This window comes from Blennius ocellaris (genome assembly GCF_963422515.1).
Source record: "Blennius ocellaris genome assembly, chromosome: 9".
Lineage (NCBI taxonomy): Eukaryota > Metazoa > Chordata > Actinopteri > Blenniiformes > Blenniidae > Blennius > Blennius ocellaris.
Window position 1 is genome coordinate 15896751 of NC_137658.1, and position 53487 is coordinate 15950237.

The 53487-nt window shown below is 42.5% G+C and overlaps 4 protein-coding genes across 5 annotated transcripts; 3 read left to right on the plus strand and 1 right to left on the minus strand.

Annotated features, from left to right (window-relative positions):
- Positions 1 to 13790: 13790 nt before the first annotated feature.
- Positions 13791 to 26127, plus strand: LOC308134768 (endothelin receptor type B-like). Its single transcript, XM_080502556.1, has 8 exons — positions 13791 to 13966; positions 19085 to 19568; positions 20694 to 20806; positions 20893 to 21097; positions 23287 to 23436; positions 23524 to 23657; positions 23749 to 23857; positions 23936 to 26127. The coding sequence occupies exons 2-8, from the start codon at positions 19182 to 19184 to the stop codon at positions 24074 to 24076; spliced, it is 1239 nt and encodes a 412-aa protein (XP_080358682.1). The 5' UTR covers positions 13791 to 13966; positions 19085 to 19181; the 3' UTR covers positions 24077 to 26127.
- A 4059-nt stretch (positions 26128 to 30186) lies between these two features.
- On the minus strand, positions 30187 to 36103 carry polr1d (RNA polymerase I and III subunit D). The gene is made up of 5 exons (XM_080501944.1): positions 36043 to 36103; positions 35444 to 35541; positions 35258 to 35334; positions 31946 to 32028; positions 30187 to 30623 (listed from the first exon to the last, which is right to left on the minus strand). Exons 1-5 carry the CDS (start codon positions 36079 to 36081, stop codon positions 30576 to 30578), a joined length of 345 nt encoding a protein of 114 aa, XP_080358070.1. The 5' UTR covers positions 36082 to 36103; the 3' UTR covers positions 30187 to 30575.
- A 615-nt stretch (positions 36104 to 36718) lies between these two features.
- On the plus strand, positions 36719 to 41982 carry sybl1 (synaptobrevin-like 1). Of its 2 annotated transcripts, none has more exons than XM_080502115.1 (8): positions 36719 to 36830; positions 37216 to 37392; positions 38850 to 38907; positions 39045 to 39182; positions 39328 to 39418; positions 40033 to 40100; positions 40187 to 40279; positions 40921 to 41982. In XM_080502115.1, the coding sequence occupies exons 2-8, from the start codon at positions 37247 to 37249 to the stop codon at positions 40984 to 40986; spliced, it is 660 nt and encodes a 219-aa protein (XP_080358241.1). In that variant the 5' UTR covers positions 36719 to 36830; positions 37216 to 37246; the 3' UTR covers positions 40987 to 41982. The 2 variants fall into 2 exon arrangements, with proteins under 2 accessions (XP_080358241.1, XP_080358242.1); XM_080502116.1 differs by having other exon boundaries at positions 39331 to 39418.
- Positions 41983 to 45198: 3216 nt separating this feature from the next.
- Positions 45199 to 50092, plus strand: LOC308134135 (uncharacterized protein; the record flags this gene model as incomplete). The annotated part of the gene is made up of 3 exons (XM_080501765.1): positions 45199 to 45318; positions 46444 to 47965; positions 49918 to 50092. The coding sequence occupies exons 2-3, from the start codon at positions 46464 to 46466 to the stop codon at positions 50090 to 50092; spliced, it is 1677 nt and encodes a 558-aa protein (XP_080357891.1). The 5' UTR covers positions 45199 to 45318; positions 46444 to 46463.
- Positions 50093 to 53487: the final 3395 nt, after the last annotated feature.

Sequence of the window (53487 nt, forward strand, 5' to 3'; positions counted from 1 at the left end):
GTGTGTGAGAGAGAGAATGTGAGGGGTTTTAAACTATTTCATAGTTCTAATCACCTGAGATTACAATTCATAATTGCTTGCTTTAATGTATTTATTTTATTTATTTTTAAAGCAATGTGAATTGCATTGTGTCTGTCACTGCAGTCCCACTCAGAATCCCACTGATTTTTACATTTCACCTTCATTAGTGTCTGTCAACATGTTTGGTTCTTGCGCCGGTGTTGTTTGACAGCATATTCCCCGACTGTTTGGTGAGTAGCTGTGCTGTGCAGTGAGCCCGCCGTCATAAAACCTCTGTTCCTGTCAGAAAATGATTGCAGGCTGCTGGCTGAAGCACAACCACGTCGGCTGTCCACAAATCTGTCTGCACGACACGAAACCAAGGATTTGGCAGATTTTAAGCCACGACAACAGAAGAGTCCAGGGATGATTTCCCACCTTCTGTCTGAGACGACCCTAAATCGCTCTGAGAAGATTGTCTCAAGCTACCTATCTTTAGGTTACAGTGTTGTGAAGTGATTCGGTAGCTTTTTTTCTTCAGACTGTGATGCAATTTACAGAATTTTTAAAGAATGTTGCCTGAAAAGAATGATAGTGTGTAATATGTTAAGATCTGGAAAATGAGAAGACACTTAGTTTGACACCATAAGAGCATCAGAAAGACTTAGATAATTCAAGTGGTTGAGATTTTTTTCAAATTGTATGAGGAATCAAAAGATGATGCTTTCTAAATTTAAAAAAACAAGTGAATACCGTTTCTTCTAGTCTAGATTGTGAGAGGGTTCAGTGCCCTTCTGTGTCTTGTTTCTTCCCACAGTCCAAAATCATGCGTTTGAGGTAAAAAGGTGAATCTATATTACACGAAGAGTGATTGTCTGTCATGTGATGGGTAAAGGAGCAATAAAAACAAGATGAGATTTTGATCATAAACTCATCCTAATATCTATATTGGATCGATTCAAAAAGACCATGCTGTCAGGTTTCCTAATCGTAAATAGGATCAAAAACCTATGGACTGACCTCAAAATAAGACGATTCAAAAATTTCACAAAACAGCAAACGTTCAATGAGAAGAGTTTGAGAAAAATCACAGAGATTTAGCTGTTAAATGGGAGAATACATGCAGAATGGCTTTCGGCTTGCTTCAGGATATTCACCTCAGTTTAAAGCTATGTTATCTGAACGCACCTTTGGCTCCTAAGATCAATGTTTCAATTTATTGGTCAGTCTGGGAAAGTGACTTACGTAACCAGAATTTTAGTGGAGGCCAGATTAAAAGTGTGAAAACATAAGGAATTCCTTTGTGTTTTTCACACCGCCACGTCCTACTGAATCCCTGGGAGTCGCATCAGCGTCAGAGAGCAGCTTGAGAGGAAGAAGATGGATGGTGAGGAAAAAGCCCCACTGCTGCACGCCGTTTAGCCTCCTCAGATTATTTATTTTCCAGAGAAGTACGGGAAGGAGGAGATGATTGACAGTATGCAGGAGCTTCATTACACATGAACCATGTTGTAATTTATGGGTTCACTAAGTCTGGAAGCAAAATAGTGACAACTGAAGCACATGAGTAGGTTTTTTATCATCCCCACTGTGCAGCTGTGATTCTACATTAAATCCCCAGTCGGGGGAATAAAGCAGCAGAAATGGTTACAGCACCAGAAGCAGCGGATCCAACTCATTGCCGGCAGGTGAACTGAATGATAGAGCGTGGATTTCTCTTTCACTTTATGGTTGACTGATTTCCAGTCTGTAAATCTGTTTGTGTCGACGTTGCGCAGCGGCAAGAATCTGGCAACAAATGACATATCACGGGACAGTCGTTTTGAATATGTCGACATATTTGTGGTGATTGTACTGAATCTGTCCTCAGATTTCAAAATGTGCTACAATCCTTAAGGCAGACAAACTACTAAATTGAATTCTGTCATAATTTTGGCGAAAACACCTTCACAAAGTGTAAGAGACTCATATGTTTTCTCACAGTGAAACCTTCTGTTATTCTTAAATCTGATGAACAATTTTTGACTTCTCAGTTAAGTGCTGAAAAGTTGATATTGCGGTGTTGGTAAAAACGCAGTAAATTACTGGCAAGCTACTCTCTTTTTCCTGTGACATGCGAGTAAATAATAACTGCTGTGAGATTAGTAGCTGCTGTCTCTCTTTGTGATGCTGACTGAGTCTACTGCTCATTAATCCGGAACTGAACGGACCGTCAGGGACATCGAGCATCACCTGTATCCAGGGTAGTTGTAATATATTAGCCGTTTTAAATAAGCATTAACTTACATCATTACGTCATAAATAAGTTTCTGCCAAGAGATTTCCGCATCCTCCTCCCACTAACTGATGTAACTTCAGCAGCAGGAGAGCAGAGAAGAGAGTAAAGCAGAGTGAAGAGGAGAGATGTAGTGTCTGCAAAGGACATCAGCCGAGGACTGAAAGAGGACAGAAGAGTGTGTGTGGGATGGCGACTAATGAAATGGTTAAAAGGGAAGCCGTCTCTGCGTCGAACCCAGATTACCAGAATCTCCTGTTTCACTCGTGTATTTCAGCATTTCGATATCCCTGTCAATATGTCGACAAAGACACTGTGGGCCCAATAAACAAAGGTTTAATTCACCACCATGCCACACTCCATAGTTTTGATAAAACAAACAAATATCTAAACTAAAACATTGCCAGCAAGTGACTTGTCCGTCTCAAGTTCTTTTCAGCAAAGTAAAAGTCATGAAGTTCTGATTTTTATTAACTTGGGCCACACTGAAAAAATGATCCAATGGTAAAAATACCAAATAAAACAGAAATGTCATTATGTGCAAATCAAGCCAATTGATAATAAAACAAAGACAAATATTGAAAGTTAGCTTGACCTGCAATTGAAAAGTAAATCTCCAATACAGAATTTGCTTCCTCCTGAGCTCAAACATGTTTGAAAGGTTGTGTAAGGACATAAAGGAACCATTCAAGTAATAAATCACTGAAGACCGTAAAAAAAAAAAAAAAACATGTTTTGGAAATGAAGAACACGACTGAGAGGATGAGGCCCGTATCACCACAAAAGACAATATTAAGGAGTGTAACAATTTAAGCATAACAATTTTTTTTTTTTAAATGTGGAAAATCACAAATAAATTTGAGATATATTTGAAAAAATTCAGACTGAAACATACAGTAAACGTTGTTAAGATTGAAAGATTGTCGTCTCTCCAGGCTTTGAGCGGGGTTGCACCAATATTGTGGAGCTCAGAAACACATCTGACTGACCGTCGCTCGGCAACACCAGTTACAATACAGGAAGTGAAATTACTGCGGATGAAGAGCTCATGCTGTCACGTCTTTGGTGAAAAGTATGTCATTTGTTGACGCTTGTTTTAGCTCACAGTTCAAAACCTGCATCGGTATTAAACAACAGGAGGACATTTGACACTTGATGAAATGAAAATAGAGAGGAGACTGTTTCAACATGTCCTATAGTGTCTTTGCACCATTTAAAATGTTGATATAGAATTCCAATGATTGGGACCAAACTGTTACAAGATTTACCCTGTCAACCATATGTGGAGGTGTTTTTAAGGTATTTACATTTACATTCAGATGGCTCACAGCCAACAAAGAAACACATTGGCGCTTTTAAGAGTGTCTGCTTCCATCCATCTCGCCTGCTGTCTTTGTGTATCAGTAGTTTCCTGCACAGGACTTCTTCACGGAGGAAGTACCCACCTATCCTGACCATGACACAGACGGTCTCTTACTGTTATATTGTTGCTGCGTAAGCAAAATGCGCTCTCCGGTCTGATACTAACATTGCAAAAGCAGGTCGACTAATAATAAACCGGATACGTGCAGCAGGTTTCCGAGTTGTTGGTGTCAGTTGGAAGTCACTGTTCCTGTTCCCATGGGGGGGGGGGGGGATTGTTACACTGCGGTAGGGGGTTACGAAGTGTGTGTACATGTTTTGTACATCTTTGGGGTTATCACGGTGCCATGAAGGGCAAAACCACACAGCAACGCCTCCCCCCACACATCCTGACAAAAAGACAGAAAGAAAGAAAGAAAGAAATCCACCACTCCCACATGAGGCCATTTCCCTCCTCATGTATCACCCGCACAGCATCAATCAAACCGGAACACATTTATCAAAGAATTACCCCAAACAAGTGTGAAAACATCTGGGAGTGGAGGTGGAAACCTTGAAATGTGATTTTTCTTTATTCCAGTCGTGTTTTTACTGTATTCTTATAATGGCTCAAAACTAAACCGCTCCAGCCGACACGCGCTCAAGTCCTGCACCAATACGCCATCGTAATGCCGACTCAGGGGCCAGATCGCTGCCAGGTGGGCTTTTTCTTAACTCCACAGCAGCAGGATGATCATTTCTAATCTGATTCAATTACCCTCATCTGTGTGTTTGTCGTCTGGTAAACATTTGGCGCAAACTCCCCATTAGTCATTACTGAATTTAAGTAATCCATTACAACCTGTTTAGGTCATTTGGAAAGTCCCAGAGAATTGTAAATATTTCCATGCACACACTCTCCACCTTGGACTTTGGAGGGGGAAAGAAAGAGGGAAAAACAATACTAAAACTACCTCAATCACACAACGTGATGCATGAAGTGAAACAAATTTAATCTCCATGCACTTGGTTTTTTTTTCTCTTCAGGGGCTGCAGCTCGCAGACAGAAAGAAGAACTACCTGAGTTTTAAAGGTGTTTTCCTTCCTCAAACACTGTCATCTTTTTTCATCCCATTCTTTGATGACGTGGGTGTTCCGCATTTATTTTCAGCTTGATTTCACCTCCGAGGCTCAGCTCGGAACCCAACAATAGATGGATGAGTTTATTTCTTCTGTATCTTCTGTAGTTTGAACTTTTTTGCATTGTTCATAAAGACGCCCGCCATTTTTTTCCTCCACCAAAAGGTCAAATACTCTCAGAGGAGATGTTGTGATTCATCAAGTACTGAATTGAGCGCAAGGCTGGTTGAAAAAATACTGAAAGTCGTGCACTGTGTTGATAGGAAACTCTCTATTTTGGCTCTGTGGGTGTAACTAACTGTGATTAGACTACTGGCATGTACAGGGTGTACTCATCGAGATGGATGGATGGATCAACGGAGATCATCCATCTGTCCATAATTGTCCCTTATTGATGTACACAATTAGGGGAAATGGGGACATTATGTCTCATCCAACTATGAAAGAGGACGTGCACAAATGTCAAGGCCAGACCTGAAGCCATGAAGCTAAAAGCTAACAGTGAGCTTTACACTCGAGCATGATACTGATATACCGTAGTCAATATAGTTTTTGAAAGTTTTTAAACACACAAACTTCCCCACAGCTGAACAGTTTGTACAACACATTGACAGCTCTGGTCAATATCCAAATTGGAGTGACCAGAGGAGAACGCACGAGTGAAAAATATCTAACTCATATTTCTGTGGTTTAGAAGAACAAAATGTTGGATGAACTGATTAACCTCTAAATATCACATGAGAGTTAAATCCTCAAGCCTAGGTGCTCGATCACAAAGGAGATAGTAATGGAAACACACCCAAATGTACATTAAGCACTCTTTGAGTCACTGGAATAACTGAGGAAGAGGACAGATGTGCTGTTTCTGTGATCATCTGTGTCAGTGGGGCAGAGGTAGAATTGTTGCTTTCGCTTGAAGTCATCTGATGTGGTATTGTTCCCATGGAGTTCAAACTCTTTTGATATGACCCAATATTGCAGTTTCTCAGTAATCGCCATCAGAGTCAAAACATAGAAAGTGTTTCTCTCCAGAGCTGCAGATCTGTCCGCGCCCGAGTGAGTTTGACAGAGAACAGCAGCACCGCCGTGGGATTTTTTTTGAATGATGTGTTGCCAATTTTGACTCAGGCACAGAGTCAAACCAAATAAAGCAAATAGTCATTTTGTCCATGTTACACCAGAGAGCATTCCCGGGAGCATTACTCTGCAACACTTATTCTCCTCAGATGAGATATGTTATAAAGTTTGACATTTCTGGCTGAGTGAGTTTCCCATGTATTTGTCAGGTCTGTCATCTAATGGATTTAATATTTTAAGGAGGTGTTATGTCCGAAAGTGAGTAAATTCAGCTTCAGGTGAGGTTCGGCATCATGTTTTGTTAAATACATTTCAGTGTCTGGAAGAATCCCAATCTTTATAATAACAGTCCTCTTTGTCTTCCCTCCAGAAATCACCCACACAGTACAATTGGGGCATTCGTCTCGCCACAATAATGAAACGCCTGTATCTGAGCGGCATTCCTGCTTCTCCATGTGTTCCACCAGGACACCGATGTTCTTCCTGCTGAAAGAACAAGATAAACCAACTTGAGCATTGCTTTACCAATCAACATCCCTGAAACTGTTCCCGAAGATGTCTACTCCCCCTGTGTTATCCAAAACAAAGCAGCTGTTGTTACTATCACTGTGTGCGTTCCGGATATCGCAGGGAACAACACTACGGTAAAGACCAGAAACTGATTACAATTATTCCTGTGCTGACAAAAAAGCTGGTTAGCCTCATTGGTTCTCGGTCCATTTCTGTCCTGTTGTTGCAGTCTCAGATGTCTTGCCAAACCAATTGTATTCATGTCATCTGAGGGATAGAAGTACATCCAACAACCGTTTGGCCTGACCCATGATCGATCATGAGTTATAATTTACAGCAATGCCTCAATTGAGGAAATTCTCAGAAAAATACTGTGCACACAGTCCAGTTCAGGAAGCTGGCAGCATCTGCTGTCCTTTTAGCCAGTAAAAACTAACGGTATCAGCTGAGGTGAAGCAGGACAGCAGAACTAAGTACAGTCTTCTGCTAAAGCTGGGCTCAGCCAGGCTCCTGTCACGCATACTTAAGAAACTTTTTTTTTTTCCAAAAGAGTAACTAATCACATTCATGCATGTCACGAGCGTTTAGCGTTCAGATACCAAAGAAGAAAAAAGAGGAATAACAAGAATATATATTAAATATGTCTAAAACAATGCCATCTGTTATTAAGAGTAATGCACAGGATCACACAAAATACAAAGACCCACGGTGAGTTAAACCTAGAGGCTCCAGTTGAACAGCAATTCACAGGTACAGAGAAAACATCCAAACAGCTCCAAGGTCCTGTCCATCTCAGCTGTGAGAACTTGTCCTGGTTTTAGAGGCAGGAAGTTTGAGTCCTCATAATAAAATGTTGAGGTTTGAGCCAGGTTAGGCTCACGATAAGGATGAGGATTTAATGCAAAGTATGGTAACAGCTTTAGAGTTTACAGGGGTTTTTTTGTTTTGTTTTGATTTTTTTAAGAAATTAATGTAACCCAATGCAGAGTGGAGGCATGAAAACAGAACTTGTGCGCATGCTGACATGTTTTACCTTAAAACCGGTGAAACCAATACATGTTCTCAGACAAAGGTCAAGTCCCAATGTAGTAAATCATCAGATTATAAACTGTAGACATGAGTGGTGGCTATGTTTAAAGTAAATACAAGTACTTACTATATACAAGTCTAAGAATGTATACGGGGGACCTGATTGCAGCCTGATTGCCCACTAACCAAAAGAATTCATGTCTCCAGGAGGAAAATCTAATTTTTTTTGGGGGGGGAAACAAGCTTGGAGTTTGGTTACGTTTATGTTAAGGTTATGGTTTATTAAATTAATGATCAAGTAGGAATTACATCATGCCCCATTATGTCTGCACAGTATGAATCTAAATCAATGGAAATGTGTGTGTGTGTGTGTGTGTGTGTGTGTGTGTGTGTGTGTGTGTGTGTGTGTGTGTGTGTGTGTGTGTGTGTGTGTGTGAGTGTGAGTGCGTGTGCGTGTGCGTGTGCGTGTGTGTGTGTGTGTATTGCATGAGATCTCTGAATGAGCGTGAAGCAGTCCAAGCTTCTCATGTGTATTACCACTGAAGCTTGCTTAAGTCAATCCTTAAGTTTTCTTTGAATGAATTTAAACTTTTTTTCTAAGAAAAAATCAAGTCAGTAATCACTGTGCAGTTAATCAATCCATAGCGAATTGGTCTTTAAATGGCAGCAGCTCTTTTTTTTTTTTTTTACCACAGTAACACACATGTTTAAGATTTTCAGGGGAAAAAAAGCACATGTTTCTTCCACCTGTCTTGGGAGTTGAAGAATCAGTTTTGGTAGAGCTCAGATGATTTATGTCTGAAGCTATGCCAGAGGTCAGCATTAGGCATCATAATTGAGAACTGCATTTTCAGTGATTTATTGAACATTTATTCAATTACTCACACCAGGCTGGCTTTGCCTGTAAAATTATATCAGAATGTGTTTTTTTAAAAATATCACGAGGGATCTAGCTGAAATCGGCAAAATTGAAGTTACAGAAATTCAACATGATATTGATCATATTTTATTTGTATAGGCATGGACACTGCTTTTAATGTGATTTGGGATGGCACACAGTCAGCCCACTGTGACTGGCATACAAAGCGCTTTATGTTTTGTCATATATTTGTACAATTTATTTTAAACCGCTGTCAATGAGGCTTTCACTGAAACAGCCAGTGGTGGTTCCGTTGTTAAAATCTAATGCAGTGTGACCAAGAATTGCAAAGATCCCAAAGATATTTATACAAAATCCTAAATACCAAATATTTGAGGTTTTGTGGGGGGAAATGTGTGTCAAAGCTGAAAACAGTTGGGACTTGTAACTGGTTCGCGTAGCTTGTTCTGACATCAGAGAAAAGCGTGGCTTTTGTTTTCCACGTTTTAAGTGCGAGGATTTAAAAAGGTCAAACTTAAGTGATCAGCAAAAACAAAGACGGTTCATTTAGTGTCTGGTTTGAACGTAGAGCTGTCTGTTAAAACCTCATTTCTGTCTCTTTAAAGCTGAGAGAGAAACACGAAGTGTGCCTGTGTGGTGAGCAGAAGAAACAAAGTGCTTTTCAGACGTGCGTATGTGTGTGTTTTGCATTACTTTGAGTGAAGAAATGTGGTAACTTTTGGGGCTCGCATGGGAGGAGGGATGGAGGTGTGTTGCAGTGATGATAACGCAGGATCTTCAAAAGTCTGAGGGCGACATGCTCCAGGAGCCATGTCGTGCAGAAACAAGCATAAAATGCAAGAACCATTTGTCAAGGTTCTCCCACTGGATGTCAGCCATGTCTCAGTTCAGGGCCAAAGAGTGGAGTCATTGTTTGCTCCTCACTATCTTCAACAACTAAAGTTGGGCGACCAACAAAAGTTAGCCGAGAAGGTTGTCTTTCTTTCGTCTGAGTGTTTTTATTTATTTATTTATTGGTTTGTATGTATGTATTTTACCAACGTTTCACAATCCAAATTGCTTGAAATCATCAGGGGCGATTTGTCTCTTTTGACTCATGGAGGAGATCAAATAAGATCAGCATCAGTTGCCATGGAGACACTCCCTGCTCACTGTTTCACACAGTGATATAACTACCTGACCTCCCCAGTGAGCATCGGCATGCGCTAATGGCCATCGTGCCAGCAATGCTAACTTGGTTCCACAAACAAATGTGGCGTTGGCGAAGGTCTGCGCTCCACTGAGTGCCTGTTCTGGTTATTACACTTTCACACGTCGTTGAGGGAAAAACACAATTTTTTTTTTTAAGCCTCTATAATGGATTAGTGCAGCGCAACATTAAAGTTTGGTGTCTTTGTTAGGGAAAGGAGTAGAAAGAGGTCTAATAGTACTTGTCAAGCTGCCAAGGCTGCAGAGCACAATTAAGGGACAATGTTGTGTTCTCTCTGGCACACACACACACACACACACACACACACACACACACACACACACACACACACACACACACACACACACACACACACACACACACACACACACACACACACACACTTTCATGCATTGTTCTCATCCGAACTCAAGCCTCTCAGCTTCACATTGTTGGCTTCATGCCTGCCCTCAACCTTAATCCGATTCTCAACCAGGACCTCAGAAATGACAAGCCGCCTCATTAGGACTGGACCTCAGTTTCCATGACGACTATGGTTTCTGACGAAGCTGGTGTTTTTACCAAGGGAATGTCCCAGACACACACACACACACACACACACACAATCACATATTGACCTTTTTAAGTCTCTATTTCAACTATATACCCATTGATATTTTGACGAAAAATAAACTAAACATTAACTGTGATGGATTTTCCCCACCATTTGTACACTCATGTAGTATCACCACCAATGATTTAGTATGATCATAGTTTTGAGAGGATGAACCTGCTGACCGATGATCTTTTATTAAAACCCCATCAGTATTCTATATAAATCTCATACCACTTGTTGGCCAGATTTCCATTTGGCTCCACTGCATCTTGTGAGTTAAAAGAAAAACATCCGCTTCGAATATCCTACCAGATCATGCATAAAAGAAAATAATTTACAAGGACAAACAGAGCAACCAAAGAGAACAAATGTCACATTTAAATGTAACAAACATTGAAACGATAAAAAAACCCACATTATAGAACACATATAAATCATACAGCAATAAGGAATGCCTAGCAAAAGCAAAGAGAAGCAAAGCAGCTCCACACGCCAATGGAATCTGCCTTCAGACCATTCACCATATTTATAAAATTCCTCATCAAGATAGGTTCAATAATTCAGTAATGAGCGCAGACAACAATTGCTGGTTTTGAAGAAAATATTCCCACACAAGGTAAAAGGGGATCAGGCCAAGGATGGATTCATAAATAAAATTGTATCGGTGTGCGAGTCAACATGGCCATGGAGTGACGCTGAACTCTAGCGTGTACGATGCAATATTGGCTAAGAGCTTTGTAGCCTGTGACAAACCTCAAAGAGCCATGGTACACAGTGTCCAGGCAAAGCAAGCATTGGGCAGGGGTTTGAATACACAGAAGGCCACCATAGTCATGCAATGGGATGAAGGTTGCCCCTACCAATTTCTTCTTCATCGGAATAACAGGACTTTGTTTCGAAAGAAACACAGCTTGAGCCGAACCTTCTTTACTAAGGTTTCAACATGAGGACTAAAAGTTAAATGTTCTTCAATTAAAATGCCTAAATACCGTCTGGTGTCTGGTTCAGACTTCTCTGTTTGGGCTTTTGTAAGCCTGGTAAGTCTGAAGTGCCCCAAGTTATTTATCTTATTGCGAGGCTGGACTGGCGGCAGTGCTTTATGAGCCTGGCCTGGACTGGACCCATCAAAGAGAGGTAAACGAATGCAGAGATAGTAAAACACACACAGACAGACAGACAGACAGACAGACACACAGACACACACACACTCACACAGGTGCAGAGGAATGCATCACTGAGTGTCTAAAATGGTGATAATGCCTGTTAATGGTTTAATAATATGAGACTGTGCTAATGACAATAATGATGCACCCGGAATAGACGCCTCCCAAAATAGAGCAGGAGATGGGTGTCATTACATGGACTCCACAGAAAGGTCCTTTGTTTGGTGTGAGAGCGAGCATGTGTGTATGTGTTTCTGCATGCGGGGCACACACCCTTTGGGGTAGTGGATAGTCCGTAACACAAGAGGGTTCACAAAGAGAAGCTGCCTTTTGCCGGCAGAGCCAGGAGCCTGTGAGGGCAAACGGACAATGAGCGAGGTCGGGCATGTTGTGGGAACAGAGTCACAGCACAGTCTGAAACACCATTTGCAAAACAATGTAATGCAGCAGCACCCACACGTTTTTTTTTTCCCTCCTTCCAATCTTTCATTCGTTTTTAAACAGCGATGCAGAGAATGGCAACTGATCCCATGTTTGTGTGTCTGGCTTCTTTGTTTACTTATGCAAGGTGCATCTGGAAGGAGATGTGAAAGCAGCTGTTCATAAGAAAGAAAAAAAAAAAGTTCCCACTGCTGATGTCTGTGTCATCGCTTTATCTTCGGTGCTGCTTTATTCAACTTGGCGCTGGCGGTGGGAGCTCATCCCTGCTGACACTGGCTGAGGGCAAACATAAAGAGACAGCCATCCATATGCACATGGCCACTTTACAGGCTTCCATTCATGTAATACACATGTGTTTCCTCTGACTGTGGAATGAAACCAGACCACTCAAAGAAAACCCATACATGCACAGAGGGAGCAAGGAAAACTACACGCACACACACACACACACAAATAAAAGCCCCGAAGCACAGAACTAGACCAATTGATGGCAACACTCCAAGTGACATCCTTTATACAGAATGTACACACATGCAGTGTGTTGCACAAGTAGCCCCAGTCCTTGTTGAAGGAGGTTGTTTTATTTTAAACATATTACAACAAACACAGATCTTCTGTTCAAGTCATCTGAACGAGTATTTGTTTGAGGTTGTCTAAGTCTGCTTCAAAATAGATTTGGAGCCAATTCGAAGCCTGGCTGCTGGTTTTACATGTTGGATATTGAGCATTATCTCAAACAAGCATGGAACTTTTGTTCATGCTCTATCTTCAAAAAGCCATCAGGCAAAAAGTAATTGCCCCACAGTAAACTTGTATGCGACAATGTAAAATGGATAGAAGAGCGTTAGCGCCACTGCAGCTTAAAATGGGTTCAGTCACAACTTCTTTTAATAGGCGCGTGTTCTTTAAAAGATATTGTTTCTATTGTGAGCTGATCATTATGAAAAGCTGCTTTCAGTGTGGATTAGTTCAGCTCGATTGACACAGTAATGTTGATGATAAAGCACAACCTTCACCACCAAAAGAGCCTTTTGAACCAAATTCTACTGAAATAAAACATGACTGGTGCAGCTCATAAAGCTGTATACTGGTGTACCTTTGAAGTGCCTTATTTTACAATGGTAAACATTGTATTCCATTCCTAGCACTTTCTGGTGGCTTTAAAAAAAAAAAAAATTATTTCTTTCTTTCTTTCTTTCTTTCTTTCTTTCTTTCTTTCTTTATGTATTTTCTTTTTGTTATTTTAGCTTTCTGTACCATTGTGTCGATATCCCCAATTTTCCCCAATGCTTTAGCAATTCTAACCATTTCAGAAAGTTTAACTCAGCTTTTAACAGCATTTTTACCTTTTGGCTGTTGAATATTTCTTTCTTTCTTTCTTTCTTTCTTTCTTTCTTTCTTTCTTTCTTTCTTTCTTTCTTTCTTTCTTTCTTTCTTTCTTATTTTATTTATTTTAGCTTTTGGGGGAATCTTTTGGGCATTTTGTTTGTTTTATAACCTTTCTATTTGATCTTTTTGCGTCTCTTTTTTTCCAGATTCCAGCATTTTTCTAGCCAGTTTGCCTTGAAGTCAGGAGATAATGATGTATCAAATGAATACTATCTGCTTATGAACTTACAATTAAAGAAATATTCAACAAGAATGTATATGAAGATGCATAAATAAGTTATAGAGAGTCACAGCAGAAGGGCTAAAGAACCACACGTGGTCCAGACCTGCAGGTTGCAGATCCAACAGAATGCTGATAGAGAATAGTTTTGAAATAATTATCCAGGAGGAAGCAGGTGTCAGGGAGTATGTGGATGTTGTGTTCTGTTGGAAGGTCCTTCAAAGAAAAGCACAACGGTTCCCACGACACATGTCTTCTATCTCGTTCGCTCTCCTGAAGGGGAAACTTCCCTTTTATTTACAGCTGTGCACTATTTGTGCTTTATCGGCAGCAAGAACACGAGCTGGAGAGTTTTACGTTTTCGTGAAGAAAGGCAGACTTTTCTTCTTATTATATACTTGGAGTGCATCCTGGCTTCGGGGGAGGGAAGGGAGAGCGTGTGATTGGCTGCCTGTGCAGCCTCCCGGCTCGCTACTATAAAAAGTCGCTCCGGCAGACTGGGGCGCGCAGCGCGGCCAGAGCGGAGCGTCCTGGAGCACAGCTGGATACACAGGGAACTTTCACACTTTCACTCCAGGAGCTCACCAGGCGGGGGGGACGACACATATGGTGAAAGCATTTATGACCAGAGGAGGGAATCTGCTGGAATATTGATTGGAAAACTTTGGATTGATTGGATCACATAATCGCGATCTGGTAAGTGCGCACTGGTTTTGAATAGATTTTACGCACGGACATCCAACAAGCATACGATGAATTGATTATTGTATCGTATTTCGATTCAGTTTTCTTCCGAACCTCGTTGAATGTCTGCTACCTTCTCTAAAGGCTGTTTGGTCTCTGAGATGCTCCCGTACCACTTCACTCAGACACAATTGAGGCCCCCAGTTTGCTGGACCTTTGCACTTTGCACACACGTTCATTTTTTATGAGATACATGGGGTCACACATTAGTGCGCGCGCACACACAAACACACACACACACACACACATCAAGAACTCATCTGATCTGTTTTATCTTCCCACGGCCCCTGTCGTTTTAAGTTCAGAAAACTGTGAGGAAAACTATATTTAACCCCTTGATAATGACTGTACATGGAGGTCATAAACCTGGTCCATAAAGGACATGGCACGTAAACATCTTTTGAGCTTTGCATATTTAGCTGTTGCATCATAAAGTCATGACGCTGTGTTTGTGTTTAAAGTGGTTCAAAGAGGTGAGACATCAATTGTGTGCACAAACCAGGCGAAACAGTTACTTTCAACAAACACCCCATAAAGCTCTCCATGAAGACAACAGGATGTATAATTGCGTCAAACTCAATTACGTTTTGCAGGTTTTTTTCTCTTTTTTTCTTTCTCTCAGCTGACCAGTGATGAGACCAGTGATAAGATCTTTGAGATATTTGTGCACACTGCTGCAGGCCAAAGCGACATCTTTTAGCTCTTGTGGGATTAGTTGGGAATACTTTTGATGAAAGTTTTAAAAGGCCTGATAAAAATTGATGAGGAAAAAATGCTCGCTGCAGCAATTTAATTAAGTTTATTTTTAAGGTAAACCCTGCACAGGTGGCCAGTTTATCGCTGGGCAAACACAGATGTGCAAGAGACAGACAGTCACACACTCACATTTACACATGCGTGTAATTTTAGAGTCACCAGAGACCACAAATGCATGTTTTTTTCACTCTGGGAGGAAATCTTTACACACAAACTGTGAGAACATGCAAACTTTAGAAATGCACCAAGCCAGGGATATTCTGGCTCGGAGGCAAGAGTGCTAATCACTACATTACCTGCAACCTGGCTTTTAGGTTTTCTAGCCATGAAAAACACATTTTGAAGAGGTTTGGAGTACATATGTGGATTGTTTCCTTGGTATGTGTTCAGTGGTGTTCAAATGATTTAGGTAGTTCATGAAAACTTGGATTTTTTAAGTTGTTTTTTTTTGTTTGTTTCACTTCCTGCAAATTTAGCAGAATCCAGCTTGTGATTTTGCAAATAATGTTAAACCTAAAGTTTGTTTGGCCGACAGGGCGGAGGGGATCCAACCTTCTCCTACCATCATGCCACTGGCTGACTCTTGCCCTCTCGGGGCTCATTGGACCTCATCTCTCATCTCTCACTCTTCCGCCCTTCCGCTGCTTTCCTTCGCCTCTCATTGTGTTTCGACACAAAAACTTATATCAGCTGTCAGTTTTCTCAATCTTGGGAGTTTTGTTTCTTCCTGCACTACTGTGTTTTTTTTTCCTTCTCTCCACAGTTTCAACACCACCCCTCCCCTTTCCACACACAAGCACCAAGCACCCCCCCACCCCACCCCCTTCACATTTATACTCTCCCTGCCAACTCTATGGCTTCCTCCTCCTAAGATGTGGAGCCAGCAGAGCGACAAGATCAGAGATGTATTCCTTTTAAGCAAAACCTATTAGATTAGGAGGATCAGTCCAATTAAAACTCAGCTTCCCAGTAAAATCACAAAACCCTGCTCGAACCCAGCTTAATGAGCTTTTATGACGTACTCCACAATGGCATCATTCACATGATGGAGGGTTTGTGTATGGACGACGGCCAGAAATTTTCAAAACTGATTTCTTGTGATATGTGAGTTCATCCATGTGATTTTCGGTCTTTGTGTGCATGAACAGAGCGAGCCAGTGTTTTGCAGCCAAGCTCGGCCACAAACAGCAGTTGTCATTAAGACTGTGGGTTCACGAGTGTTGCGCTTCTTTGGTGTTTCCGAGTGTGTCTGCGTGCAATTTCCCCAAATGCCAGGCGGATCATAAAATGTAAACTGAGCATCGGTCCACAAAACTTTCCGAACCATCATGTGAAGAGGTTTGCACATCTGCTCGTAGGTGGCGATCGTATCTTTTGTGGGATAGTGAACCTTCATTGTGTGCCTCAGTAGTCAATCAGCCCATTCATCGTGGGGGGGGGGGGACCCCCAGGCAAGTCTGGGGGTACACATGATTCTGGAGAGTCACAGAGCCAAGCTAGTGTCCTCTGTCAGAGAAAAATAGGATGTCTGTCTCTCTCTCTCTCTCTCTCACACACACACACACACACACACACACACTAGGCCCCGTTATCACTGTCCTCATTATTTGTTCCTCCACCACTTCTGCTGTGTTTTATAGTGTTTTTGCTTCTTTGTACAAACCCCTCTCACTGCTGAATTGCTGTGCTTTCAGCACACTGTTAATGTTCCTGTTTTATTTGTGTTTTCATTCCTCACATAAAACTCCAACGGATTGTTTTTATAACAGACACTTAGAGCCCAATCTATTCATTAAGGAGTCGATGTCCTGTTTGATGTCTGAATTAGCGCTCCGGTGCAGAAGGAATAGAGCTGAATTTGATCATTGGTGTGTGGATGTTTTACATTTCACTTGATGACAAACACATTGTTTTCAACTGATTAACTGGGCTGCTTTGTTTTATTAGTGACAATATTTAATTCAAAGGTCTTGTTTTTTTTTTTTTTTTACAATTCCACAATTACTGTTGACAATTCTGCACAACTTTATAGTACAAACAATTAGAGGATCAATGAACTGCAACTGAAACTAAATGTCAATCTGTGGATTGTTTTTCACAGTTTCTCAGAGAACTTTACACTGGTAGTTAAAACTATCTATTCACACACACACACACACACACACACACACACACACACACACACACACACACACACACACACACACACACACACACACACACACACACACACACACACACACACACACACACAAAAGGAGTCTCTGCTTTGGAACTGTGCCTCTGGAGGGACTGCTTCTTTTGCCACACATGGCCCCTTGTCGTTTAAGTTCAGAAAACTGTGAGGAAAACTATATTTAACACCTTGATAGTGACCCTACACGGAGGTCATAAACCTGGTTCCGAAACGGCATGGCATGTAAACATCTTTTGAGCTTTGCATATGTAGCTGTTTCATCATTAAAAAAAAAAAAGACTTGTTTACATTTGGAGTGGTTCAGCTGCAGGCCAAAGCGACATCTTTTAGCTCTTGTGGGATTAGTTGGGAATACTTTTGTTGAAAGTTTTAAAAGGCCTGATTAAAAATCTATGTAATGTTGTGAAGGACCTTGAATGCTCACTGCAGCAATTTAATTAAGTTTATTTTTAATGTAAACCCTGCACAGGTGGCCAGTTTATCGCTGGGCAAACACAGATGTGCAAGAGACAGACAGTCACACACTCACATTTACACATGCGTGTAATTTTAGGGTCACCAGAGACCACAAATGCATGTTTTTTTCACTCTGGGAGGAAATTGTTACACACAAACTGTGAGAACATGCAAATTTTAGAAATGCACCAAGGCTTCCCAAACCAGGGGTATTCTGGCTCGGAGGCAAGTGTGCTAACCACTACACCACTGTGCAACCTGGCTTTTAGGTTTTCTAGCCATGGAATTAAAAAGAAGAAAGAAAAACACATTTTGAAGAGGTTTGGAGTACATGTGTGGATTGTTTCCTTGGTATTTGTGCAGTGGTGTTCAAATGATTTAGATAGTTTATTAAAACTTGGGTTTTTTTTTAGGGGTTATTTTGTTTCACTTCCTGCAAATTTAGCAGAATCCAGCTTGTGATCTTGCAAATAATGTAAAACCTAAAGTTTGTTTGGCCGACAGGGCGGAGGGGATCCAACCTCTTAACATCTTCCTGTCATCTTTATCTTCTTCTCCTACCATCATGTCACTAGCTGACTCTTGTTAGTTATATTTTAGACTGACTGATTGATAACAGGTGATTCAGGATCACCAGGTCACCCCATATATATGTTTCTGGACTAACTGTGGAAGAACAATGCATACTCCTCAGAGAAAAACCTGGCCTGAATTCAAATCTGTCTCTTTACCATCACATTATTGTGAGAGAATAAACAGCCCCATACATACACACATCTACACATTTTCTTTTTCATAAGGAACCTTACTTTTGCATGTGCGAGTTATGCATATAGAGTCATGAATAGAGTTGCGCAACTCTAATATACAATTTCTCAGTATAGGCTATAATAACTGATTTCACACATTATTTCTATTCATAACTCCATGTACATAATATTTTAACTGGATGCCTTCAGTTCATTGAAAAACGAAAGTTAAAATGTCGCAATTTATTGTGCGTGGGACTTGGAAATTGTTTGCAAATTTCACAACAGTCCAATAGATATTGAGATATCACACATTCCCAGAGAAACATAAAATCCCTTTGAACTTCATCTTAAAAACAACATTCATCTGGAAATCATGACATTAACATTGCAATTCCCATGTTACGTAATTCATGGAGTAGAAGAAAACTCTGACATGTTTCTGGAGCTCTTTTAAAGCAACCAAAGTGATTTTTTTTTTTTTTTAAAGGATATCTTCATTCTGATCAGAGGCGAAAGATTAATTCTCCAGAGGTCAAAATGTCCCCTCAGTTATCAGTATGAATTTAACAAATACAGTATGCGGTATTACATAAGCAGTATGAAACATGGTTTTGTCGAGTGATTATATTGATTTGCAGATTTTGCCTTAAGGTGTGTATTCAAGGTGTAAAATTTAAAGAATTAAATCAAAGCACTCTATTCTCATTTGATTCAGATCTTCTCAGTGATGACCTGTACAGGACAATCAAAGGGCAAATCTAAGTTTCTCTTCGTGGCCATAAAATGCCCAGGTCTCATCCGAACCTTAAGTGTTGTTTCTTGACCCACTCTGGTTTTATTCTCACAGTGCCTCTTCACAAACTCTTTCTTTACAGCCTAACATGGTGGTCGCTGTTTCCTTCTCCTCAGAACCATTTTGGACCAACGCTGCCAGGCCCGGAGCAAAGTCCAGTGTGTGGAATAGGTGTGTGAGCTCTGGAGCGAGGATTCATCTTGCTGTGTCAGCATGAGGGTCGTAGCGCTGCTGTGCCTGTTGGTGGTTGCTGCCAAGGCCTCCAGGTTCGTCCGGGACTCGCAGGGTGGCGCCGAACCTTTCGAACCACTCAGGAGAAATGCGTCCTCCCTGCTCCCGCCCCCCCCACAGCCCGGGAGGCCCCGCAGCTCATTCCCGCCCATGTGCATAAAGCCGACGGAGATCAAGCACGCCTTCAAGTATGTGAACACGGTCATATCCTGCCTGATTTTTGTGGTGGGGATCATCGGAAACTCGACGCTGCTCCGGATCATATATAAGAACAAGTGCATGAGGAACGGACCCAACGTCCTGATTGGGAGCCTGGCTCTGGGAGACCTGCTTTATATTATCATCGCTATCCCCATCAATGTGTACAAGGTAACCCTGCTTAACTTTTCTTTTGTTTATCGTACGGGTCCGGTGGTGTCTGCCTGGAGCAAAACATTTTTGGGACCTCACAACAAAGAGACATTCTCACGTTGAAGCTTCAGATCTAAGTGATTTCTCCATTTCGCTCATTTTAAAAAAGTTGGCGTTTTGTCTGACTGTCATAAAGTGTTTCATAAAGTAAAATTTTCACCATTTCATATCACAGTCTGATTGCGCCTTTGCAATATCCTGTGGCTGAGATCTGGTTTACTTAAAAGTTTATTGCTGTGGTCCTTCACTACATCCAGCCGCTCCTGTGAAGTTTGGTTCATTTCTTTTTCCACATTACATTGTGCAGGCTTTTCCACCTTGACAACACACAATCCCTCCAAGTAAAAAAGAAGCAGATGCGAAGAGGTTTGTTGGTATTATGAGAGATATGGTTTTTATTTGGTTGTCTTTTGTGTGTGAAGATGAAACCTTCGGAGGCCTGCGGTGTCAGGGTAAAATTGAGAAAGGCTCCGAAACTCAAGCAAAAAAACTCAAATAAACTTGTTTTCTTTTTCCAGTCTAACTGGATTCCCTTTGATCCAATCAGGCTGGAAGGCTCCCTCACCTCATCCAAGAGAGTCTGACAAACCACCATCCTGACTGAGATTTTCTTTGTATTAAAGGTCCCACATCCTCAAACTGTATACTGATGTTAATCCCCAGCTAATGCTCGCCATGAGGAGAGTATTATGAAGCATTTCAACAAGATAAACACATTTAATCACAAACATTTGGAAGTTGGATGGTTTTATATAATCTGACTGCTTCGAGCCACCAGAGACAACACCTTCGGCATGTGTAAATAGCTGAAAAACATAAAGGTCTTCCTGAGAATGAAATACACAGACTGTTTAGTTAAACGTACCCCACCTCGGCCCTGAACAGAATATATTCCCCCTGAGAGGAAGACCTTGTCAGTGAGGAGGGACCCTCCGTCTTCAGATCTGTTATTAACAGCAATGGACACGGGGAAGTGTGGGACCTCGAAATGAACCTCAGGAGCGTCTGTGTGTGTTTAAACAGGTGATCCTTTTTCAACTTGCCCTCATTAGAGAATCTTCACAAACCTGTTTTCCTTCGCAGCTGATAGCTGAGGACTGGCCGTTCGGTGTGTACGTCTGCAAGCTGATGCCATTCATCCAGAAGGCCTCTGTGGGGATCACCGTGCTCAGCCTGTGCGCTCTCAGCATCGACCGGTGAGCCCACCGCCTCTCCGCCTACACAGCAGAAACAGCTACTCTAACTCAGCTGACGCCTCCGTGTTTGTGTTTTGTGCGTGCAGCTACCACGCAGTGACGTCATGGAGCAGGGTGAAGGGGATGGGGATCCCCCTGTGGAAAGCAGTGGAGGTGACTCTCATCTGGCTGGCTGCCGTGGTGCTGGCGGTGCCCGAGGCGCTGGCGTTCGATATGTTGGAGATGCCCTACAGAGGGAACAAGCTGCGGGTGTGCCTGCTGCATCCAGAGCAGACCACCAGCTTCATGAAGGTGGGCATGTATTGAGATGTGTAGCCTGTCACAAGCAGCAGAGGAAGAATTGGGTTCTACTGTTTCACAATTCACCACAATGGTGGTGAATAATGGGGGGGGTTAAAGTGGGCATGTCTGGTACTCACGGCATAGAAAAACCACCTACTGTACTACTACAGAAAATAGAATCCAGGCTATAGACAGGATTTACATAAAAGTATGCAGTATGAAAATTCCATTTAATTCTTAGTATACTATATCATACTTAGCTGGGTTTTGGTTGGGATGGTTAACAGCAAATGGAGCAATGTGCAACACATTACTGGAAGTTGCTCTGAATAAATGTTATTTCCACACATTTAATTTGTTTTACTAAGTTGAGTCACACACCCACGCTAGCTGCAAGCACTTTTTAGTTTGGTATTCAGCAATAAATCCATCCAAAAAGCAAAAAAGAAAATTGTTTCACGCTCTTTACAAACAATTATCTGAATATTTTTTTGGCTGCATGTGTGTACATTGTGACCAAACCAGTATCGATGGTTATTATATGCAGTTTCATTTTGCTGAAAGTTCTATCCATGAGTACATCTAATTTCTGCATTCCATCAATACATCTTCGATATCCCATTCTCGAGTTGAGGATCACGGTTCACTGAAGCTGATCTCAGGGATCATCCTGGACAGGTCATCGCACCATACATATATACATACATACATACATCTTTGACCACAACCACTCACCAGGGTCATAATGTCACTGCATCATGTGGCATATCAGAGGATAGGGAATTGAAACGTGAACATTTTGGCATTGGTTTCACATGAAGCAGATTAAAACTGACCGTGTTGTGGAAAATACATTTTTGACCTTTTCATGACATAGACCTTGACCCTTGACCCAATCGATCTCAAAATCTAATTGAACCAAAAATACATACATACATACATACAATGCACGCCGACGAACGTACAACCTTTTCCCTACTTTTTATTGGTGAAGTCAACCCTCACACACACACACACACACACACACACACACACACACACACACACACACACACACACACACACACACACAATATACATATCAATGATGGTGATTGTATATCAGGGTAGAAGTGGGGGGAAAACTACCAGAATTACTGTTTTTCTTCAATTAGTCAATTGAATTGAGTATCAGTATTGGACTGAGTATCAGGTTGAAATACAGTTTCAAAAACAAGCCGACAACTCTAATTGGAATTTCGAAATACCAATTTAAAGAGAGTCCTGTATATGCTTTCCCCGATACATCTCTACAATATAGTGAACCACTTGTTCAGCATTGATATTGACACTTTGCATCGGAATTTAGAACCAAAACAAATTAATCGGGACATCTGCCGGCCTCCGCGTAAAAAGGCTCAGACGAGGATGAAAATAAATGCATTGAATTCCTGGTGGAAATATGTGAGGGTATAGCACATAAATGACTGACTTTAACATGAGGCCAAACACTAAACAGCTGGGTGGTTAATGCAAAATGTGTGCAGAACAACCTCGACTTGGAAGTGTGTTCCATCGATTGAAAAATCTCTAATGAGGAATATGATGTTGTTTCAGTGACACATGGTCAGAATTATCCTGCACGTTGATTGAAATGTGTTTTGTATGAAAAGGGTGGATTTTTGTTGGGTTTTTTTCACGCACCTGATGTCAAAAGCCTGGTTCACTTTGAAGCGAAGCAAATACAATGCGGTACAATTAGAGCTGTACTTTAATCAGGCTCTCTCTTCTTCTTTTTCCGGCGCCATGTCGTGAGATCAAAATACACAATAACACATGCAAATCTTTCAAACGGGACTGTTTCTCCAAACATTCACACTGAATCCACAACGCAAGACCTGGATCACAAAGATGTGTGCCTCTCTAAAGTCAGAGGCAAGAAACCGAAGGAGACAGATTAAATCAAGCATGAAATTCTGTGGAGTTTTTTTTAACGTGAAAGACTTAAAACGGGGAATGTCTTTAATTTAGCAAACTGCAAATGGCCTCGAAAGAAAGAATTTGTTCTGTAACAAAACAATAGTATGCCGAATGTAACCGGAAGGGAATGCAGACGTACTGTGGGAGAAAAGATCCATAATACTGGATGATTGTTGTGTTTACACCGTGCTGCATGTTTTGTTTCCGGCTGAGGTTTATTTTTGTTTCTCTCCTCCCAGTTCTACCAGGAGGCCAAAGATTGGTGGTTGTTTGGTTTCTATTTCTGCTTCCCGCTGGCCTGCACAGGAATCTTCTACACTTTAATGTCCTGCGAGATGCTCAGTCGGAAAAAAGGAATGCGCATCGCCCTCAACGATCACATGAAACAGGTATGCACGCCGATTCAGAGGCGGTGCATCGAAATGATCCGAGAGGGAGATCACCGCTCACTGTCTGTATGTGTTTGTTCGTTGCAGCGGAGGGAGGTGGCGAAGACGGTGTTCTGCCTGGTGTTGATCTTCGCTTTCTGCTGGCTGCCGCTTCACCTCAGCCGCATTCTGAAAAAAACAGTCTATGACGAAAATGACCCCAACCGCTGTGAACTGCTCAGGTACGTGGAACTGCCATAAAGAAGCTCATTGTTCTCCACCCTCTGTGATTTCCTTTGGCCTTTATTGTAAATTTTGCCCTTTCATTGCCAGTTTCCTGTTAGTGATGGATTATATTGGGATCAACATGGCTTCCCTAAACTCCTGCATTAACCCCATCGCCCTCTACTTTGTCAGCCAGAAGTTCAAAAACTGTTTCCAGGTAAGAGGGAAGAAACATTATGTTATTTCGCAGTACAGTCGACAAAATACTAACACATGTATATCTGTGTGTGCGTAGTCGTGCCTGTGTTGCTGGTGCTACCGAACGTCTCCACTGGACGAGCGAGGCTCCGGAGGACGCTGGAAGGGTTCTTGCCACGGGAACGGCCTCGACCGCTCCAGCTCCCGTTCCAGTCAGAAATATACCAGCTCTTCATAATCACCAACACAGTCATTTACACAGTTCCTCTGCCACACTGAACGCTCCCATCACCTCCAGTCAGGGAGAAACGGCTGCACCTCTGCCATCACACTCAGATGTGAGTCAGCAGGGCGGAATGAAGCGGGGGGGGGGGGGGACTCATTCCCACAGGGCTCACCGAAAGGCTCAGAGATCAATCTGACGAACGACACAACAGGACTGTACCCGCTCAAGGCTGAAATACTAAATGTAAAAGCTACGACGAAAGCAATAACATGCAAACTAGTTAACGGTCTTCACGTTCAGGTCTTAAAGGTTCCCCCGAAGACTAATATGGCAAATACACTCATGAAGTATGTTTATTCAAGCATTTTGTAATTTATGTACAGTATTATTTACATGTAGATTGCAAAGCAAGTATATCTAGCCTTCGGTGCTTCATGGATAAAGAAGCACTAATAAGTACAACCTGTTTCAGCTTTATTAGCCCCTTTTACACTGCCAGTTTGTTGTGGGGCTTTTGTGTGTTTGTTCTGCCGTAAAGCCTCTATGAAGAGCTTCGGGGGTGGATGTCGTTCTGCCTCTGTTGCACCTCTATGACGGCATTGGGAGTAGTTGCAGAAGAGAAACATAGTTAAGACAACTGTGAGACTCGGCCACACACACACACACATAAACACACATGAACATGAAAACGTACACACACACACACACACACACACACACACACACACACACACACACACACACACACACACACACACACACACACACACACTCATGCTGCTTTTCTTCGCTTGTGGGAAGTTGGATTTGCTGTTTCAAATCACACTCCCGATTGCTTTATTTTGCATTTCCTCCGCTCGGCAAAAAAATCAGTGGAGATCCCGTGTGGAGACGGGGCAAAGCCTCCGTGTCGGCGGCGCCGACGCAGCTGGATCGAGGAAAGCTGCGAGTCATTTTCACAAAGGGCCTCTTAACGCCAGAGTTCTCCATAATAAAAATGCCTCCACGGTTCCGAGACGCGCTGTCGAATATCTGACAATCAAATGCGTGACGAAACAGCTCAATGCCCGTTCACCAGGCTGACATCACAACCCCGAGGGAAACGGGCCCCACCGTGCGCCTCACCGTCATGTGGCGAGCCGAGCATTGGAAATTGTTTTTCTGGAAATCATCACCGGTCCGAGTCATGTGCGGGGCAGCTGTTGTCCCGAGAACTCTGACAAACACCAGATGATTCTCATCATGCTAAATACGCAGGGGAGGCCATTTGTACAACTCTTATCAGTGCAGTCCTTCTGCAAGTGTTCCTGATGTCTTTCATTGTGGATAAAGCTTATATTTTTCTAAGATAATGTGTCAAAACACACAAAAAAATGTCCATAACCTTTCCGCGCAAGGTGCGCTTTTAAAATCTCAAAATGTTTAGCCTCTGTCAGGGAGCGGTGACGTGACAAAGATTTAAAAGCCGCTGCTTTCGAGAGCCGCCAAAGAAACTATAGCCGAAGGCTTCTTTTAGTAGGAATTGTATTTTGTGAGCACAAGGAAATAAAATGCTTTTGTGATATCTTTTAACAAATTACCCTGAGAAAAACACATCGGATATGGATTAGTGTAATTTGCATGTTACGATTTCAAACTGAATAAATCTATTTTACCTGCTGCCTTTGTCATTGTTTGGTTGGTGTGTTTTGCTGATAGAAATTCTTTCTGTGCTTCTTCACAAAGTGTCACGATGGATTTACTGACACTGAAGACTGAAACGGAGGAGATTTCTATTGCTATTTGTTAATGTCCTGGACACAAGAACTCTTGTATCCCTGTGTATTAGTTTTCATGTATAACTATCAGTTAGATACGCTGGCCACTATATATATTTAGTGTGTGATTATTTTACTGAGGCTTCTGCAGTTCTGCTGTGAGGAACCTCCAAGTAAAAACTGTAGCAGTCAACTTTCTGTCAAAAAGCTAATCAAATGTGAATTATTTACCTTTGTGTTGTAAACTACACTCATACTATACTTATCTGTTTGGAGAATACAGTAATAAATATTATTTTATAGCGATTCTGTTGTTTGCCTGGTTTTGGAGCCAATGTAGATACAGCGTTTCAACCCTGGTCACTCGAGACGCAATCTCACAGATATATCGATACCACATGCTTTTATTAGGTATGATGTTTGGGGAAAAGTCATGCTTTGGAAATGTGTTTTCATGACATTTAATTTCACATGGGATTACCTTCTCAAAAATGTGAAAACTTGCTTTGACTTTCGCTGTGGTGCACAAGCTTCCCACTGTTTTCACCAACCTGTCAAAGTCTGACATTACTCCCACCTGTATTGTGTGCTTCCACAGGGAAAACAAATACATGTTTAAAGTTTCGCTTTGCCTGCGTGAAACGCCTGCGGACACGAGGCTTCGGGGTTCAGCGCTATGAGCTGCTTTTAACGTCACGAATTGCTGTAGAGATTTCAGGGAAGATCATTTGGTGCAGACTTGAAAAGGGCCAGGTCTCTTTTTTTCTTTTTCCCACATAGTAATCCTTCTTCTTGGAAACAGCTTCAAGTTCCACCAGACGCAGGGACTTTTTTTTTTTTTTTAACTTGTGGTTATGTCTTCATTTTGCCCCCAAACTGATTCTGATGCTTCACTGAAGTCTCAATGTATTTGTTGTTGGGGTTTCCTGACGTACCACTCACACAGATTTTGCTTTCATCTTGAGCTCATGTAGTTAAATGAGGTTAAGAGAGTACTTACGGCATTAAAAACCTGTAGTGGTCTGAGACGCCCTTGAGCAAGGCTTTGTCTGGTCTGCAGTTGGCAAATAGATTTGTGCATGTTGGAAAAAAAAAACCATAATAAGACACTTTTGCAAAAGACTAGCAGACCTAAGACACCGCTTAAATCTTTTTTTTTTTTTTTTTTATTCCAGTGGGAAAGGGTGAGCCTGAATCCATTTGACTTCACTGTGATATTTTGGCAACTCACATACAATAAGGGAGTCTGGGAAAAAAAACAGGAGATGGGAACCAGAGGTGTAGGACATGCATACAAACTCCAATGAAATGTCATCATTGTTAAAGTAACAAATTTGTAACAGACAGTTTCACAATATGAATATTTGTGAACAGTAGGAGAGCATGACTTAAAAAAAAAAAAAAAAGTGTTCCATGGAAGTAATCCAATCTGAGGCAGTTTCCATTCAGTCTCCTGGGCCAAACATTCTGAAATGTCTGAACAATATGTTTTGAATAAGATCCCATATGAGTTTGAACTTAATCCCACATGTACTAAATTATGAGTTTTATGACAGTGACAAGAGCACATGAGACTGAACTTGTTGCAGTTTGAATTATATTATATCTGCAGTAGAACCACGGCTGAAATGTGCGAAACAATCAAATACTTTCTGTCAAGTGCTTTGAAAAAGTTTTACGTGCTGATGGTTTTTGAAAACTTTCCACCCGTGCTTGGTTTAAACTGTCCTGCAGGGAACAGCTAGAAGTCCGTTGACTTGGAGCCAAGGTGAGCTTTTTGGGCCTTGAAATCAATGCAGTGGAAAAAAAAAAAAAAAAGCCCAAATACATCTCTTAAAGGAGGAAGCAACACAGTCGTTGTCCAACTATCCCTCATTGCATCTGTGTCCTTCGCCGGATTTACCCAGAATATATGGGAGCTGGATCTTCTCCAAGCTGGCATTGGATGAAAGGTAGGTGATACCATGGAGAGTCTGCCAGTCACAGGGCTAAACCACAGACAAAGAGAACCATTCAAACACACTGTCTCTGCTTCTTATGAAAATTTTTATTAATCCTCAATACATCATCTTCATTCATTCACTTGCCCAAATTTGAGCAGCAATTAAGATTAAATGTTGGAAATGGTTAAAACATTGTTTAATCCATTTAATGTATTCTATAGGACGACGTGGCTGTCCATCAGCCGGATCTCAGAAGTTGACTCATGTACAATAGTACATTGATCACTACAACTGGAAAAACAAAAGAGAGAGAGAATGAAAATCTGCCAGAAAGCTAATCACACAGATTTCCACTCGTCTCAGGGTTCATAAATGTGAACCTTTCTAGTAGTTATGGAGCAGAAGGGCTGAAGCCTGACTTTTAGAAGACAAAATCTGAAGCAGAAATTTAAGCCGATGAGGTTTCGCAGTCATTTTAATGAGCCATGCTTCCACATTGCATGTGTGCATGAAGTTATGTCTTGCAATGTTGTGAGCTATTCAGCGCTGCAAGTGGCTACTGATCAGAGCTGCACCATGTTCAGGAGGAGATTTAACCATTCTTCCTTAGAGAACCATATTTTTAGGACGTCTGCTGTGAATTACTCTCTGGGCTCAGTCCACAGCATCTCTATTGGATTCAGACCTTGATCCTGATTGTGTCCAAAATGTAGATTTTGATGTTTTCAGTTGTAATACCAAGCAAACTGTTGTTCTGCTATAACAGCCAATTCATACCGAGACTCAGCTGGTGGAGATTATTCACTTGGAAATGCCAATAAAGTAAACTTAGGAAGTTATCCTCCCTCTGTGATATGAAGCATTCCAAGCCGGGGTCGCAGTAAGGCATCCCCCCAATCATGACGCTCCCTCCACCGTGCTTTATTGCAGGATGACATTCTCCCTTTTTAAACCCAAGTGCTGCAGGTTCAATCACGTGTCAGCATCAGTTTCATAAGTCATGAAAGGCTTTTGCATGTAGCATCTGTGCAGTGTCAAGTTGTTCTCTCGCTAAATGATGGTGATATTGAATGGAGAGCAGCTGGTTCCTCACACTGAATCTGTCCATGTCCAGATAAGCCTATAATAAGGCCTCTCTGATCTTTGATTGGATTCACTGCAATATATTAACGAAATGGAGACACTCACTCTCAGCAACACAGAAAAGAAAAGCAATAGGGATTTCTCCAGGTCTGATCTACTGTCTAAACGGTTTCTCATTATTTTCTTTGACGTCTGTAGATTTAATTCTGACGACCTCAGAGCAGGAAAAGCCTTGAGTTCCATGTTAAATGAAGTGCTTGAATTCCACCAACACCCACTTTAAATGGAGCCCAGGTGGTGAATTAAGAGTTATACTACTGGAGGGAATTGAAAACCCCATTCTAATTATTCAGTCTTTCAATTCCTGGTTCTATTTTTATACCTGTTTTACAAAGATTTATGAGGCCGACGCGATCCAAGCTGAATCCAATGTTTCTTTCAGTTTCTTAGCTGTTACAATTTCCTTTTTTTTCCCTTTTTCAATGCATTGAGAAATGTTCAAGCCCTGCCACCAATGCAGTATTTCACCATTACTTGTCAATGGATTTTTTTTTTCTTCAAACTCAGTTTACCGAGCATTCATTTTAGGGAAGAGTAAGCCATCGTACTAAATCATCTCCACGTGCAGCCAGTTTTTCCCATCTGTGGACTGTGAATACCTAAAAACCCTCGAGATTCTCATGGAAAACTCTTCCAACCCTCAAAGGTCTTCGAAGATGTCATGACATGGCTCACATCAGCAGATGCTTCCTGTCAATAGCAAATAACAAGTTCGGAGTGTGTCGAGGGTTTGTTTACAAAAGGATTCTCAAATCTCATGTAGTGCCACAAATTGATTACCTCCTGAATCGAATTAGCACTTTTTGGAGGCGTTGGCCGAAACATTAGTCTCCAGCAGCGCTGTGGGTGATAGAATTGGCTTGGTGCTCATATATTTGTTTACATTTCCTTGTGACTTTGATGTGGGAGGGATCACATTTTATGTTGCGCTGAAGCAGAAAATGAGGGAACGTTCATCTTTTTTTTTTTCTTTTTTAAACGAGCAGTAGGGAGTTCCACCTTTTCTTCAAATTGAGTTTCATCCCGACGGAGAATTTCGAGCAACAAGCGAGCGACTTGACTGACTGACAGGGGAACAACTTTAACCTCAAATAACTTAAACAGTATCATTCGCACTTCTACGCCCTCTCGCTCTCTCCCTCCGTTCCTTGGCACCGTATGAAGTCGCTCGCACCGCATTCCTCCGCTAATAAGACATTCCAGCTTTCGCTTCCAGTCACACGTGGCTTCAAAAGGACAGATGAAAGCAATCTGGGGTTTGAGAAACCCATCGCCGAAGTCGGGACATATTTCAAAAAAGGAGTTTTATTAGCGTGCACGAAAATAAACATCGCAGCATGAGTCGAATGGCCATGGGATTGGCATTACAAAAATACATGGGGCTAAATGAAAGTCTTTGTTGCTTCGTTTTAATATTTTCTATTTGTTTCAATAACCATTCCAGCAACACGCGAATTATCAACCCAAAACTGACAATCATGATCCATGAACAATCGATTCAAACATATTTAAAAAAAAAAAAGAAAACTGTACAAATGTCTCATGACCACAGTGCTGTTCGCTGATCCTCTATGTCACCAGGAGGCATCGAAAAGGGGAAGCATTTATTCAACTGTCGGAACCGTTTTGGAGTGCGACGTCCCCGAGGTCCCCCACACCCACTGCTGGTCACTCCATGGGCTGCTCCTGTCTGTCTTTGAACTCATTAACTCGGGCCTGGAACAATGAGAACATGAACACGCAGTTAGGTTTGGACTTCACACACAGTGTGGAGAGAGTCTGAGTTTGAGAGCGCCGACTCCCTCTCTCTTCTAACGCACCACCAAGCTGAGCGATTCTTCCTTTTTGCTACATGTATGTATGGGCACAGGGTCACCTTGCTTCTATCCTCTGCCAGAGAAATACGAGCCCAGAGTAAATCCCCCCACTCAAGAAACCTCCCGAGTCCAGAGGCCTGCAGGAGCTCTGGTGATGCCGACGGCTGGACGACAGATGAGCCGCCACGCTCAGCGCGAGAGCCATACCGCTACGCCATTTTTCAATTTTGGTGGCAAGTCAACATAAATAAGGGCCGGCTTAGTGAATCAGCCACAACCTGGCCAAGTTTAGTTTGGACCACGCTCCAAAAGAAAATATTCAAAAGGAAAACTTTGGTGATTGTTTGAATAGTTTTATCAGTCGAATGAACGCATGAAAGGAACAAAACTAACATTGGACTGATCCTATGAGAACTGCCTTGGTCGTGAGGCGAGCTTCGGGCGTTTACACGAACAGTACATTTTTGTCTGACATTTTTCAGGTCTCTCAGTATTTGAACAGGGACGTCACACGCTTTCTGATGACGTCGATTCCAGAGGGCTGTTCTGTGCAGTCTTGAACTTCAAACACGGTTTCAGCAGAGGGTACATTTACCACCATGTACTACTCAATAAAATGATTTTTTTTTTTAGGCATTCCTGCTGTTTCCATGTTTTATAAAACACGTGAGCGCAAAACTTCCCTGAATGGACAATGCGTTCACTTGTGGTTTAAACATGCTTAAGCTTAGTTATTCACACCAAGCAAACAACACAGCTGTGCAATATCAATTAAAAACACGTGCATTGTTTAATGGACACGGAGACATTTTCATTCATTCGATTTCAAAGGATTAAAACATTTTTTTAGAATGAAAAATGCAATGCCCTAATGGGAATGAAGACATTTAAAATGGGATGTCCTCTTATTTGCCACAAAAATAAAATTTAGTATTTAATGATTAGCCATGTGGATTTTATGCCAAGACTTACCAATATGTTTCGTGAATGCATTATATCAAGAAAGCCTGCAGGGGTTGTTGTTTATTACATTCCAAAATAGGTTTAACTGCATATATTATGAGTCTGAACAGACGTTAATGTGCTGCAGCTGCCAAACGCCAAATATAGTGCTGCATTAAATCTCGCGCAGCTGAGTTAGATTACGATACCAGAGAATTGCCCGTCAGTTATCCTCGACAGAAGACGGATGACCGCCGTACCAATGGGCTGCGGGTTTACCTGGAAGGTGTTGAGAACGTGCTGGCAAACATCTGTGAGGTCATTGAGGCCCCTCCGCAGCGGCTCCGTGGCTGGGATTCCCCCTAAAACACATCGTAGAAAACCAACATCAGACTAAAACCACAACCACAAATGATTCATGCGCCGACTTGGTTTTCCGTAATTGTGTCCCATTTTTCGTCATGAAGTGAGGTTGGACATCACAAGTTTCACAGGTAGACACTTGACCGCCGATTTTCGAAAGAGGAAAACGCGAGCAGGTCAAGCGCGGTTGCACCGTGCGTGGAACACTTCCAGGCGTTAAAAGTCTTAAGTCTTGACAACACCTTTGCCACAGTTTGTTCATCAGCACCTTCAGATGGCAGCTGCGGTCACACACACACACACACACACACACACACACACACACACACACACACACACACACACACACACACACACACACACACACACACACACACACACACACACACACACACACACACACACACACACACACACACACACACACACACACACACACACACACACACACTCCAGTCACACACCTCCCCACACATTGTTTGTGTACATGCTGAACCGCGGGGAATTCTCTGGGAGGCCCAGGACACCTCTGAGGTGGCAGGGTGCCAAAGATCACAGGGTGGTTCTAAATCTTTGCCGGCTTTGAGGTTGTGACAATGAGATTTACACAAAGTTAAAAACAAAATAAGGCACTTTCTAGAATTTCAATCCGACCTGTGAAACTGCATATAGCTTTTGTTCTCTGTATCCATGAGAGTGGGAGTGTCCACAAGCTTTGCGCTTCGCCGGATAATTTTTTTTCCCCTTTCATGCTGATGCTATTTCCTGCACATTTGCTCAAAAATATTGAGAATTACTAGCAAAATTGAGCAGGAGAGAGAGAGAGATGCTGCTCATAGCCCGGATCAGCACTTTTGCAAAACACAGACTTTCCATTATTACTGCAGGATCTTTTCAAACCGTTTATCTCGGCAACACAAAACTTGAAAGTGATGCATGAAAATATAAAAGATACTGGGAGATATCAAATGTCTTGTGACTGCGGTCATTTGATAAGACAATGCGCCAGAAAGAGGCTCTGTAAGGAGACCAAGACCAAGACATTTTCGTCCCAGAGTAGCTCTTCCATATTTCGGAGAACCTTTGAAGGTATGTTTAGTCTAGACTGTCATGTCAGCACCCAATCACAAACCATAATAGACCTGAAAAACAATATTTCAGGGCTCCAGAATGCATGACATCTAAAAATTTAAGTGAACCCCAATGTAATGGTGCAATAATGTGTGAGAGCAGGATCCGAGCTCAATCCGGGGCCTTACTGTGTGGAGTTTGCATGTTTTCCTTGCTTCTCCGGTTTATTTAGTCTGCAAACATGTGCTTGAAGTTGTTTAGTGACTCTAAATTGCCTTTATGTTTGAATTGTGTCACTGTCTGTGTCTCTGGGTCTGCCCTGCGATGGAACGGTGATGTGTGCAGGGTGGAACCCGCTTTTAACGACAGTCACAAGGTATCTGCTCCAGCACCCACTGACTCGAACTTGGGGTAAACATGGCATGGAAGATGGATGAACTATATTGCTGTTGCCTCTACCTATTATATTTAAGCAGTGCCTGCTGAAAAAGGCAACCCAAAAATGGTATTGAGGTGCTAAAAACATCGTTATCGGCATCACAAAACGCTGCTCCCGTCTTCTTCGTTGGAACGACGCAACATTTTGTTCAGCACAAAAGCAGCAGCCACAACTGAAGATGACAAACCAGCAGGATATTTGAATTAATGTTCACCTAAAGTGATTATAGCTGCAAATAAGCCCAAAAAGTTCAGCTTCTTATCGGTACAAATCCAATATGCTTGCTCTCGTGGACGCCTATTCAATCTAGAGAGCACTTTTCAAAACTCAGATAAAGCAGGAGAATCTTATTACAGTAATCCAATTGATTAAACCTCATAATGCAATGTTTAAGAGCAAATGAACGAAGAGAACTGTTCGCTGCAGTCCTCCGAGCCCTGCTTCATGAATCGACTTAATTTGACCCTGGATTTTAACTGTGGCTTTGAGGGACAATAAGGGCAACTATATATATAGAAACATAGTCTGCAAAAAGCTCTGTCTCAAGGCACAGAGAAAATCGGGATTTTAATTTTCTTGTCGCTTTAAAAGGTCATTGTGTCTTTGAAACCATGAGGGAAAAATCCTCCAGGCGTCGAAAAATCAACAAAAATAAGTTGTTCTTCCGTCTCGCAGGGTCCTTTCATGTGATAAGACTGCTGTTATCTCCTGGCAAAGTGGCTGACAGATGTGTTTTTTGTTTCTCGTCTCCCCAACATAGAAAGTTGTTCTTACTCTCAACAAGGGATCTTGTATTAACAGTCGTATCACACCAGAGGGGTGTTCCAGGTAGGAGGTTCAACAAAGTCTGAGTCTCTCCCTGAAATCCGACTTGACTTAGTCCGAGATGTGAAAATCAAGAGTTTCCGGTTCCGGCACAGCTGATCTGGATTCAATCAACTCTGAGTATGTGAACCTTGAGTTAAGCTTGTGCACAACCAGAAGAAGAAGCCATCGTCAATGGAGCCCCGAGATCACCAGTCACTATGGCAACAGACTGAAAACCGAGTTATTTAGCCGTAAAAGTCCCGGCGTTGCAGCAGAGGAGACGACTGGGAGAAAGTTGATGCATGAATCAACGCATACATTTGAAAGCATTACTCCACTGACATAACATTTAACTTAAGATCACTGCACACAGGTAGAAATAATAAATAAGGTCAAAACTGAATTTAATTTAGATGCAATCCAACAGGAGACGGGCAACTTGGAAGCAGCTAAAAATTAAATATAAAATCATCTTTGAGAATGTTTAGATGCTTTTATTTTTAGTATTAAAATTGATGTTTGGGAGTGGAGTCATTTAAAATGTGACAATGTGCCCATCAACACTCAATAAATTAATAAAATACTACACACACATACTTCTTTATTTATATAACAAACAACCCCCCCAAATAACAGACAATCCATTTTCTAGCAGCTGCTTCAGGTGGGAGGAGACGGTAGAAACTCAGGGTTTCCTCTACTAAACCTGCGCTTAGTTCAACTCTCTTTCTGGAACAGAAAACTCTGAGTTTCCTTCATTTCAGGGTTAACTTACTCTGAATTTTCACATAACCCACTTTTTTGAACACGGCCCAGAATGTTCACTTTGGAGGCTGAAAGTGTTTTCTCGGTCTGTGTCCTACATACGAAAAGGGACCGAGGACACAGAGACATGTAGGGTTGTGTCTGACCTCGTGTTTGAATGCGAAAGTTGATCTTGCTCTCTGACGGATGGGTGATGGTGTAACCACAAAATTCCACATCGGAACTGTGGAAAGAAAGCAAGACACGGAGGGGATGATTATTATTTTGAACTCACAATTAGTGGGATGTGAAATGATCAGGACATTTGTATTTTCACTGTGCAACACACTGACCGCTTCATGATCATATATCTCAGGGAGTTTCCCAGTGTGTGGTCTTCATCGTGCATCACAAATGTCACGCAGCCCTCATCAGCTCCATCAGCCTGGACCTGGAAGACAAAAAACACATTTCACACTGATATTGCCCAGCAGGGGATCCGTGACTCAGTCACGCCAAGAGGTCACTATCGTTCACTGGAGGTACAGCCAATAGTTATCATGAGGAGACGCTGACAATGTTGCCCTGCGCAACATGCTGACAAACTGTGAAAACACTGCCCCCAAGCGGAGAAACGCTGTATCATCAGGAGACTGAGACAGGCAGAGGGAAAAGAAAACGTGTTTTCTTTAAGTGACACACCTTGGATGCACACTATGCAGTTTATCATATGTGTCGATCTGAGCTAGGTCTGCATTATTAATGCTCCATTGGTTAAGATCAATCAGATCAATCAGTATTACCTACTGAAAGCTACACACGTGTGACGATCGCAGGCGATCAAAACGTTATACCTTTGCTCGGAGTACCTGATTATTTACTCCACATGAAGGCCACGCATTGTCAAAAAACAAATAACTGAATACAAACGCATAATAGTGTCGTTTCTTACTGTTTCTAACACAGCTTTATTTTCTCCCTCTTCAGCCATGCTTCATGTTCCTGCTCCGCCGACAAATAGGGGGGATATCGAATCCCTCAATTTTGTCTGAAAGGCAAAGGAAACCAGACTGACGCCTTGAAAACGCACTTGAACAAAAAAAAACAAAAAAACGGCTGTATAACATTAAAAACTATTTAAGGATATGCTCATGAAATACAGTGGATATATTATTTGGTTAAGAATCCAGCACTTAGTCATAATTTAAACTACTCATGGTACATGATAAATGTCACCCGTACCACGTGTGCACTGCACACAAACAATTATCGTGTCAGAAAAGAAGTAGGGCGAAGCGAAGCTCATCATTTTTATGAAATGGTGATCATAGGATTTGTGAAAATAAGCCATGTGCATATGACGCCAACACTGCATTATTTTCATTCATGCGTCAACAAGACGACGATGCCTGTGAGACATTGACAAGGGTTATAAAACATCATGGTAGCCTGCCGCCGCCGTCACGAGTGGTACGCGTGAAAACATGTGACGATCTATCTACGTCACATGTTAGAAAAAATAAATGTAGTTCCTTGGTCAATACTCCTGTACCGTAGAAAGAGGAGAGGCAGCCATAAAAACTACATTACCCAGAAAAAGAATTTACTCCGCTTCCGGTGAAGGATTTGCAAAGCAGAAGTCACTCGAAAAGGATTAGCTAGCTTGCTAGCAGCTGAAACCTCTTTAGATGTTGGAATTTGCGGCAAATGAACCATTTGGGACACCGCTGACACTTTGAGGTATTAAATTCGCCATTTCATGCAATCGCTGGACGTTTTAGCTCCGTAGTTTGAAGCTGTCGCTATTAAACAGCAAATTCTAACGAAGCTGTGAATTCTGGTCAATAACAATATCAGCTAGCTTGTTGTTTACCTGGATTTTTCTTTCCTTAATTTTCGTGACAACTGACTTAGGTATTTTGGTCATTAGTTTAGCAGCTGCCAAGTTGAGGACTTGTGTTTGACATTTACACACATTCCCATGCGTTTCATTCACCTCCTTTTATTTTTTTTGTTGTTGTCGTTATGAGTTTAGCCTCAAATGTTTCACCAGACTCGGTGTGTGTGAAGCAACCTCCTCTTGCTCCTCCAGTCACTCATCGCCTGGTTCTTTCTGTGCTGCCAGAGTACCGGAGCCCGAAAGCACAGCTGTTGCCATGGCGATCCTGTTCGCTGTGGTGGCCCGTGGAACCACGATCCTGGCTAAGCATGCCTGGTGCGGCGGGAACTTCCTGGAAGTCACTGAGCAGATTCTCGCCAAGATTCCTTCTGAAAACAACAAACTGACCTACAGCCACGGCAGGTACGACATGTTACATCTGCCTGGATGAGACAGTTTATCTGTTTGCGCCTCATTACTTTTCATCCGAGGTTGTTTTATGCGAGTTGTCTGCTGTGCATGGACTTAAGCTTTGAGATTTGTTTCACCCGAAAATCAGTGCCCGATTGAACCATGTTGGGGTTTGTTTACTTCGCACAAACTGTGACCCGGCTGGGCATACAGGTATAGGTCAATAATGATTCATTTTATTGGTCAACTATGTTGACAAATAGAGCAAGAACGCATAATGCTTTGAAATGTTAATTATAGCAGATTAATCTGACTTGTGGCAAAGTGGTTTGTGTGCTGGCCTCACAGCAGGAAGGTCAAATACCAGCAGGGTGTTACTGTGTGTAGTTTATATGTTCTCCCCATGTGTACGTATAGATTTCCTCCCATAGTCCAAAGTCAGCTGGGATTGACTCCAGCAGCCTGCTATAGGCAATATAGACTATAGATGGACTATGGCATATATTGACATCATGATACGTTTGTGTTAAATTGCGCAAACCAAGAAAACATTCCAAAAAGTAAAGAGGATCAATCTAAAGAAAACTGACAACAGAAAAAATAACTGCAGCATTCCATTACAGATCAAAAAGTAAACAGTGCCATGCAACATTTTCTGTTGAGGAGATTCCTGACCATTCAAAAACCGTTATAGTCAGTAAAAGCATTACATTTACATAGTTATTTTCACTATTTCATCCATATCAGTACACTTTAAATTGTTAGTTCACATTCACCCTTTCACTTTACACACATACGCCAATTGTGGTGGCTGCCATGCAGCCTCCATGGGAAGCACTATGGGGTTATTGCTCAAGTACGTTTCGACATATAGGCAGGGTCAGACAAACGCTCAAACCTCGAGACTGAAAGACAACAAGCTCTCCCAACTGAACCACAATGGTTCTTCCATGTCCTGATTTTCTACTTTATTCAACGGCTAATGTTTATCTATCAAAAGAATGGATGATAGTGCCAGGCTCTCTGGGTCACCTTAACTTGTCATATGGGCGTAGATACTTCTGCAGCATCAGCCTCTTCTATGCATTTCATTACATTCCTTTATCATGTGATGGGATAATGACACAATGTTTTCTGGGTCACTTTTCTTTGATATTTGTGTTACTTTGTAATAAAAAGCAGAGAGGAACCAGGAAAAGACATGTTTCCGGCTGTCCTTCATCCTCTGGTTCACAAAAAGAATCGATTGACCTGTGTTTTCCTTACTACAATAGAAAGTAACTATTGAATATCAAACACAAAATATATATTCTCTTTAAAAAAGATTGTAATTTGTGGCCTAAATAACTATAAACTATATCTGCAACAGTTATCAGTTGTATTCTTACGTGTGAAGTATTTTAAGTAACTCGTGTCTGCTCTGCAGCCTTTACACTTCTCTAACCTTTTGTTTTTTTCTTCTTTTGTAGCTATCTCTTTCATTACATCTGCCATGACAGGATCATATACTTGTGCATCACTGATGATGTGAGTATATCATTTGTCAGTTGTTACTATTATTTATCTGTCATTCAGAATAATTCACCAAATTGGAGATACATTTTTTACAATGTTGCAACTGGTGTTGTATAATTCTTGTGTGTTTGATTCCTTCTCTGCTGAAGGACTTTGAGAGGTCACGTGCATTCAGCTTCCTCAGTGAGGTCAAGAAGCGTTTCCAGACGACGTACGGCTCACGAGCACAAACGGCCCTACCGTACGCCATGAACAGCGAGTTCTCCTCCACGCTGGCGGCTCAGATGGTGAGTGCAACAAATGGGCGAGCACATTTTGAAAGCTCTTTTAATTATTGACATATTAATAGCTTGTTTTTTTTTTTTTAAATGGGATGTACATCCAATGGGAGATTTATTTCACTGTTCTTTAATTATTTCTTTTTTTGGCTAGAAGCACCACTCAGACCCACGAGGGTCAGACCGTGTTACTGAAACTCAGATGCAAGTGGATGACCTGAAGGGCATCATGGTCCGCAACATAGGTGGGCTCATTTTTAGTTTCCTCATTATGCAACCAATGTATTCATCTTCTGTTCAGTCCAGCTTTGCAGGGCGCGAGAATCAGTCTCAGCCAACCAAGAGAGAAGGTCACCAGTCCATCACGCAACTGCATACAAACACATATTATGGGACTCTGGGAGTAAACCAGAGTGCCCAGAAATAATCTATATGATTGGCACACAAACTGTGTGGGTCGTCACTCCCGACTTTGTACAAACAAATAATTCAGTTGAAGATAAAAACGGAAAGGATCGGATTAAATCCCACAACCTTCTTGCTCCGAAGCAAGTGTATAGTAGAAAGTCTGATTTCTCATTATATGGAAATGAATGCCTTTTACATTTAACAGTCAAAGACGTTCCTCTGATAACAGTATTTGAAGTGAAGGATAACTTACATTAAATCACGGTGTGCTGCAGATAAAGTATGTCTGTGAATATGAGAATGTGTGCGACAATAGTTAAATGTATAAAATACACAAAACCACTGTAGCCAAATATAATCACACCCATGATACTAGTGCACCAACAAATTACTTAACCACGACAATGTTTGTCTGCCAAGTTGGTTTAGGCTCTTCATGCTGTGTTCACAGACTTGGTGGCTCAAAGAGGAGAGAAGCTGGAGTTGCTGATTGACAAGACAGAAAATCTGGTTGATTCTGTGAGTTTCGCGAATATATGTAGGCAGCAGTATGCTCTCCACAAACAGTACGTGCGATTGATGGTATCGTCTCTTCTCTTTTGCAGTCGGTCACATTTAAGACAACTAGTCGTAACCTTGCGCGAGCCATGTGTATGAAGAACCTGAAGCTGACGGTTCTCATCGTGCTGGTGTGCCTGGTGAGTGCAGACGGTCCAGCTGCCGGAGCTGTGCTCCGTTACGTCTCGCTGGTTATTCACTGGTATTGATTTGTTCCCAGGCTCATTGACCCCCCCCCGATTATACCTGCCAATAAATAACCCGTTGCATACAGATGTGATTTTTACACTTGGCATTGACGTGTCGCTCACAGTCGGTCTTCAGGGACTTTAAACTGATCACCGACGCTGCCGGCACGTGTTTGTTTTGGAGACATAATCACTCGCTCCGTCATTAAGTAAGCACCAGGTCCTGGGCACTGTCAAACTGTGCGTGACCCTTTGTTCAATAGGTCTGAAGCATTCTCGTAAAAGGAGCAGTCGCTTCTACCGCTGCTCTTGTAAATCTGCTGCGAGCCGATTAAAGTTATTTTTGAATTAGCTGTTTGTAATGTTTTACTCAGGATAGTCACACACATTTGACCTTAGTATGTTGATTAATAATATAATTGCATTTTGGCTTGATTGGCTTGATCCCAACCTGTCCCAGTACCATGATATCACCAGGTTCTTTGGCTGTTTAAGTCTGTTGTTAGACGCCCCGTGTGTCGACGTCATGATGTGAATGATCTCAGTCTAACAGGAGGTGAACTGTGTGTGTGTGTGTGTGTGTTTTCTGTCAGGTGGTCCTGTACGTCATCGTCTCTGCAGCTTGCGGAGGTCTGAGCTGGCCCTCATGTGTTCGTTAGTGAGACAAGAGTGGGGATGAAAGTGGAAAACGAAGGGAAAGCGAAAGAGGGGGAGAAGTGCCTGTTCGACTCTGCTTGCCAATGGACACAAAAGGAGATGCAGTTTTTTTTTCTTTGCTCTACTCCCCATGCTTCAACATCCCTTGAAGTGACATGCTTTCTCCTCCTCCTCCTCCTCCTCCTGCCTCCTTCGTCACCCCCTACTTTGAGTGTGTGCACAGTTATTTGCCTTCTGGACTGAGAATCCCACTTCATACACACACACACACACACACACACACACACACACACACACACACACACACACACACACACACACACACACACACACACACACACACCCACACTAATGGACAGCAGCCATGTGGCCTAAAACTGATATTGAAAATTAATCTTGTTTCCTGTTGTTATGGTACATTCATCCTGTCCCATACATTTAGTGGCCTCATGTATCAGTTTGCGGTTCTGTCCTGCATCAATCTGTATAATCTGTTCATTCAGACTGGATCACAAAGATAGCAAACTTTCATTTGTTGTCATCCCAGTTCACCTTTGGTGTCATCAGACATATGGGACCTGCAAGTGTAGCTCGCATGTTGTGTTGTCGACCCATCAGGAAGGACTCGCACAGTGCAGTGTGTTGTCCCCTGTTATACAAGTGAAAACGCATTTGTCATGAAACTGACGCAGATGGTTTATAGCTATGTACAGCAGTATCTTCTGAGATGGAGCTTGTATAATATCAGATGTGATAATACAAATAAATATTGTACATCAGATCAATAGAACTCCGAGATATAGTTATTAGGAAGCAATTTTTTTTTTTTTATTAGAAACTTATCACCTTTTCCTGCTTCCTTCCACCTTGGACATGTCTTACAATGTTTAGTGTGCCCATGAGTTCTCTTGTCTTAACACAATGCACTTTTTATATTGTACAGACTTGCATCCTCATTTGGCTTTTGGTCATGTAATTATTTAATTATTGTACATGCAGATTCAAATAAATAAAATCAAAGAGTGAAGTGTTTGTTTTTGTTTTTTGTTATCTCTGCAGCAGGAATGCAAAAAAAAAAGGGGGGGGGGGGGCTAGAATTACATGTTATTGAAGTAAGTGTTTGAGATAAGAGTGTTGAATGTCATTTGCTGTTTATTGAGTCAGATTCGGAGCTCCCGGCCACCTCAGCAGCCCAGCGCGTCCCGGGGGTCAAAGTTCAAACGGTAAATCACGGCAGAGGGACGTTGGCGGCGTGTGGAGTCGGTGCGGAGTGCTCACGGAGTGTCTTCAGCACACAGAACCAGTGTCAAGCTGGTTTTGATGAGACGCCATGATGAAAAAGGGGAGAAACGAGAAGCTTGTTCTGATTGTACCTGACACCTGTCCGTCCGCGCTCCCGACGCCCACGCTCGCCCCCGCGACAGGTATTTAAAGCGTGTTCCGGTGTGTGTGTGTAAATTCTACCTTAAACTTACGTACTTTTGTTGAGTCACTCACTTTCCAAAACGTGAATGGTAAGGCAGCGAATTTTCAAAAAAAAAAAAAAATCTATTTACCAGAAAAAAAAACTTCCACCTCTTGTTAACATAAAATGACGGTTGACAGCTAACCGCTAACAAATTGTCCTGAAGTGCCGTTAGCTTAATGCTTTTTTTTTTTTTTTTTTTTTAACGTTATAGTTCATATAAACAGCTCCTCTCTTTGCTTTCTTTAACGTCTACGAGCTGCCCATAAACCGCACATGGACCTGAAAGCATGTTTTGCTTGCTATTTGTGGCCTGCTACTATGTTTACTCCCGTTCTGGTTTTAGATGAAGTGTGCAGAGGAGACGAGTCTGAAGAGGGTTTTATTTTTGTCCAACGGACACTTGTACAACGATTAACTCACACCACACATTCAGCTTGCAGCAGATTTAGAGTCTGGAAGTAATTGATCTTCACTTGTCACTCGTCTGCTACTAATTATTGGAGTTAATTTTTGACGTATTGATTCCAGTTTGTCAGCCTGCTGCCAGCACTGTCGGGTGAAAGTGATCTATTCTGTTTAAAATGTACACTTGATTCTTAAACGAGAAGAATAGTGGTTTGCAAAAATTGGGACACTCATCCCACCTCCAGGATATTTAAATTATACTGTTTAGCCAAAGGTGCCTCTTGTGTATGGATTTTCAATTATAAAAAGCATTTCTCTTTAACCACAGACAAAAAATAATAATAATATAGGTTAATCTTCATGCTTTATTTTCCCTGAGAGAATTTCTTTTGGACAGTCAATACTACAAAAAAAAACTGATGCAGAGTATGTCATGTTCTGGTCAACTTGTTTTAGAAAAAGCAGCTTTAATAGCTTTAAGGATTAAAAACTTGTTTGAATGTCAAGCTTCTTTTTTTTTGCTTTTTTTTTTTTTTACTTGCAGGTTAAGGTTTCTAATTTTCATAGTCTACAATGGGCTGACTTTACTGCTCCAAGTCAGAATTAATGGTAGCCTCACAAAGATAGCATTTCAGTAGACATTTTGTGGACAGACGAGAAACATTAACGCTCAGACGTCCGCTCCCTTTCTTCGCGTTTACATAACAAAAGAGGACCGCCTCTTTCAATGCAGTGAGCCACATGCAAGTGTTTGGGCCTCGGTGTCCATCAGAGAGTTAATGAGGACAGATGTTTACGGCTGCTGACATGTCCTGTGTTTCCCCCTTGACAGGCACAGGCTTGCTGCTTTGTCCCATTCTCGTGCGTGCAGCAGTCTGACTGATGTTCTGACATTTTTCCGGCACAGCCTCACTCTGGTGTTTTGGGTTCCAGTGTGCTTCACAGAGGACAGCCTTGTTCCTGCACTGTGCACGCTGGAATCTGCCCGATTGACCCGCTGCCCTATTGTAAGGGGGCGGCACTGTGCCCGGGCTTCTGATGGCTGGCCTGGCTAGTCGCAACCACTCGGCGTGTGACACTGATACGTCCAGTCACCCATGCAAAGCTCGGGGAAAAGCCATGCGAGGCTTTCTGCGTGGTGCCCCAGGCTTTTCATTAATAGAGAGGCTTCGTGGTCTTACTCTCACTCTGACGTTTGAAGGAATTCAGTAGGAAGCCAGTCGCTTGCACTGAGTTCTTATGACGAGGGATACATTTATTGTTGACCACATTGTATTTGTTGCTTATTAATTATACTTGGTGAGAACATTTAAGATATGAATTCATTATAGTGTTGAGTGGCATGTGAACAACAACCAGCTATTCATCTTGTGTTGTATTTACACGTGAGAGTAAGGTAAATCATTGTTCTTATCTACTGTCTTGAAGCTACTTTCAATCTGCTGAATTGGCACATGTACGGAGACTCATGAGAGACCAACGGCAAGGTGCTGCTTTTACGCAACAAGAGCCATTTACTGGCGGATTTGTAGGGTTTAAAGCCGACTTTTGGAACTCTGGTATGATCGGCCTTCTCTGTAGTGTGAATTGCATCTCGTCTGTGGTCAAGCTGAGGCTGTCGTTCCCAGGGTCAAAGGCCTCGTATAGATTAAGCAGAAATAGCATGCGTGTTCGGGGTCTTAAGCTCCGGTGTCCCATCACTCATGTCAGGATCAGGTATCGACCTGTTTGTGTACAACATGAGGGCATGTCATCGGCTCTGATGTCAGGAAGTGAGTGCACCTGAAGTGTTTCACTGCGTTGTGAGAGTGTGAGCTCATTTTCTCGGCAAGTGCGACTCCTTCCTGCATCAAGGCCTCCCGTCATTCTGCCCCTTGTCATGTATCTCGTACTTGAATGCCGCCTGATCCATTCCCTCATAAAAGAGGGACTTTGGCTGCTAAGCAACCATGAATGCCTCCTCAGTCCAGCAGGCCGTGGCCACACCCCCTTTCTCGGGCTCAGCACGGATAAGGTAACATGTTGCTGCTTTGGTAAACTTGGGGAGGGATTTCTACTGCTCGCACAGGCAGTGCAGTGTTGCAGCAGAGTTACTGATGTCGTCTGACACAGGCGCTGGGCCGAGAGCCTTCTGACCCACTGCTGCAGTGGGCCTGCAGGACGGAGTCACGTTCACGCGGGCAGGGAGTCGAGGGGAGGGAAGAGAACTGAGGCCAACAACTGCACAGGGGCCACCCTCATTCAGGCCGGAATGTTACTGATGCACGGTTGATTCTGACCACGAGGACGGAGCAGTGGTGGGATGGGGGGGTCTGCATTTGTCTGGATTTAACACTTTGGAGGTAAATGGTAATGACATTGTCTGTGAAAGACGAAACCGAGCAGAGCGAACCTGCAAACACGGAGTGACCTGTGGATATAGTTTTGGTTCTTACTGTGCATGAAGAGGACGCAAGTGGAGGTACTGGATTTAGTTCAAACTATCGTACACTTTTTTTTTTGAAGTGCTGTGGAGCAGGTTTCACCTGATGTTTGTTTCTACCCATTGGTTCTCGAGCCTGAAATCTTGTGTCTCTTATTTTTCCATAAACAATGACTGTACACGGGGTTTGTCTGAGGTGTTCTTCTAGCTTGTGTAACAGCATGCTTACTCACGCTTAAATGGTCATTTATTAAGAAATATACTGCAGTGGCTTTGGAGGAGTGGCTCTCAGGAAGGTTCAATGTTCAGAGCGGTTTGACAAGGCGTGATGATTTATTTATTTGGGTTAGAAATGTACAGAAGAGGATGTTTGTTCTCTGCTTGTTAAAACATCATATCCAGACCTGGACTGGTTCGTTTTGTAGTCACAATCAGGACGTTTTCAATTTAATAGTCTTCAATCACGGCTGATATGTGATGTATACATTTCAACAAAACTTAATTTTCTCTTTCACACAGTTTGAGGCACTGTCAACACACAGGCAAAGCTATAAAACCACTGACGACTTAATTCTGCATGAGTTGTGGTGTCAAAGATTCTCCAATGTGACCGTGTCTCCAGTCTGCTTACTGGACCATTTTTCGAATGAGATGTCGGTAAAGTGATATCTATCTCTCTCTCTCTCTCTCTGCGGGGACGTACTACACTGGTGCCTTTGTTGAAGTTGTGTCTGGCAAGCTTTGCAGCCCAGCATGCTTGAATAAACAAGAACGCACAGCAAAGCAGTCAGGACAGCTGTTTACCTCTGATACCGCATGTTGTCTGGTGGCTTATTTTGGATTATAAACATGATGCGTAACTGGAGATCCATCCATTGGATTGAAGCTTTAATAAGCTTTTGGTTTACCAGAATGCAGCAGTTAAGTGTTGTTGATTTAATCATTTCATGCTTGGCTGAAAGGAAAAGTGCGATTTTCAACAGCAACCACCTTATAACAGTGGTGTAACCAGAAACGCGAAGCAAAGTTTTACTGCCACGGCGGTTAATGACGGTAACTTCCAGTAAACCGAGATTGTGGTGTATAAGTGCTGTATGAAGTGTGAACCATTCATTGTGTGAATGTTGAAAGGCACTCACACAAAACAACTATTTGTTTGTGTAGAAACCAGTATCTCCCCTGACATGCTGGAAAGCTGCCTCCCCGAGTGCTCTCCGGCGGACAAGCTGCACAACACCACCTTAACTGGGCGTGACGTGCTGTGTGGCGTGACCATGAACATGAATCGGACCTTTAACGCCACGGCGGTTAACGACAGCATCGCCTTCTGGGACGAAAACTTGAATCCAATGAGCGACGAAGACGGTGGATCACAGAATTACCTCACCTTTTGTCACTACCCAGAAGGTGACAGTTTCGATGGCGTTGCATCTCCGTTCTCTGCCATGAAGGACAGCCAGATGAGTTCACTTGACACGTTCTGTAGAAGTTCCACAGAGAACGACTGGTGCTCGCTGAGCTCGGGGGAAATGATCGTGAGGAACGACGGCCTCTGTCCGGGCGAGCAGGCAACCATGGTGGTGTCGTCCCTCGATGAATCCATCTACGCAACTGAGTGCAATGGAGGGTTGTCCGCTGAATCTAACCTGCTTTCACTTACTCTGCCAGACGTCAGTGAAAACTCTTCTGAAGGAATTGTGGAGGACAAAGGAAACCCCCGTCTTAATATGACTTTCACGCCAGCGTGGGATTGTCCTACTGAAGGAAATGATGTCGCCTTATCCAGCTCCACTGTCGCTCTGCCAACTGAGAGTGAAGGAGGCCTTTTGATGACATTCACATGTGAGAAATCAGCAAGTTGTAGACCAGAGGAACAACTAGCTGGAGCCGAAGCAGAGCTGCTGCCCCGGACTTTGAGCGCTGTTGCACAAAACCAAAGCAAGTCCGTTACCATCCACTCGGCTGTCAAAAAAGACAACAAAAGTATCTATACTTCTACTCCAATACAAGCCATAGTCGACAGAAGACCACATTTGCGTTCCTTTTTGGAGTCTCCCCTCTGTGGCAGTGCTGGCAGTGTGAGAGTCCAAGTTAGAAGGAAGCAAAACTCTGTCGCTCCAAGAGAGTGTGCCGTTGCAGGACAGATGGCCAACAAAGCTAAAACAGTGGAAATGAAGAAGTTTCCCAAGTCGGACTATAGTAAGATAAAATCAAAAATTTCGACGAGAGTAATGTATCAAGTGAGAGCACCTGGCTCGGCTTTACAACGCAACGCCTCGCAAGCTGAAGTGAACAATAAGCATATTGAACCACAAAGTGGGGCTGAAAATGAAATGACTCCTGCCAAAGGTGGGAAAGGTGCTACTGCAGTCGCCTCTACAGAACCTCAAACCATTGACTTTGGTGTAAATACAGAAGCTGCCAAAGCGGGGGCACCATTGAAGGAGCCGAGTGCTTTGAGCGAGCAGGTCGAGGGCAGAGGAGCGCAGGCTGACCACCAGCCAGCTGCAGACGAGCACGCCACAGCAGGTCAGCGCAGTGACGCCACCTGCGACAACCAGCAGACTGCCTCACAGCAGGCTGGCAGTGACACCGCCTGCTTCTCAACCTTGGAAAAATCCCCCGACGGACGCGGCCAAATCGAAGCAGCTCCAAAAAAGGTTCCGTCGAGCAAAAACGAGGTCAGGTCAGGCTCAGCTTTAGGTCCGAACAGGCCTTCTGTCGCCGCGATGCGGCCACGCTGCTCGTCTGAGGGTTCGTCAGCATCTCAGCCACCCAAGGAGAAGAAAAGGGCTCTGAAGATCTCAACGAGTTTGATATTTCCCAGACGCAAAACTCATCAGAATCAGACAAAAGCTGGCAGTGTGAAGTGCTCTTCCCAGAGAGTGCTGGCCACACCGGCCGAGGACGAGGAGGCATCAGCTGAAAACTTGCCAAGGGAAGTCGATAGAATCGGCCTGGTGGTGAGTATGTGCTTAGACCTTAAATTTGCATTATTGAACGTGATTTATTGCTTCTTCTTTACCGTTAATGCTATTATTTTCTTCGTTTGTTTCTTTAGTTTGTCTATACATGTCAAACTCAACATTGCATTTATCTTTGTTGTATTCCTGTTCTACAATAATTATGGAGTAAAAAAGACAAATTCCTTTTTTTGTTCTTTCTTTCTTTCAGGAGGAAATTGGCAAATCGACATCAGGACCTTCAGGGGATGATGTCAAGAGTAGATCTCGAGGGAAAATAGCCTGTCGCCCAACAAGAGGAACACTGCCTCCACAAGCTCCGGTTACAAGTCCTAAACTCACCCCTGCCAGGCTGCCACTGGGAGCGCTGGGAAAGATTGAATGTCGGATTCCTAAAGCTGGTGCCACACTTCCATTGAAGCCAAAGAGCAGTACAGGTAATGCTCATCTTTTCATGGGACTAGATTTCATGTTGGGTTGAATTCAGCCAAATATTTCTAACCAGGCCAAATGCTCAATATTATAAAAACCCTGCCCTTGGTTTAATTCGCTGTTTATCTTTTATCTAGCTAGCTGTGTGTGCAAGTTTGATGTTCAAGAGTAACGTGGAACAAGTACAGACTGAATGCAATCTGGCTAGTCTGGTTTTTAGTCTGGGCTGGACTATGAAACCACTCCACAGGTGTACCAACGGGTTGAAATGTTATTATCTACCTGTTGGAAAGGTTGACCTCTAAAACTGTTGGTAAACATTGAGTTTAGGTTGTAGTGAACACCCTCATCCTGTGTGTTATGAGCTATCAGCCATGTGACCTGCTTGTGGACCTAATGACTTCCCAACTATTTCCTCTGTTGTGTAAACGGAGACAACTGTGTGTAATAGGCAACGCTGCACATGACTGAAAGCAGCTCAGCAGAAAAGATGCGGGCGACTCCTCTGGAAGTCATCGAACTTTTACCAGAGAATTTTTTTTTTTATATCACAGGCACTTTTGGGTAATTACTATAAAAATATGACTGATAAAAATATTTATAAACTACATGATCCCAGAAGTACGCCAAATGTATAGGTTGTTGTTATGTAGTTAAACCACCAGATGGAGACATAGAACCCTTCCATTAGACAAGCTATGTTTTTGTTTTTTTCTCATAATGAAGTCAATCACCTTCCACAGGAACAGTGTGTTGGAGCCCTTGCATCCAGGTCTTTAGCTTGAATGGGCATTTTCCTCTGACTTACAGTGGTACCTGGCATGAGACTTGCAGTGGTACCTGGTATGAGACTTGCAGTGGTACATGGTACGAGTATTTTGATAAGGGGACCTTTGTGCCCGACTGAGGCCATGGAAAATGCACACGGAGGAAAGGGAGGGTTTGACCTCAGCAGTTGTAGTAAAGTGAGAATACATTGTTTTGAAAGCCGTACCCTGAGCACAGTAGAATCCAGTCTCAATATCACCGTCCAGCAAAACTTCACATGGATACAATTTAGATTTAACAGCTGTTGTTTTTATGTAAAACATTTGAAATGCTTCAGTAGTAACTGTCCAGTTCAGTAGCAGTTTGAAGTCATCAAACATCCAATATTTCAGCTGGAAACAATTGTACTTTTCCTCCCTTGTTAAATGCAGTCGTTTTTTGTTTTTGTTTGTTTTTTTGTTTTTTTGCATCCCAGGCAGTCCAAAAGTGCAGTTGTCCCTGGGAACACGCTCGTCAGCAAGCAGCAGGCCCCAGCTGAATGGAGCTCGACGTCCTCCGACTCCATTTCGCCCCTCTCTTATCGGCCCTGCCCTCACTCCTTCGTGGAGACCGCCGCGCAAGACCCCGGGGCCGCCCACCGGTCTCACTGAAGCCAGGGAGCAGGGCAACAGCACGAGCACTCAAGGTGGGCCTCATTAGATACTGCATGATGTGTACAAGTTGGATGTTCAGTCCCTCCAGGTGGCTGCATGAAGAAATCTGAGAACCACCTCTGTGCCACATGTTTGTAATCCCACAGCTCAGACTGTGTTGTGGTTTATAAGGACACATCTGGAGCAGAAGGGGAGGGGCTGCTGTCGGGTGATTGACCCACTTCAGGCAAAGGCTTGGTTGTAAATCTCCCCTTGGGCAAAATTCTTCTTGGATTTAATGCCTCCACATTTGCCCAGATGATGGTTTGCTCTTTAGAAATATGTTATTGAATATATCGGAGGTAATTTCTTTAAAATAATGGGGAGTCTATGTTCGTGCTGGGCTTTAAAAAGGTTCCATTGAGAACTTACTGATGGCATGTTGTGTGAAGGGAAGAAGCGCTCACTGTTTTACAGTCATCTGTCTTACAGCCTTGACTCAACAGCACGCTGCCCTGTGATTGGCTAATGGGGTCTATTTTCCAAACTGGGGACCCCCCCCCCCCCCCCCCTCCATGTGTGGTTGTCATGGTAACGGTATTCTATTCCACTCCAGTTCACACACAGACACGGTGTTGCCTGGAGGAGAGAACGCAGACAAACACTATTACGACTGATGTCATCTGAGGTGGCTGAAAAAGAGCAGCTTCCTAATTTTGCTCTAATAAAAACCAATGGCTGGGTACACTGGGCTTCGGAGCTGCACTTGGACCGAATATCCAGCTCATTTTTTCAACAACTCCTCTTTACTCGCTGAAGGCAGCGCGGCGTCGAGCTGTGATCTCACCCTGTTGACGTGCTTGCTCATTGGATCCTATCGCTTCTGTATCATCCCTTTGTTCGCTGCAGTTAATGGGAAAAATAACAACCTTTGGAGAAGTAAGTGTGACTGGCTGTTGAGCTGCAGCAGGGGTTTCCATGGGGACCGGTTTCTGGTTTTTGAACACTAATGATTTCAGTGTGACGGACAAAACAATGTTTGAAGCGAAATGTTGGAAGGTTTTGTTTTGTTTTGTTGTGGCAACAAATGAGTGGCAATTTGTTCTTCATTTTATATATATATATATATATATATATGGATATATTTTTCATTGCAAGGTTGTACCTAATTTGCCAGAAATGGTGTGTTGATGTTGTTTTTATGCATTTGACAAACCACTGATGGCCATAATGTCTGGCAGCAGTAGAATTGGGATGTGAGTCATTTGATTTAAAAGTTATGCCCATAATGGCACCAGCCATTAAACTGTTGCTGGAAAGGAACATCTACCTTTTGAACAATTATTAGGAAATGAACAGTTTGAGGTATAATTCAGCAACTTTAAAGTTTAGTTGGAAATGCATCAGTACAGCCAATTAATGACCATTTATTAATGGGAATTCCATAAACAAGTTGTCAGAAGTATGGTGGTCATAGCAGGAATAATACAAGACAGCAGCTATTTTCACTCCTGAACACCTGAAGTCTGACAAAGATAGACTGACTTTTCTTTTTTTTTAACTAATCTAACTACATTTTAAAATGATGGAGGAACAGATCCATTTCTACTGTAGCAGCTTCATTCCAGGGTTTTTCGAAATGTTTACGCCACTGTATTTAACAATGTAGAGCTGAAAAGTGCGTTGGATTTTTTTTTAATGTGATAAAAATTAAAATTTCACCTCTTTTTGTCTTTCATCTCCAGCAGTTTCTCGCGGTGCTGCACCGAAACCAACCCCATTGAAATCCATATTATTAAAAGCAAAGCTCTTCTCGACCCCTGCAAAAAGCACAAAGCCAGGTAAGATCACATTGTGGGCGGCATGGCTCTGGTTGGTAGAGCGGTCGCCGACATGCCGAAGTGTCTTTGGGCAAGACACTGAACCCCAAACTGTTGTGGTGAGAGGTTGGTGGTGGTCGGATGGCCCAGATTGGCAGCCTCGCCTCCGTCAGTCTGCCCCAGGGCAGCTGTGGCTACAGACGTAGTTTACCACCGTCGAGTATGGCGTGGATGAAATGGTGAAGAAATGAGGTCGTCCCCCCCCCAATGAATAAGCCTTCGTTGATTTTACTTCTGCCTTGTGTCAAGTCTTCAGTTTGATTAACCGTCTCAATCCTCTGGACAAAGCTAGAGATGACCATTGACGGCATTTGTATCGTCTGGTAATCACGCCCGGAGAATGTTTGATTTAATCAACGCCCTTGTGTTTTTAATCACTCTGTTGGACTTTGTTCGTCCCCAAGACGTGTTCGAAAACTTGAGACGCGTCCATGATTCACGGCGATTTTTCCCGGAGAATTTCTGCTTTAATATGGGTCAGCACGGCTCCAGGCTGATTTCTAATGTGGACTTTCTGCTTGTAACAGCTTTGACCTCAGCATGCACGCCAGCTGCATCCACAAACAAGACGGCCTCAACTTCTACGCCCAGCCTACTGAAACACAGCGCAACGGCAAGGATTGTTAGACCAACTTTAAGTGCACTGGGTAAGATCTTTGTTGTATGACGTCACTTTTCATTACAAGATTTATTATTGCAGGTTATTCAAGTTTTTAGATTTTTGATTGGGGACCACATATGAAAAGAAAGGGACTTAAAACCTTGTTCTCTTTAGCATATATTGGATTCATCTGGATCGTTTAAAAACATGTCGTCAATTTCCATTAATATAACACTTTTCAATAGAGCTCAATCCAATTCATGTACACTCTGAAAACGTTTTAAATGTAGTGTAGAACGTTTCCTATGAGTAAAAGTGAAGAAATCTAAAATTCAACAAATTGTTCCTCAATAGAATGTCAGTTTCAGACACAATTAAAAAATGTATAGATGACAACACAATACCAAATGAATACATAAAATCCCATTTTAAACGATAATTCTTCAGTTTTGCTTTTTATAGACTTATTTTTTGAGCAGCCTTCAGGTTTGCAGGCCGCTCCAACGCAACTAAATCCCTTATTATAAATAAACCCTTTGTTTTTTTTCTCCTGTTGAAAACCTCTAATGGACTCTTAATGTCATGTTTGGCGGTTTGATGTGATTAGTTCTAATTTATAAAACCTTAATTTGTGTAATCCATCGTCTAATCACACTGAAGTGTGTGTGTGTGTGTGTGTGTGTGTGTGTGTGTGTGTGTGTGTGTGTGTGTGTGTGTGTGTGTGTGTGTGTGTGTGTGTGTGTGTGTGTGTGTGTGTGTGTGTGTGTGTGTGTGTGTGTGTGTGTGTGTGTGTGTGTGTGTGTGTGTGTGTGTGTGTGTGTGTGTGTGTGTGTGTGTGTTTAATCAGCCTCACTGCTCTTGGCAGTAAAATTCTGTTCCAGAGGAATATTTTGTTTATTGTAGATCTCTCTGCTATTAATTGTCACAACAGT

Bases quoted from the DNA above. Each gene is read 5' to 3' on its own strand.
- LOC308134768 (XM_080502556.1), top strand. From the start codon at position 19,182: ATGAGGGTCGTAGCGCTGCTGTGCCTGTTGGTGGTTGCTGCCAAGGCC. The intron at 23,658-23,748 runs GTACGTGGAACT...TTTCATTGCCAG, and splicing joins AACCGCTGTGAACTGCTCAG to TTTCCTGTTAGTGATGGATT. The intron at 23,858-23,935 runs GTAAGAGGGAAG...GTGTGTGCGTAG, and splicing joins AGTTCAAAAACTGTTTCCAG to TCGTGCCTGTGTTGCTGGTG.
- polr1d (XM_080501944.1), bottom strand. From the start codon at position 36,081: ATGGCTGAAGAGGGAGAAAATAAAGCTGTGTTAGAAACA. The intron at 35,335-35,443 runs GTCAGTGTGTTG...TTCTTTCCACAG, and splicing joins AGATATATGATCATGAAGCG to TTCCGATGTGGAATTTTGTG. The intron at 32,029-35,257 runs GTCAGACACAAC...GATGTGTTTTAG, and splicing joins CTTTCGCATTCAAACACGAG to GGGGAATCCCAGCCACGGAG.
- sybl1 (XM_080502115.1), top strand. From the start codon at position 37,247: ATGGCGATCCTGTTCGCTGTGGTGGCCCGTGGAACCACGATCCTGGCT. The intron at 38,908-39,044 runs GTGAGTATATCA...TCTCTGCTGAAG, and splicing joins ACTTGTGCATCACTGATGAT to GACTTTGAGAGGTCACGTGC. The intron at 40,101-40,186 runs GTGAGTTTCGCG...TCTCTTTTGCAG, and splicing joins CAGAAAATCTGGTTGATTCT to TCGGTCACATTTAAGACAAC.